This window comes from Vicia villosa, unplaced genomic scaffold (assembly GCF_029867415.1).
Source record: "Vicia villosa cultivar HV-30 ecotype Madison, WI unplaced genomic scaffold, Vvil1.0 ctg.000858F_1_1, whole genome shotgun sequence".
In the NCBI taxonomy this organism is placed as follows: domain Eukaryota; kingdom Viridiplantae; phylum Streptophyta; class Magnoliopsida; order Fabales; family Fabaceae; genus Vicia; species Vicia villosa.
Window position 1 is genome coordinate 5,873 of NW_026705387.1, and position 72,089 is coordinate 77,961.

The 72,089-nt window shown below is 32.5% G+C and overlaps 2 protein-coding genes across 2 annotated transcripts; both read left to right on the plus strand.

Annotated features, from left to right (window-relative positions):
* Positions 1-35,017: 35,017 nt before the first annotated feature.
* LOC131631743 (putative F-box protein At3g10790) lies at positions 35,018-36,163 on the plus strand. The gene has a single exon (XM_058902507.1). The coding sequence runs from the start codon at positions 35,018-35,020 to the stop codon at positions 36,161-36,163; it is 1,146 nt and encodes a 381-aa protein (XP_058758490.1).
* Positions 36,164-69,217: 33,054 nt separating this feature from the next.
* Positions 69,218-70,158, plus strand: LOC131631734 (F-box protein At3g07870-like). The gene has a single exon (XM_058902501.1). The coding sequence runs from the start codon at positions 69,243-69,245 to the stop codon at positions 69,879-69,881; it is 639 nt and encodes a 212-aa protein (XP_058758484.1). The 5' UTR covers positions 69,218-69,242; the 3' UTR covers positions 69,882-70,158.
* The last annotated feature ends 1,931 nt before the right edge of the window (positions 70,159-72,089 follow it).

Here is a 72,089-nt window from a genome sequence, read left to right on the forward strand (position 1 = left end):
GCCATTCTGCCTCACAAAGAGCCTTTAGAAAAGATCAACTTGGGTTCTGAAGAAGACAAAAAAGAAGTGACCATTGGATCGCTGCTTGATGCTGATATCAAGAGTAAGTTGACAGACCTTCTCAAAGAATATGTTGACGTGTTTGCCTGGTCCTACCAAGACATGCCTGGGTTGGATACCAATATTGTTCAGCATTACTTGCCATTGAAGCCAGAATGTCCGCCAGTTAAGCAGAAATTGCGAAGGACTCACCCTGATATGGCTAACAAGATCAAAGTGGAAGTTCAGAAACAGCTCGACGCAGGTTTTCTTGTCACCTCTGAGTATCCTCAATGGTTGGCTAACATAGTGCCAGTTCCGAAAAAAGATGGCAAAGTCAGAATGTGTGTTGACTACCGTGACTTGAACAAGGCCAGTCCAAAAGATGACTTTCCATTACCACATATTGACATGTTGGTTGATAACACTGCTAAGTTCAACGTCTTTTCCTTCATGGACGGGTTCTCCGGTTATAATCAGATCAAGATGGCTCCCGAAGACATGGAGAAGACATCTTTCATCACCCCATGGGGTACCTTTTGCTACAAAGTGATGCCGTTTGGATTGAAGAATGCCGGCGCAACTTACCAAAGGGCAATGACTACTCTCTTTCATGACATGATGCATAAAGAAATTGAAGTTTATGTGGACGACATGATAGCCAAGTCCAGCACAGAAGAAGAACATATTGAATACCTTTTGAAGTTGTTTCAACGACTAAGGAAATATCAGCTTCGCTTGAATCCTAACAAATGTACTTTTGGGGTTAGATCTGGAAAACTCTTGGGTTTCATTGTCAGCCAAAGAGGTATTGAAGTAGATCCCGACAAAGTCAGAGCTATTCAAGAGATGCCTGCACCAAAAACTGAAAAGCAAGTAAGAGGATTTCTCGGACGATTGAACTATATCTCCAGATTTATCTCTCAAATGACTGCTACTTGTGGGCCAATTTTCAAGCTTCTCCGCAAAGATCAAGAGGTTGTATGGACTGAAGATTGCCAGAAAGCGTTCGACAGTATCAAAGAGTACCTGTTAGAACCACCAATATTGATTCCTCCAGTTGAAGGAAGACCACTAATCATGTACCTTACCGTGTTGGAAGAATCCATGGGTTGTATGCTTGGACAGCAAGATGAAACCGGTAAGAAGGAGCATGCCATCTATTACTTGAGTAAGAAATTCACAGACTGTGAGTCTCGTTACTCCATGCTCGAAAAAACGTGTTGTGCTTTGGCTTGGGCTTCAAAACGTCTCCGCCAATACATGATCAACAATACTACTTGGTTAATCTCCAAAATGGATCCGATCAAGTACGTCTTTGAAAAGCCTGCCTTAACAGGAAGGATTGCCCGATGGCAAATGCTGTTATCCGAATATGACATTGAATACCGTGCTCAAAAAGCGGTCAAAGGAAGCATTCTCGCCGATCACTTGGCTCATCAACCAATTAATGAATATCAATCTCTCAAGTTTGACTTTCCTGATGAAGATGTCTTGTACTTGAAGATGAAAGATTGTGAAGAACCGTTACCTGAAGAAGGTCCTGAGCCTGGATCAAGATGGGGCCTAATTTTTGATGGAGCAGTAAACGCTTTTGGCAATGGAATTGGGGCAATCATCATCACTCCCAAGGGTACTCATATCCCGTTTTCCGCCAGACTGCTATTTGATTGTACCAACAACATCGCAGAATATGAAGCTTGTATCATGGGTCTCGAAGAAGCTATTGACTTAAGGATCAAGATCCTAGACATATATGGAGATTCAGCCCTTGTGATCAACCAAATCAAAGACAAATGGGAAACTTACCACCCTGGCTTGATTCCTTACAGAGATTATGCAAGACGTCTGTTGACTTTCTTCAACAAGGTTGAGTTGCATCACATACCTCGAGATCAGAATCGAATGGCAGACGCCTTGGCTACTCTATCTTCTATGTTCAAAGTCAATCACTGGAATGATATGCCTACAGTCAGAATTACGCGCCTTGAAAGGCCCGCCTATGTGTTTGCAACCGAAGCAGTCATCAATGATAAACCATGGTTCCACGACATCAAACGCTTCCTTCAAACTCAAGAGTACCCGCTTGGGGCATCAAACAAAGATAAGAAAACTCTAAGGAGACTTTCTGGCAGTTTCTTCCTGAATGGAGATGTGCTATACAAAAGAAACTTCGACATGGTTTTGCTCAGATGCGTGGATAGACACGAAGCAGACATGTTAATGCATGAAGTGCATGAAGGGTCCTTTGGAACTCATTCAAATGGGCATGCAATGTCCAAAAAGATCTTAAGAGCAGGATACTATTGGTTGACAATGGAATCTGACTGTTACAAACACGTGAAGAGATGTCACAAGTGCCAGATCTACGCAGATAAGATCCATGTGCCACCGACTCTACTCAACGTTCTTTCATCTCCATGGCCTTTCTCCATGTGGGGTATCGACATGATTGGAATGATCGAACCGAAAGCTTCAAACGGTCATCGTTTCATCTTGGTAGCAATTGATTACTTCACCAAATGGGTCGAAGCAGCATCTTACGCCAATGTTACAAGACAAGTGGTTGTGAGGTTTATCAAGAATAACATCATTTGCCGATATGGTATTCCCAGCAAGATCATTACTGATAATGGTTCGAACTTGAATAACAAGATGATGAAAGAGTTATGTGAGGAATTCAAGATTGAGCATCATAACTCTTCTCCTTACAGACCAAAAATGAACGGCGCCGTTGAAGCCGCTAACAAGAACATTAAGAGGATCGTCCAGAAAATGGTCGTCACTTACAAAGACTGGCATGAAATGCTTCCATTTGCTTTACATGGGTATCGTACTTCAGTGCGTACTTCAACAGGGGCAACTCCCTTTTCTCTAGTATACGGCATGGAAGCTGTGCTCCCCGTAGAAGTTGAAATACCATCAATGAGAGTCCTCATGGAAACTAAGTTATCAGAGGCTGAATGGTGTCAAAACAGATACGATCAGTTGAACTTAATCGAAGAAAAACGTATGACTGCTCTATGCCATGGACAGTTATACCAAGCAAGGATGAAACAAGCCTTCAACAAAAAGGTTCGACCTCGTGAATTTCAAGAAGGAGACCTCGTGCTTAAAAAGATCTTGTCTTTTCAACCAGATTCTAGGGGCAAATGGTCTCCTAATTACGAAGGCCCGTATGTTGTCAAAAGAACATTTTCTGGCGGCGCCATGACTCTTGCAACCATGGATGGTGATGAACTCCCACATCCTGTGAATGCTGATGCAGTCAAGAAATACTTTGTCTAAAAAATACAAAAGAACAGCTCGGTAAGTTGAAAACCCGCAAAGGGCGACTTAGGCAAAAATGAGCGTCTCGGTGGACTGAAAACCCGAAAGGGCGGTCCAGGCAAAAATTAGAGACAATAAACAGAAAAAATTCATCCTGGTAGATTGAAAACCTGAAAAGGCAATCTAGGCAAAAATTAGGGATTTATGACAAAGTAACTGCATCAGTCCATACTTCGTCACCTGAAGAGTCTGTACTTCATCAAAGGATCTTCGAACAAATCATCACCAATCTGAAGCGACAAGCACAGTTGGAACTCAAAGTTGTTAAGGGAATAGTGGTTATTGCTTTCAATGTAGCCTTTTCCGCATAAATTACCATTTCCAACTTTTGTAAATACTCCATGGAATCACGCCTTTAGCTGATTACCATCCTATTAAATAAATTTGAGCCTTGTGCCCATTTGTTTGCAATCTTTAATTTCTTTCAGCTTGCAAAATGACGCTTTAATTGTGTTATTCACTTTTGAAACAAAAAAGAAAAAAATAAGTTTTAAATGAATTTACTTCACTTTTCTTTTTCAAAATAAAAGCGAAATTTTCCTTTGAGTTGTGAACAACGGAAGGAACATCAGCAGTCGTCTCCATAGGATGAACAAAAGGATTCTCCTGGAAAAGTTGTTGAGACAACGGTATTCTTGTCCCAGAAAAGAATTCTTGAAGCAATTACCCCTCGAGGTAAAGAAGCTCTTCTATCCCCAGTGAAGAAGCTCTTCTATCCCCAGTGAAGAAGGTCTTTTATCCCCAGTAACGAAGATTTTCTATCTCCAGTGAAAAGGTTCTTCCATCTCAATAAGGAAAAATGCTTATCTTCCCCAGAGAAGTTTAAAACATGCAGCACCATTCATCACCCGTGCTATCTACAACGTGTTGAAGAACATTTGCCAAGTATCTGGTTGTATTGCGACGTCGGTCCTTCTCCAGTATATACTTCATTGTCTGTCAGTATTGTTAGCATGCATGCGACATTCATGACATTCATCATTCATACATATTTACATCATTTATGCATTCTTGCATTTTTCAATGTTTGCCTCAAAATCACTTGTTTAGGATATATCTATCCCAAAAAAAAAAAGAAAAAGGAAGAGAAAGAAAAAAGAAGAAAGAAAAGAAAAAAGAGACAAGTATGGGCGTGTCATCTCTCCAGTAGGTTGTCACCCATAAGCAGAAATAACATCCTTTCTTTCTCCAGTTCCCCACTGAGATCATTCCTCGTGGAAGAAGGTTGCTTTAGTTTTCTCCTCTCAAAACAAAGGAGAAAATTCCCATTCGAGTTCATTCCTCATGGGTACAAAGTCTTGTTTGACTGTTTTCTTTCCAAGTTCATTCATGGATAGAGCCTTGTCTTTACCAAAAATTCAAATTCCGATTCCTCAAAAAGAGTCGTGAAAAATAGACAATAAGCAATAGCCTCATCATCTGAGCAGCTTATGTCCCTTTCAAAAGCTTTTTCCTCTCAAGGAAATCAATCATGAAGACCATTTGACAATCAGGGCCTTATTACTGTTCACAAGGCTGAATAACAAGTAATTTCCCTAGCAAAGTCTCCAGGATCATTTTATCACTCGGCTGATAATTAATCACGTCTTCAAAACCGCTATCACGAGGCTGGTAGTCGGTAACCTTTTGTTCTGGTTATATTATTTAACATGTCTATCACAAGGCTGATAGTCGGTAATATTAACCGAACCTTTGAAACTCTTTTTACCTTGTCAAGTCTATCACCATGCTGATAGTCGGTAATATAGTTTCATACCTTTCACCTTCGCGTTATTAAACAAGTCTATCCCCAAGCTGATAGTCGATAATGCCGATAGGTAAGCTTTTCTTACAAAGCTATCATTCCCCAATGAAGCATACACTTGCTTTCCCGAAAAAACGGATTCTCTTCCTAAAACGGATTGAGATATCCTTCCCAACCTCTTTTCCCCAGTGGAGTCAGTTTTGATATTCCCTCGGTAAAGATATCCTTGCATCATTCGCAATTTTGGTATCTTAGGTCCAAAATTTGCGTCTTCTGATATTTAAGTCTCTTCTACCCTATCAAAACGAAGATTTTCAATCTTCATGTCTCAGGTTGAAGAAACTTAAATAGGGGCATCTGTCATACCCCAATTTTTGACCTAAGATACCACCTCATATCATTGCATATGCATCATTTGCATCTCTAACAAATTGCATAGCTTGTGTTTGTTACTTGTGCTCAGCAGGGTTTAATCAAGAGATCACTCCTCAGTGCAAGAAACAATCAATTAGGGTTTTGTTCTCCCTTCATCTCAAATGAATCATCTTCATCAATAATCAACATTTGGTCCTCAGAGATTCATTTCAACAAGCTCAACAGCTTTGAATCGACTGAATTAGGGTTTTGACTGAAGACAGCACACTCCTGACTTTTGCTCAGAATTTGACCTAATGGCTTGGGACATGATATCAAGACCTCAAGTGCATCATTTTGACCTAATCCATTGGCTCATAACATCTCCTACACAAAGATTGATCAGACAAATCCTCAGATCAGGGTTTTGGAACTATCAGGGACTAAAATCAGGGATCACATTTGGGAAACCCTAAAAACCCCCAGGAAGTCAATCAAAGGTTTCAATCATCCTCAAATAATCCCTATAACAACATACAATGGAAATTGTATCTCAATTCAAGATCCACAGTCATCAATTTCATCAGGTCGACAATTAGGGTTTTGACCTAATTCACTGAACAACTGACTTTTTAATCAGGACATGGTGCCACAACTCAAACCATGGCTCAATATCCTCTAATGCTTCAATGTGATCCATTCATACCATTCATTTGATGAGGATAGCCTGTTTCATTTGAAATCTCCAGAAATGCGATTCGTCTGAAAAAGTCAACTGTACAAGATCACCATTGACTTTTGGGGAATTTTGGTCAACCATAACTTTTGAAGTTTCAAATCATCAATATATGATATGAGAAGTCATTTGATCAAGAAAAATCAAGAAAATCAATCAAGAATCAAAAAGTCAAAAGTTTGACTTTCATACTTAGAAAAATTTCTAAGTGTTTTTCAATGGTTTTTTCCAAACTTTGGAAGGGAATTTCTCAAAATTTCACCTACAAACTGAAAAAAACTTCCAACATGAAAGTTGTAGATTTTGATCCAATGAACAACTTTGTCACATATAATTTTTTTTCATAAGATCAACCATTTAAGAGATATGGAGCTTCAAAGTTGGTACTTTTTGAAAACTTCACTTAAAACTTCATTTTTCTCAAAGTTCATGGATCTTTTTCACCCATTTCCTTAAAGAGCTTGAAGAAACTTTCAACTAGGGTTTTGAAGTATGCAACATGAGCTTTCCAAAATGTCCAAGAGCATGAAAAAATATGGAGTATAACCATGGCTTTGAATTTTGACATTAGTGAACTTTTCACTTAGAATTTCATGCCATTTTCACTAAGTTATGAACCAATTTGCCAAATGATCCAAATAATGATGCATAGAGGCAATAATTGAAGATATTTTTCTGATTTGAGATCAGAATGGAAGAGGATAAGAAGCTTGAGATTTAACCATGGTTTAGTTACTTTTAACCTAATGCATTTAATGGTAAGATTCCATTTTATCTCCAAATGCCAAATCACCAATTCTTGATCAACTTGCAAAGCTCTTCATTCAGAAACCTTGGCCTATAAATAGAGATCATTTCCTCATTCAAAAACACACCAAAGTCTCACAAATTATAGGCTTTCTCTTTCTTTCTTGAATTGCAAGTTTCTTAAGTTTCAAAGAGGTAAAATGCTCAACCTCTAAACCTTTGAAGTTCTGAGCAAAATGATGCTTCCCACAACTCATAAACATCATTTGAAACTTGTTTGAACCACTCATACACCCCAAAAACACCTCAAGCTCAAAATCACTACCTCACTTCTCAAATATGCATAACCATGGCCTTATCATGCCAAAATCCATTCAAGATCATTTCTGTCCAAACTAACACTTCCAACACCTCATATATATCACACATGAACTATCCAAACACTCACATATGATCTGAAACATCTCCATCTTCAAATTCGATTCATACTTGAAGCAACTGCAGATCGGGTGCCATGGCCATGCTCAGATGAATTCAACTTGTTCCAGACACCTTCCATAATCATCATAGAAGCTATTCAGATTGATACAAAGCATCTGTAACACCTCCAGATCAAAATCCAATTCTCAGTTTGGCCGTTTTTGAGGTAAGTACACTTGAACTTCAAACTCTACTCTCCACGCATCATAAATGAAATATGAACATACCATCTCATTTCTGCACACATGAGGATCATTAACCCTCAATCAATTGCATCATAACTTGCACATACACGATTTCAGATTGAATCATAGAATTAGGGTTCTTCGTGTTCATCAGAAAATTGATAGCCTTAGAGTGAAAATAAATGCAATTAAATACCACCATCATGATCCTTATGAAAAAACGAGTGAGTTAGACCCTTCACTTGATCAATTTGGTTCAGTTTTCAGAAAATTCAAATTCAAATTGGGATTGTGTTCTTGGCGCGTTTTTTGGTTCATAAGTTTTGAAATTCAGTTGAGTAATATATTCTACCAAGCGCGTATTACTAACAAGCCACAAGCGTGGCTCAGCTGGTTATTGTTTTGGCTGGTGACCTTAGGGTCACGAGTTCAAGTCCTCTAGGGACCAAACCATTTTTTTTAACACTTGTTTTTCTTCATTTTTTTTACAACTTTAATTAATTAATTAACACATCAAATTAATTCATTTTTCATTCATTTTTTGTACACTCTTTATTTAACACATATATTTTATGAATATCAAAAAAAATCACAAAAAAAGATTTATTTAATACATTTTTAAATAGGTTTAAAATGACATGTTTTAAGTGTTTTTTAATACTTTAAAATATTGTTTTTCATTTGATTCTTAACCTAATCACTTGTAAATATTTTTTGTGATCAAACCCTAATCACTTAGGTCTTAATTAAGCATTAAAATTTGATTTTTTTTTTACTTAATTAAGTTGACTTTTGTCAAATTCAAATTGTTTTAAAACAAACGATCATTCTTTTCAAAACAATAAACCATTTCTTTTTGAAACTATTTATTAAATCTTTTTTTTTAATTGATCAATTGATTTTCAAAACGATGTGGGGCCTCTCGAATATTAGAGAGTATAAGACCCACTCTTTTTTCTTTTATACAGTTTTTCTTTGTACAGAAAACTCTTTCAAAACAATACTTTCCAAACTGTTTTCAAAACAACAAACGATGCGTTTGTAAATAAACAATCAACCATGTTTTGTAAAAATACCATGGGCCTCCATGTAGGTATAAGTCCCAAGCCCCTTTTGTACATACCCATTCCAGTACATGAAATTAGGTATTTCATTGTACGCCTTTTGTACATATCTCAATCTGTTTTTAACTTTGAATAACAAACCAAAAATGAAGGTTTCTTTAAATCTTCCCAAAAATATACCATGGGCCTCCATGTAGGTATAAGTCCCAAGCCCCTTTGTAAATACCTGTTTACATAGCTGTTGAATAAACTCAATGGGCCTCTCCCCGAGTATGAGTCCCGAGCCCTGTGTATACAAATGGATCATGCTTACAGGTATATTTCCTTCATAAACTCCATTATATACACACACTTTGTCATATATGTATAACTGTTCATATTTGTTCATGTACTTGTTCATGTTTGTTCGTACTTGTTCATATTTGTGATTGTGTTATATATGCTTGTTCAACTTAGTACAACACTAGGTTCCCCATAGCCTCCTATTGGGCTTCGTGCAAAGAATCTCCACTAGTTTAGGTTAGGACATAGAGTATGGTTTCCCGGTGAAATCGCTCTAAGAGCTCAAACCAACTATACCATGCCTCCCCTTGGGCTTTGTACAAACGAGTGTCCCTCCCATAGCCTCCTCTTGGGCTTACAATGCAAGGACCCTGGATTGTCCCTCCCATAGCCTCCTCTTGGGCTTACAATGCAAGGACCCTCGGATAGCCTCCTCTTGGGCTTCGTACAAGGACCCACGGGCTTCTTATAAGCATCCCCAATATCCAAATCAAAACACCCTAGGAGATTAGACATTTATCATCTCTATGATAGGAGTATCTCTTATATATCATCACAAACAATCAATCAATCAAACTTTTTTGCCACAAGTCTGGCTAATCAATTAAACTTCTTTTGCCACAAGGCTGGCTAATCAATCAAACCGTTTTGCCACCGTACTGGCTGATTAATCAAAGTTTTTGTCACAAGGCTGACTTCATTGAAACTTTTGCCACAAGGCTGGCTGATTAATCAAAGTTTTTGTCACAAGGCTGACTTCATTGAAACTTTTGCCACAAGGCTGGTTAAACACAAAAACATCTTTATCATTCTAAGCACCCAAAGTGGCATGGCCCCGGGCTTATAATGAAAAGATTTTCAAACAAATCAAACAGATGTATGTGATGATATAGATTAGATACATCTAGCATTTAGACGACATTTGTCTATTTTCCTTTGCTTCCACGCATAAGTGGGAACTACGATTGCTCTGACTTTCTCAACATCCCTTTGAGAATACGTAGGCACAAGGTCGATCCTTGGCGAGCAAAACAAAACAAAAAAACCATTCAAACCTTAGCACCCGTAGACCCCGAGCTACAGATGCTCTGATTCCCTCTAAGGGATATGTATGCAGAGGATCGCGATGATCTTTGCGAGCATAATCAAACAAACACCTTAGGTCCCACCTATTTCACAAGAACCTCTCAATAACATGGAATGAAAAACAAAGCAAAGAAACCTATAGAGTACTATAGATACGTTGGGTGCTAATACCTTCCCTTCGTATAACCAACCCTCTTACCCAAAGATCTCTCCCCCCACTTTTTAGGTTATTGCAGCTTTTTCCTTTTCCTCCTTTGGAAATAATAAAAAGTTTGGTCGGTACAAAAGAAAAATCATTTTTTTGAGCACTCGAGCCCAAAGAAGGCATCAGGTGTCTCATCCCACAAAAAAGAGGAACAAAACGGTTTTTCGCCCGCGACAGCAACACATTCTTTTGTTTCCTATCATTGTGCGAGGAGGCTTGGTTTTGAAGCAAGTCCTCTCCTGAATCCTATGATTATCTCGTCAGCTACTGATGACGTAGTAGAAGCTCGAGAAGTTTGCAAGGAGTGTTCTATTACTTTCAATGGTCGCAGATTCTTGATTGACCTTATCTGTCTACCGCTTAAGAAGATCGATGTAGTACTGGGAATGGACTGGTTGTCAGCTAACTCGGTGTACATCGGTTGTAAAGAGAAAGCTATTTTCATTCCTGCTGAGGAGACTACATCGGCCGATGCCATTGAACATCTTCTTGAAGGTACGGTTAACATGGTCAATTACCTTTTTGCTCAAGAGAAGTCTTTCCTTTTGGTTCTCACGTCGGACTCCCAGGACAAGAAGAGTGTATTGGAGATTCCGGTTGTGTGTGATTTTTCCGATGTATTTCCTAAGGATGTTACTTCTCTTCCGCCGGAAAGGGAAGTTGAATTCTCTATTGATCTGGTTCCGGGTACCGCTCCAGTTTCAATTGCCCCTTATCGAATATCTCCTATAAAGTTAAGGGAGTTGAAGAGTCATCTAGAAGAGTTGTTGGCGAAACACTTCATTCGTCCTAGTGTTTCTCCATGGGGAGCCCCAGTTTTGTTGGTGAAAAAGAAGGACGGTAGTATGCGATTGTGTATCGACTATCGTCAACTGAACAAGGTAACCATAAAGAACAAGTACCCTCTACCGCGGATTGATGACCTCCTGGATCAATTGAAAGGAGCCTGTGTGTTCTCGAAGATTGACCTCAGGTCGGGATATCATCAGATTCGGGTTAAGAGTTCAGACGTGTCGAATACTGCTTTTAGGATGAGATATGGTCATTACGAATTCTTAGTTATGCCATTCGGGGTAACCAATGCTCCTGCTGTCTTTATGGATTACATGAACCGAGTGTTTCAACCGTATTTAGATCATTTTGTGGTAATCTTCATAGACGACATCTTGATCTACTCTTAGACAATCAAAGAGCACATGGAGCATTTGAGGATCGTGTTGTCGGTTCTTCGAGAGAAGCAGTTGTTTGTGAAGTTTAGAAAATGTGAGTTCTGGATGTCTGAAGTCAAGTTTCTTGGACTTGTAGACCCTTCAAAGGTAGAAGCAGTGATAAATTGGGAACGACCCAAGAATGCAACTGAGGTCCGTAGTTTCCTAGGATTGGCAGGTTACTATCGGAGGTTCATTATGGGCTTTTCCAAGCTAGCATTACCGCTGACCAGGCTTACAAGGAAGGAGGTTTCGTTTAGTTGGAATTCAGAATGTGAGAAGAGTTTTTAGAAACTCAAGGAAAAGTTAACTACAGCTCCAGTGTTGGTGATCCCAGATTCAAACCGATCTTATGAAGTTTTTTGCGATGCTTCTACGAAAGGTTTAGGTGGAGTGTTGATGCAAGATGGACAGGTTGTAGCTTATTCATCTAGACAGTTGAGATCTCATGAAGAGAAATATCCTACTCATGACTTGAACTCGCTGCAATTGTGTTCGCGCTCAAGGTGTGGCGACATTATTTGCATGGAGTTCACTTTGAGATGTTTAGTGATCACAAGAGTTTAAAGTATCTCTTTGATCAGAAGGAACTTAACATACTTCAGAGGAGATTGATGGAGTACTTGAAGGACTTTGACTTTGATTTGAAGTACCATCCCGGTAAAGCTAATAAGGTAGCGGATGCCTTGAGTAGAAAAGAGATAGAAGTTGCAGAACTGATGATGTTGGAGTTTGGCCTTATGGAGAAGTTCAAAAATTTGGATTTACAATTTGAGTGGGCACCAACGGGTGTGTTGATTAGTAACTTGTGTATTGAGAATGAGTTGCGGGAAAGGATCCGTCAAGCACAGTGGAATGATGTAGAATTGCAGGCTAAAGCAAACCTTCCAGATTTCGTTCGTACATCTGACGGACTCGTTCTTTTTGGACGAAGGATGTGTGTGCCAAATGACGCAGAGTTAAGGAGGTTAATTCTGGACGAGGCCCACAAGAGCAAATTCACCATCCATTCTGGATCGACCAAGATGTATCAAGACTTGAAAGGGAAATTTTGGTGGCCTGGTATGAAGAGAGATGTGGCTGATTATGTAGAGCAGTGTGTGATATGTCAACAAGTGAAAATAGAACACCAAAGGCCCGGTGGTATGCTACAACCATTGGATGTTCCTGTCAGGAAGTGGGACAGTATATCAATGGACTTCATTGTGGGACTACCTTGAGCCTTAGGTGGCCATGACTCGGTATGGGTGATAGTGGACCGTTTAACTAAGTCCACGCATCTCTTACCGGTTAAGACAACTCACAAGGTTTCTCACCTTGCGAGGCTTTTTGTAGTGAAGATTGTGAGATTGCACGGTGTACCTTCTAGCATTGTGTCGGATAGAGATCCGAAGTTCACTTCCCGATTTTGGAAAGCTTTTCATCAAGAGATGGGTACAAATTTGAATTTGAGCACTTCTAACCACCCTCAGACAGATGGACAAATAGAAAGGACTATTCAGACCATTGAGGATATGCTGAGGGCATGTATCTTGGAAATTGGTGGAAGTTGGAAAGATAACTTAGCTTTGATAGAATTCGCGTATACCAACAGTTATCATGCGAGTATAGGTATGGCCCCATACGAAGCCTTGTATGGGAGGAAGTGTCGATTACCATTCTGTTGGTCTGAAGTTGGTGAGAAAGGAATTCTTGGACCGGAGATAATTCAAGAAACTACGGAGAAAGTTAAGATGATCCGAGATAAGATGAAACAAGCTCAAAATCGACAGAAGAGTTATGCGGATAAGCGGAGAAGACCCTTGGAATTTGACGTAGGAGATCATGTATTCTTGAAGGTGACTCCGAGGTTGAGGTTGAAAGGACCGTTCAAAACGCGCAAACTTAGCCCGAGATACGTAGGACCCTATCAGATCATGAGACGGATAGGTGAAGTCGCATACCAGTTAGCGTTGCCTCCTTCACTATCAGGACTGCATGACGTATTCCACGTATCTCAACTGCGGAAGCTTGTGCCAGACTTGTTTCATCCTATCCTACCAGATACGATTGAAGTAGAGCCAGATCTCTCATTCCAACCGAAACCGTGTCGTATTCTGGAGTATGCTAGTAAGTCTTTGAGAAGCAAGGAGATACCTCTTGTCAAGGTGTTGTGGGAAGAGTCGTGTCCTGACGAAGCTACTTAGGAGCTCGAATCAGAGATGCGGGAGTTGTATCCTCACCTATTCTGGTAAGTTTTTGAATTCGAGGACGAATTCTATTTTAGAGGGGGAGAATGTAATATCCTAATATTTTTACTTCAAGGGATTATTATATAAAGAAATTCTATATAGTTGGATTATCACTAAGTGGCACTTTGGTAATTGGAGTTTAGTTAAAGAGCACTTAAGTCAATGCACTAGATATGGAGTTCATAAGGGATTGTTTGGCTTGAAACATTTCTAACCACTTTGAACAAAACAGAATTTTGTGGAGGGAGAAGAAGAGAACGTGAAACAAGGAAGAAGGAAGAAGAGAACCCATATCACAACTTCATCATTCACCTTGCATGTTTAGAAGATCATCATCTCAGCTCTAATCCATCATCAAGCAACCTATTAGCAGCTTCCTTTTTCCCTATTTTTCAGGTGAGTCTCATAGATAGAAACTTTGGGGAAATTTTGGGGTTTATGTCAATGAGGAAATTAAGGGATTGAGAGTATATGTTTCATACTCATGCATGTTTTTAGACTCTATTCTAGTAGAAATTCGTGTATGTACTATTGCCATGTCTTATTACTCCATCAAGAATGAATGCATGTGAAATTTTGGGGTTTGGAGACCCCAAATGAGTTTATGCATTTTGCTGATTTTGCAGAGTTCACTGCAGCGAACTTTCATTCGCTGTAGCAAATGGTTCGCTGTAGCGAACTGTGTAGCGAATAAACCTGGGAGCTGAATTGATTTATTCACTGTAGCGAACTTTCATTCGCTGTAGCGAATCGCGGCTTCGCTGGGAGTTCGCTGTAGCGAACTAACCTGGATTTGAAGAAGTTTGCTTTTATTTGAGTTCGCTGTAGCGAACAGAAGTTCGCTGTAGCGAATTAGTCTGATGCAGAATTGGTATTTCTCCCATATGAGTGCAGTTTCGTTCCATATCAGAATCGAAGGCCTCTTATGACTTGTATGGCATTCTGATATGTGTTTTAATTGTATAAGACCATGATATGACCGTAATTCTTTGGATATGCTTGTATGCTGTGAAATACATATGTATGGCCTAGATTATGGCATGTTTGATGTTGACTTCCATTGTTTCGGTTGAACATATGGAATGGGTTAATTGTATGGCTCTTTGAGCATGGTTGTTATGTATGCTTGAATCGGAGTAGGCTTAACCTACTAGGTGGTGATGCACTGTTATTACGGATATGGTTCCAAGGATTACCGTTGCGATGTGCTAGTGAGGGTCTTGAATGGCGTTTCCCACTAGGGGTTAACACATCGGCGTGCTCGGTATGTTTTGTGCACCTGAGCTACCATTGTGATATGCTGGTGAGAGTCTTTAAAAGGCGTTTCCCACTTGGGGTAACATATCGGCGTGATTGGTAGGGTGGGGTCGTGATGCCATATAGGCTACATCACTTCGGACTCACCTCTAGTGGTGCCACATAGGCAATGCCATTAGACTTTCGGCCGGTGGGCTTGTACTGTCTTGTAGGCGTTTTCGCATCTATATAACCACCTGCGTATATACATGATTGATGGGGTAGTGACGCCACTTAGGAAGTCACTACGGTAACTCATCACAGATGAGATTGTGTAGCTAAGTAGGCCTAAATCACATGGGATTCATCTGACTCATTATGCGGTGGGCTTATGCGAGTCTCTTGACGCAATGTACAGGAGTGACTCACCGAGGGTGTAGTTAGTGCAGCCTAGATAGACAAGTAGATACTACTTCTGGATTCCTCGTACCGGTCTACGAGTCTGCATACTTGTGTGTGATGGCGATGAGCCGGTTGTTGTTTGTTGTTGTTGCCTCATTGGATAGTTATGGGACTTCCAATGATGGTGTCCCCTTGCATGTATTTGTACCTGGCCGTGAGGACAACTTGGATTCTCGGTGAATCTATCTTGTTGCATGTTCCCTGCAGAACTGAGCGAACCCGTAAGATAGGGTGACTCGCTGAGATTTAGCAATCTCACCCCTTTCCAATTATTCTTTTTACAGGTGGTTCGAGGCAGGATCGTGGGAAGGGTAAGATGGCTTAGCTTCGAGTTGATGTTTCTTGGCGATGCGTTCTATCGTAGTTTATGATCTTTTGTATCTCCATCTTTTGTACCATGGACATGTATTTGTACCAGTTGGAACTCATGTATTTTGGCCATGACAGTTTGGGCTTTTTGTACTTGTATTTGTACATTATCTATTTCGCTGCTTATGTTTTATGATTTTCGCGTACCATTATAATGCCATATACGTATATCCTAGGCAATGTATGTATGGGGTGTTACATTATTGTAAATTGATTTTCATTTGTTAATGAATTAAATGCGCAGACAGATCTCTGGAGTGTTGGAGCAATCTTATATCAGTTTGTTACAGGGAACACACTTTTACTAGAAATAATCAAATCTAGGTATTTGAAGCAATTGAGTTTTCTTCTTCTTTTTTAATGCAAAACAAATGTTATATCGTAGTTTTTCGATTGGGTACGACTCTTATGGCATTCTTAGATAGCTCACTATTGTAATCTTGAATAAACTTTGCAGTTTCTATATGTCATACCCCAACATTTGCCCATCTCATTTCCCTACTCAAGCTCATACTAAAGTTCAAGGCTCAAAGACACACTCTCCTAAACAATGGCTCAATGAATTAGGGTTTCAAATTCTCTAAGGAAAATCAATGGTTCAAGGTCTCTAATGGATTTCATATGGCTCATGATGTTTCAAACTATCTCCATGACAAAATTCAGATTTCAATTCTAAAGATTGACTAGTCAATTGTTCAGAAAGTCAACAGTCGACTAATTGGACCTAAAAGTCAATTGTGGTCAAAGTACAGTCAAAACTCCTGATTTTTTGTCAACAACCATTATTTTGAAGTGTCATTCATCATTTGATCAAATATTGATCATGATTCATCAAGAAAAGATCAGAAATCAAAAAATTCAAAAGTTTCTAAATTAGGGTTTCATAGGAGAAAGTCAACTGAACTTTGACCAGCCATAACTTTCACATGGAACATCAGAAATTTTCCATCCAAAGCTCAATTTGAAGGAAATTGAATTCTCTACAATTTTGTCTCTCACAAGCCAAGTCCAAAAATGCTTCATTTGAGAGATATGGATCAAAAGATTATAGGTCCTTTTTGAAAGTCAACCAAAAGCAGTTTTTTGTCAAAGCCAATATCATCAAGATAAAATCCTCAAATAGAAAAAAGTTTCCAAAGTGGATTGTAGATGACATCTTGGGGTTTCTAAAAAGTCCTAGAACTCCTCCATATCTTAAAAATTGAGGGAGATATGCCTTGTCAGAGTTGGGCAATTTTGAAGAAAAAATATGAAGCAAAAGACCTTAAATTGGACTTTCTTGCAAAGAGACCCAATCTTTCTTGGCCCAATCTTGTTCCCCAATTCATCTAAGATATCAAATCCCATTGCCACGAATTTATGAGATTTATTCAGTTTTATATGAATTTTTTACTCATTTAAAATTGAAATAATCAAGTAAAAATCAAATATTTGGTAAAGATGTGATTTGGATCCAATACCAATCATAATCAATCATATAAATAGTCAATATTCATTATCAAATTCGTGCTAAAGAGATTGGATTGAGAAAGATTGAAATTGATCAAAAATAGAAACATCCATGAACCATATTTCTTCAAATTGCCAATCGAAAATTCATCAAGATTTTCTTTGAAATTGTTGACCTAAACTCTTCTCCTATAAATACATATTCATTCCAGACCCTAAGGAAGTTTTTTTGGAAGCAGAAAGAGACCTAGCTCGTGTCTTCAAGAACCAAAGAAATCTGAAAATCAATTTGAGGTTTGAGGCCAATTCAAAGCGTTGTGACCATCCCAAACGATTCCCAGGAGATCACCAAAGTTTTCTGAGTTGTTGTTCGCAAGCCAAACGTCCAGGATCACCAACCATACACCACGGTTTGTCAATTTCAAATTTGGTTCGATTTGCATTATTCATACATCATTGGTTTTGTTTGGATGCATATTATTGTATGCCATGATGCATAGAGTCTTTCTGAACATTTAATTGTGTTTTCATGATCGTTTGCCCTGAGTTTCCATTTTAGGATTCGTATGTGTTGAATTAGGGTTTAGTGATTCAACACGAATTAGGGATTCATACAGGTACCAGGAGACTCGTATGGCCAAGAGGAACTCGAATATGGTTTTAATACTAATTTTCATGCGCATATGAACGAATTCTTGATTAACAGGTGTAATAGGTGTCGTCTTTTATAGCTAACCAGAAAGAAGCGCTGTAAAAGCTTTGTTACCAGGTTCTAGTGGAGAAGACGACGCGTTGTCATCATACCATTGGTCCATTTAATTAATGCGCGCCAATTTCCTTTATTCGTGTGGGTTCTGTTATATCTTATTGGGGGTAATAGCTAAACGAATGGACGGATCCGGTTGAGTTGGCAAGCGCGTTTGGTTGTTCACCCAAGGGTCCAAGGTTCGATCCTTGGACCTTGCATATTTTTTTTTTCAATTGATTTCTCTGCAGGTTCCCACGCGCTGAAGCCCTTATGGTCCACCATATGCCCTCATCATCGTGACCATCCAATCATCAAGCCAACAGATCCAACGCCATGGGAGATGTAGACACACTATGGACCTCCACTAATGCGCAGCACAGGATCCAGCTGAGTTTCTTTCCCTTTTTATCTTTTTTATTTAATTTAGTTTATTTATTTTTACCCCAATTATTTTTCTTTTTCTTAAAGAAAAAAAAAAGCTTTTACATAATAATAAAATTTGTTCCTACTTAATTAAAATTACGTTTTTTTTATATATATAAATTTAATAATCAACTTAGATTAGATTAATTTAGTTGTTAACAAAAATGTTTAATTATTTAATTTTAATTGATCCTCTAGCATTATACCTTCAAATTCAGAAGTATCCCGAATCAGAGGTTATGACCCACTGGATATGGTGAGCTTGATTCCCAAAGAAGAACATCCCATAATCAGATTCCTTCGAACGAAGATGCGACCAAATCATTCTCTAAACGTGCTAAATATATTCCTTAAAGATCCTTGAAAACATTGCATCTGCATTCATAACATCGCATCACAGGTTTCTACCACAGGTTTCTCACATCCTTGCTGTTTATTTCAGCATCATGAATCTCGAACAATCAGTTAAGGATCTCCAAGCTCAAAATGCCGAGTTCCAAGCCTTGATTCTGAATTTGTCCAAGGGGTAAGAAGAGCTGAAGACCATCCTTACCAAGAAGAAGAAGAAGAAGAAGAAGAAGAAGGGCAAGAAGACTCTTGGGAAAAAGCTTAGACCGATCTTGCAACTCAGGGAAGCCGAAGTCTCTAAAGACAGTGACGACGAAGAACAAGATGATGATGCTAATATCAAAACTGATGCAAAAAGTAACCATGATTCTGCCAAGCCCTCCAAAGAAGAAGAAGACTATTACCATGAGGATGAACATCCTGACGACAAATACAAGTTGCTGGAAGAACGTATGAAAGCCATGGAAATTCAAAAGGTACCCGGGCTAGACTTTGAAGAAATAGGACTTATCCCAGGGGTTATTATTCCCCCGAAATTCAAGACTCCGACCTTTGCTAAGTATGATGGAGTCTCTTATCTTAAACTGCACTTGAAATCCTATGTGAGGAAGATTCAGCCTCATACTGCTGATAAGAAGCTGTGGATCCACTTCTTCCAAGAGAGCTTATTCGGAACTCAACTCGAATGGTACTATCAACTGGACGGTGCCAACATTCATACATGGGAATATTTGGCAACTGATTTCTACAAGCAATACCAATACAACACTGATCTCACGCTAATTCATACACAATTACAAAGCATGTCCATGGGTCCTAACGAAAGCTTCAAGGAGTATGCTCAAAAGTGGAGAGACCTGGCTGGAAGAGTTCAACCTCCTTTGGCTGACAGAGAGTTGGTAGATATGTTTATGAGTACACTGACTCGTCCTTTCTATAGTCATTTGCTGGGAAGTTCATCATCTGGATTCACTGAACTTATACTGACTAGGGAACGTGTCGAGAGTGGCATCTGAAGTGGTAAGATTCAAGTGGCTCCATCCTCAGGTGCTACAAAGAAGCATTTCAATGGGAAGTCAGAGTCCAATGTTGTGTATGGGAAGAAAAGGAGAAACCATGACCAATCTATTGGGGCAGTTCTGATCTCCACACCGGCGCCTCAACAAGGTCGTCAAAACAAACAAGACACACCCAGGCGTCAATTCACAAAGATCAATATGTCGCTAGCTCAAGCCTTACAACATCTGCTAAAGGCAAATTTGGTTACCCTGAGGGATCCTCCTAAGAATCCTAACACCTCGGCTTCTGGATACAAACCCAATGCGAGGTGCGCATATCATTCTAATAGTCCTGGACATGACACAGAGAATTGTTGGCCGTTGAGGAATAAGATCCAAGATATGGTTGACGCAGGCGAAATTGAGTTAGACCCTCCTGCAACCCCTAACGTGATCACTGCTCCCATGCCTAATCACAACAAGACTGCTGATGCTGTGGATGGCTAGAAGGATGTCTTTCGAATCATTAGATTTACTTTTATTTACAAATTTTCTTTTCTGTTTGTTTAAACATTCGACTTATGATAGACGTTATCTGTTTCAATAATCATCATTAGTGCATTGCATATGTTTGTATTGAATAAATTACTTCGCTTTCACTCATTTAAATCGTGTCTCTACTTTTTATTTATGTTGCGATGTTCAACTCCTGCTAAGCTGTAAGTCTTTTGTGGGCGGATGACGAAAACGATACCGCAACTTCATACAGTGTGCTTTTGAACAGACTATGCTGACGATGTACAGGCATTGTTTGAAGTCCTAAACAGTGGAGATATAAGGATGTTAATCCCTCATCAACCCCTTTGAGCCTAAGGTGTAGGAGTTTTCTTTCACGTGCAAATTGAAACTCTTTAATCATAACCTGGGGCAGGGTAGTTACTCAGTTAACTCAATTATACTAGCTGTATTTTACACAAATAATGATGGGTCCCCGCAACCATTAAGTCAGGCAGTCAAGATCCACCAGAAAGAAAAAAAATGTTAAGTCAAAACCTATGAAGGAGACTTATCGAAAATCGAAATATCCCGCTGACTGTAATCTCAAAATAAACAGTTCAGGCAAAAGATAGGGACAACAAATTCAAAAAGAGGTCACTACAAATCCTCGACAAAAGAAAACATTTCAAAAGAGGTCACTACAAATCCTCGACAAAAAGAAAGTATTACAACAAAGGATGACTGCCTGTCCAAATTAAACCTCTGATACTTTAACCATCATCAAACATCAATGTTACAACTTCAAGCTTTGCTAAAGGCTTAAACACAGAATTAATTGAGAATAGGATCGAAGAACATCACGAAGATTGGGATGGGTACAAATAAATTTTGAGTCGTTATCCTTTGTTTCTTAAACCGTGAACCAAGCCACGTTACAACCCTTGAAAGTCCTAACTGAAGCATGGTTAGTTCGAAAGCATACTGTCACCAAAAGGGTATCCTGACTCCTTAAGATTTGCCATAAATGCTGAGTTGATATCCTGTTTTTATAAACATCACGTTTTAATAAACATCACGCTTTTACATATCCTGTTTTAATGTTTTTCAAAAACTCAAGACAGACATATGCATTGCATCTCATGAATTCATTATTAAACATATTCTGCTACATAATTTCAAGTGTTAGCATCAGAAAGAATCTGCACAGGGTACAACTAATGATTAAAAGTCATCCCGACAGACGAAACTATCTCGGTAGCAACACCTCTTATAACTGACTCAGTTGATTAGAAGTCAATGAATACAAGGGGCATGACATGCTTCGACCAGTCAATCTGAGGCAATCAGGTCAAGATTCAGAGAATCACTCAGAAATGTCAAACAATCAGGGGCATGCACCCAAGTGGGTCTAAAGCTACTTCCCGATCAGTCAGGGGCATCATACTAATTACTAGGGGCATGTCACCCATAGTACGCATCTCATAAGGTCCTCGCGAGGAAAATTTCTTCAAACTCCCTAATAGCTGGGGCAAAGCTATGCAAGGCATGTTCAACACCTCGATCAATATTCACTGGTGTTTTCCAATCAATACGAGTCCAGGAATGGCAAATGCTATAATCACTGGGAGATACGTTCAAGACATCCTTATCTTCCCACAAAGCCGGTTTCACAGGATCATATCCCCATAGAGCAATCATTAAGAAGATACCTTCAAATGTTCTCGTCCCAACAAAGACTTAGTTCCTCAACAGAGTTTTACATCTTCGACACTGCCGATTCCCCGTCTCTTTTCTCTTCTCCAAACAAGGTTATTCATCTCTCTTATCCTCAGTCAGGGTATATCAAGATCAATCATTCAAATGGCTCTCATCCCCAAGCAGAAGCCAAAAATCCCCAGCTAAGTATCCTCAGGTTCTGCATTCTCCACAACAGTCAAGGATTTATTTTCCCCGCCAGACGCTGCTACAATATTCTATCATTATTAACAAACATTTTGCATTCATACATCATATGCCTCATGGCATATGCATACAATCTCATTCATTTCAAAAATAAACATTACAATACATGCATCACGACATTGCATAAAATTAATACTGCTTTCTCAGTCTATTCCTACAAACCAAATGAATATAGTGCAGAGATAATCAAGTCAACGATTTAATTCTGATGCTCATTCAAGACATATATTTAGTTCTGAAACTTAATTTTGGATATCTTCCAAAGATAGTTCATAGATAACCAAGACCAAGATTTAATTCTGATACTTAGTTCCGGGTATTCTCCAGAGATAGTTCAGAAATGATCAAGACCAAGATTTAATTCTGATACTTAGTTCCTGGTATTCTCCAGAGATAGTTCAGAAATGATCAAGACCAAGATTTTGTTCTAATACTTAGTTCCGGGTATTCTCCAGAGATAGTTCAGAGATAATCAAGACAGAGATTTAATTCTGATACTTAGTTCCGGGTATTCTCCAAAGATAGTTCAGGGATAATTAAGACCAAGATTCAATTCTGACACTTAGTTTCGGGTATTCTCCATGAATAGTTCAGAGATAATCAAGAGACTTAGATCTAATTCTATCACTACGAAGAGTGCTGGTATGATCAACCTCCAACAAACACTTCTCAATACATCGAGCCCATATGTAGCCTAACGTACGTCTCATTCTGGTACTTCTCAATACAAAGGATTCAGTCTAACGTACGACTCATCCTAGGATGCAACCTGACGTACGGTGCATTCACAAAGGATCCGGTCTAGCGTACGACCCATCCTTCAGCCTAATGCACGGCTTTCTAGACATCTATCGATGCAAACTAGACCCAGTCTAACGTATGACTCGTTCTAAAAAGCATAGCCTAAACGTACGACTTACTTTAACACTTATCAATACGGTGGATTCAGTCTAACGTACGACTCATTCTAAGCATATCCTTCAGATACAGTCTAACGTACGACGTATTCTGATTCTCAAGTCTATCAAGCTGGATGGCATCTTTAAGCCCATCTCAATCAAATCTCAATATACTGGATGGCATCTTCAAGCCCATCTCCGATAACTTTCTGTCAACGTCCAGATGGCATCTTCAAGCCCATCTCTGATAACTTTATGTCAACTTCTAGATGGCATCTTTAAGCCCATCTCCGACAAAGGTCCCTGTTTCAGCAAGGGTAAATTCCTGGGTATTCCAGTGTTCAATCCTCTTCCACCTTCAGATTCCAACAGGCACACAGGCCAATCTACATCTTCAGGTTTAAGAAGATTGAACAGAGGCAGCTGCCATAGCCCAAAATTTGCCCATCTCATTTCCCTACTCAAGCTCATACTAAAGTTCAAGGCTCAAAGACACACTCTCCTAAACAATGGCTCAATGAATTAGGGTTTCAAATTCTCTAAGGAAAATCAATGGTTCAAGGTCTCCAATGGATTTCATATGGCTCATGATGTTTCAAACTATCTCCATGACAAAATTCAGGTTTCAATTCTAAGGATTGACCAGTCAATTGTTCAGAAAGTCATCAGTCGACTAATTGGACCTAAAAGTCAACTGTGGTCAAAGTACAGTCAAAACTCCTGATTTTTTGTCAACAACCATTATTTTGAAGTGTCATTCATCATTTGATCAAAGATTGATCATGATTCATCAAGAAAAGATCAGAAATCAACAAATTCAAAAGTTTCTAAATTAGGGTTTCATAGGAGAAAGTCAACTGAACTTTGACCAGCCATAACTTTCACATGGAACATCAGAAATTTTCCATCCAAAGCTCAATTTGAAGGAAATTGAATTCTCTACAATTTTGTCTCTCACAAGCCAAGTCCAAAAATGCTTCATTTGAGAGATATGGATCAAAAGATTATAGGTCCTTTTTGAAAGTCAACCAAAAGCAGTTTTTTGTCAAAGCCAATATCATCAAGATAAAATCCTCAAATAGAAAAAAGTTTCCAAAGTGGATTGTAGATGACATCTTGGGGTTTCCAAAAAGTCCAGAACTCCTCCATATCTTAAAAATTGAGGGAGATATGCCTTGTCAAAGTTGGGCAATTTTGAAGAAAAAATATGAAGCAAAAGACCTTAAATTGGACTTTCTTGCAAAGAGACCCAATCTTTCTTGGCCCAATCTTGTTCCCCAAGTCATCTAAGATATCAAATCCCATTTCCACGAATTTATGAGATTTATTCAGTTTTATATGAATTTTTTACTCATTTAAAATTGAAATAATCAAGTAAAAATCAAATATTTGGTAAAGATGTGATTTGGATCCAATACCAATCATAATCAATCATATAAATAGTCAATATTCATTATCAAATTCGTGCTAAAGAGATTGGATTGAGAAAGATTGAAATTGATCAAAAATAGAAACATCCATGAACCATATTTCTTCAAATTGCCAATCGAAAATTCATCAAGATTTTCTTTGAAATTGTTGACCTAAACTCTTCTCCTATAAATACATATTCATTCCAGACCCGAAGGAAGTTTTTTTGGAAGCAGAAAGAGACCTAGCTCGTGTCTTCAAGAACCAAAGAAATCTCAAAATCAATTTGAGGTTTGAGGCCAATTCAAAGCGTTGTGACCATCCCAAACGATTCCCAGGAGATCACCAAAGTTTTCTGAGTCGTTGTTCGCAAGCCAAATGTCCAGGATCACCAACCATACACCACGGTTTGTCAATTTCAAATTTGGTTCGATTTGCATTATTCATACATCATTGGTTTTGTTTGGATGCATATTATTGTATGCCATGATGCATAGAATCTTTCTGAACATTTAATTGTGTTTTCATGATCGTTTGCCCTGAGTTGCCATTTTAGGATTCGTATGTGTTGAATTAGGGTTTGGTGATTCAACACGAATTAGGGATTCATACAGGTACCAGGAGACTCGTATGGCCAAGAGGAACTCGAATATGGTTTTAATACTAATTTTCATGCGCATATGAACGAATTCTTGATTAACAGGTGTAATAGGTGTCGTCTTTTATAGCTAACCAGAAAGAAGCGCTGTAAAAGCTTCGTTTCCAGGTTCTAGTGGAGAAGACGACGCGCTGTCATCATACCATTGGTCCATTTAAATAATGTGCGCCAATTTCCTTTATTCGTGTGGGTTCTGTTATATCTTATTGGGGGTAATAGCTAAACGAATGGACGGATCCGGTTGAGTTGGCAAGCGCGTTTGGTTGTTCACCCAAGGGTCCAAGGTTCGATCCTTGGACCTTGCATTTTTTTTTTCAATTGATTTCTCTGCAGGTTCCCACGCGCTGAAGCCCTTATGGTCCACCATATACCCTCATCATCGTGACCATCCAATCATCAAGCCAACAGATCCAACGCCATGGGAGATGTAGACACACTATGGACCTCCACTAATGCGCAGCACAGGATCCAGCTGAGTTTCTTTCCCTTTTTATCTTTTTTATTTAATTTAGTTTATTTATTTTTACCCCAATTCTTTTTCTTTTTCTTAAAAAAAAAAAAAGCTTTTACATAATAATAAAATTTGTTCCTACTTAATTAAAATTACGTTTTTTTATATATATAAATTTAATAATCAACTTAGATTAGATTAATTTAGTTGTTAACAAAAATGTTTAATTATTTAATTTTAATTGATTAAATTACTTATTAGGGTTAGACAATTTAATCGAAAATTTATTTTGCTGATTTAATTAATTAGGTTGAAAACCAATAATTAATTAATGTAGTTTTTTATTTTATTAACCATGGTTAACTTGTGCCTAATCAGGGTTGCGAGGTTTGTCATTAGATCACTCATGCACAAAAAATTTCTTTTCTTTGTGCAAATTTTCAGGGTTACCCCAGGATCCTTCAGACACGCGCCATACCAGATCGAAAAGCTATGTTTCTGAATTCTTATTTAATTTAATATCATTTTATGTTTATTTTGCCTGAAATAGGGTTTGCTTCGAATGGTCAATGAATTACTCCTACACTCACCCTTTTATTTTTTCCTTCATTAATTTTCAGGATCAACCTACCAATTAAAAGCTCAAACTTTCGGTAACCCTAAAACTCGTTCTCCTTTAATTTCTCCAATATTATTACTTGTGTTTAACCTATTATCTTATTGGGTTATCTTAATGCTTTTTCCCCTTCCCCATGGCTGATATTTTGTCACTGTTCATGGTTTGTATTGTTTGGCCTTGAAGGCACTTAAACTGTTATTATAACTGCGTGGTTAGTAATTCCAGGGAGTCCAACTCTGAACAGAATTAGAATAACTAATTTACAAGATAATATATCTGAATCAACCACGTGATTGTGCACCCATACACCTTTTATGGTAACCCCTCTTGTTGCCTGTTGCCTGTTGCCTGTTGCCTTGTTGCCTTTTAAGTGCAGAATAGTCAAGTCCCACGGATACGAGGACGCCTCGGCAAATTTTGCCCTCAGTTCATTATCATCACCAAAGATCATAAGTCCCTACGATGCTGCCTTCAATTATATGATCTCGTCCCTCGAGGTTGCCTACAAGATGATGTGATAGTCCATTTCGATTGCTGAGGTGTCCTCTTTGGTTGCCTAATAATGACTATTCTTATCCTTCCCTTAGACTACCTGCCCTCTCTATGGCAAGGACAGTCTTGTGGCAAACGATAATTTTGACGACCCTTCAACCTCCAAATAAAAGGAATTCCTACCCTCCTATGGTATGGATAGCCCTGAAAGTCTAAAAGAACTCTTTTACAATGTTAAGGTAATTACCTCCTAATTGCTAGCTCTGGTTTAAATCCTTTTCTACTCTTTTCTCAAAAACCTTCAAAAAGGCTACGCTTACTTACAAGCTAAAGTCTTATTTCATTTCTAAGCATTTTGAAACATTTCAAAGTGAGCTAAGCAATTAAGAGCCCATGGAAAACCATGGATGCAAAGGGTGCCTTACACCTTCCCTTTGTATAAATTACCCCCCGAACTTAAAATTTCTTTTAAAATGTTTTTTCTGTTCTTTTAGCCTTTCCTTAAATTGGATAAAATAAAAGTCGGTGACGACTCTTGCTTACTGCGACATTTTCTTTAAAGTCAGTTCACCGTATTACACTATAGAATATCCTTTTTGAGTTCAAGAGAATTGTAATTTGCATCTGATAGTCAAGGTTTTTGTTGCTGGTGAAGATGCTGGAATTAGTATGGGCTTACTCATGGTTGGAACAGACAATGATAAAGCAAATGAAATGTTCACTTATGCCCAGTAGACACACCATGAAAAGATTATAAGGTTAGTGTGTTTCACTTGGAAAGCTGTTAAACCGCCACTTCTCTTGATCTGTATGGTTTCATTTTTTATTTTAAATTGATGATTATATGGTTTGTTTAGATGATAGGGGAATCTGGTTTGTTTAATTATGAAGATATTGCCCATGAACAAGAAGCAAGAGTTATAGTTGTAAGTATTGAGAATTTTATTTTTATGATTATTGAAGTCAACTTTTTATACCAGCTATTATCTGTTCTTAAAATCCATTATAAAGGGCTTATGAAAATAAGCTGAAAAGGTAGTTATTTTAAATTTTCTGCGGGTTTTGATGGGAGAGTCTATTATGAAACAAAGGGATCCAGGAAAGAGAATTAGCAATCTCTTTCAACGTGATTTTCGTAGTTTACATAGATTTAGTTAATATTCTTCATCTTGTGCTTTTTGTAATTGGTTGTACCAAGTTATCATTAAAATTTTGGCATTTGAAACATGTATACCAAACAATCTTTTCATGTTGACAGTTTATCCTAACGAGTCTTCATTTGATTTCTTTTACATTTGCTATACAAACACTAAGATTTATTTAAGGGATGTACATTATGATATTTTCATTATATTATTTAACTTCATTGTTCTTATATCTTACTCATAGAAAAATGTATAAATACTGAAAGGAAGTTTTCTAAAAGATGAATCCATAACGTGCACCTGGCCGTGTTAGGCAACAATATTGTCCACTATCACATGCATAATACTATACATCAAAATAAAGTCTCACCACTCCAATATGGTTGGTTTAATATTTATTATAAAAACAAATATACCAACACATTACACTTGATAAATATTTATATTTAATTTAAATTAATTTTTTGATAATTTTAAATTATAAAATCAAATATATTTTTAATAATATAACTTATGATTTGTTTAAATAAAGAAAAAAGTATCTCACTCTTATTCTATTTTCTAAATATGTTTAATTTTTTATTTGATATCTAATATTTATCTATCTATTAAATGGTATATGTTATTTCTAATTGAACAGGTGGCCAGCACTAGTAGGCTTGATCTTCGGTGATGATTGAGAGGGAAAAAATGGGGTTGTACCTGCAAGGCACTTCGATGACAAAGTAAGTGAAGGAACAAGGAGGTACAACCTAAAGTGTGAGATTTAAAGGAGAGAAAATGAATTACCCCGCCCTCTAGAGATAGAGGATTATTTATAATAGTCTCTTAGGAATGAATCCCCTATTTTCAGGGGCTTGAGTGCTATTTGCGGCCCAGAATATAGGAGACCGTTAGATTAGGTCTTGATGGGTCTGTCCGGAGGAGCGAGTCGTTGCCGAGCACGGGATACCCGCGTGCTCGTTTGGCATCCAGTTTCGCTCGGCAGAAGGGGGTGCCGTCGCCTGAGGGTAGTACGCGTTGGCCCAATATTTATTGGGCCAAAGTAGTGGATTGGGCCAATTAGAATAATTGGTCCGGTCCATAACAGTATACCTCTTGAAGTCCCCACTAAACCCTTATTAATCTATGCTTAATTTTTTGAATTACAAGGACAAATCCCTATAAACGTACTTAATTAAATGAATGTTTTACTCATCCTTAACAGCCTCGACAAAAGAAGTTAGCTCATGCCCTGCAGTAATTGCTGCCAAGAAAGCACGATGTTGTACTGAAAAGTTGTCACAATTAACAAAGTGTGCAATAGGATAACATGTACCTGAGGATTTCAAATGAAGCAGTGACCTGGACGAGAGGCTTACAGTAGTAGTGTGTGTGACATGATTGTTCAGACGTGTAGATCGCTTCTTGATTATGTGTCCCCGACCAAGAAGTTCTTCTGTTTCAATACTTTGCTAACCTTCTTCTACGTCTTCTGTTGTCTCAGTTTGCGGCTCTAGAGTATGTACTTCCTCATGACTCTCAATGAGCTCAACATCATTTCTCAAAGTCGCACCAGCAGCCCCCAAATCATCCGTAGTCATGACATTTCTTGTCTCATTCCTTTCCTCGCATTCATCAATTGGATCAACCGGCCAGCCCCATTCATCTATGTGTGTTTCACTTACATTTTCTTTGCTTAAAAAAGGGAATACATCTTCCATAAATTTCACATTCTGAGATACAAAATACTCTTCGGTTTCAATATCATACACTTTCCACCCCCTTTTTCCCATAGGGGTAGTCTACAAAAATACACTTCCGACTCCTACTATCAAATTTATCTCGTCCCCTGTTCTCATTGAGAGCATAACACAAACATCCAAATATCCTAATCTGTGTATATGTAGGCATAGAATCAAACATCACCTCATAAGGAGTTTTCCCATCAAGTAGCATAGAAGGAGTTCGGTTAATCAAATACGCAGCAGTAAGTATACACTCTCCCAAGAACTTCAAAGGAAAATTGGCTTGAAACCTTAATGCCCTTGCCACATTCAAAATATGTCGATATTTTCTTTCTACCCTTCTGTTTTTTTATGGTGTATAGCGAATTGAAGTTTGATGGAGGACACCACTTTCTTGAAAATAACTTTTGAGTCCTCGAAACTCAGTTCCATTATCACTTCTTAAAACTTTAATTTGTTTGTTATGTTGCATATGTACCATAGCAAAAAATTGTTTAATAATATGAGGAACTTCATCTTTTGTTTTCAACAAGTACACCCATACCACACACGAACAATCATCAACTATAGTAAAAAAGTAAACAGCACCACAAGAGGCATATGTTCTATAAGGTCCCCATAAATCACAATGAATCAAATCAAAGCAATTATTTGCATTATTGTCACTCAACAAAAAGGAATCTTTTATTTGTTTGGCTTTAAAACAAACATCACAAGTCTTTATTCTACTATCAATATCTTTTTCAATTACATCAGGCAACATACTAGTTATCTTAGATGATGGGTGTCCCATTCTTCTATAACTCACAGAATCAAAATCCATTTGCTTGGTTTGCACGAACTGGTGTCACCATAATAAGCACATAAATCCCCTCAGATTGTTCACCCGCTCCAATCGTCATCCTCGAAGTGCGGTCCCATATAACACACATCATTTTTGTAAAGTGAACAATATAATCATCATCATGTAAAAGTTGAGATATTTATATGAGATTGCAATTCAATTTAGGCATAAAAAGAACACGCTTCAACATCAACTTGTCACCAACAGTGACTGTTCCTACTTTCGTTGCATATGTTTGTGTCCTATTGGGTAATCCAACAGGACAAGGCTCTATGTCTCAAACATCATTCATGTAAGAAAGAGCGCTAGTCATATGATGGGAGGCACCCGTGTCAATGATCCATGGATTCTTACCTTCCAGTCTTGTACTCGTCCCACCTTTTTGAGCGTTAATCGCATTGAGAAGAGCATTCCACTGCTTTGATCTCAATCCCGGCAAAACCTGACCATCTTCATCCTTTCTATTATTCATCACTGCTTTAGTGTCATCAACAACTTGTGCCATATTCACCTTTGCATTATTGCCTCTTCCTTTTCCTGCACCATTAATTGGTTGACGTGTTTGCTTTCCGCGTCCAAGCTGACGACCTTCAGATCGTGGTCTTTCTCGCCACCAATCTGGATAACCTACCAACAGAAAACTTAATTCGACATCTTGCCCAAGATGTTTGCAATGTGAGCATGGTTTTCTGTGACCCTTTATGAAATTTCTTTTCCCACCCCGGCGTTCTACTAGACTTGACAGCAAAGGCGATTGGATCTTCACGTTCTTCCTTACCTCGCACCATCACGCCAACTCTCTCCTCTTGCACCACCATATTGTATGCTCTGTTCAGATTCGACAGCGGGTCTAGACTCAAGACATTAGATCGTACGGTCCTGAACTGAGAATCATCAAGGGCCATCAAAAACAGGTGAAGATTCTCGTCTCCTCTCTTATTGTTCAGCGTTGCAGACATGCCACACTTACACCCATTGTATGTGCAAACGGTTATTTTGTCGAAATCGTTCAATTCATCCCACAACTTCTTAAGCCATCCAAAATAGGTCACAATCGGGTCTCCATTCTGCTTCCAATTTGCCAATTCAGACTTTAATTGTTGGACGCGAGGGCCATTTGAAATAGAAAACCTCTGTTCAATATCATCCCACAATTCTTTCGCATTCTCCCTGTATGTGATTGTCGATCGAAGTTTCGGTTCAATCGTATTGAAAATCCATGAAACAATCATGGAGTTAATTGTCCACCAATCATCAATTTCAGGAGCATCATCATCTGGTTTTTCAATTGATCCGTCAACGAATCAAATTTTTTGTCTTGCCCTCAAAGAGCCTCGGACTGCACGAGCCCATTCATCATAATTTTCACCCTTCAATTGTACCTGGGTTATGATATTCCCTGGGTTATCACTTGAATACAGATCGTAGGGAGAGTTGTTTCTTCAATTAATACCCTCTTTCATCTTTGTTGCCATCATCCTTTTTCTCAAAATCAAGCTCTGATGCCATGAAGAAATAGGATGAGGCAGAAAATTATGTATTCTATTGATGATTAAAGGCTAATATATGTATACACAATGTACATCTTGTCCTACATCAGGGTAATTACACCAAATCCTTGGAAATCGTCTAAAAAGGGGAATATAATTGAAAGCAATTGAAAGCAATTGAAAGCAAATAATTATACCATAAAGACAATAAATGAGTATCAGCTAAATTAGTTTCCAATATTATTCTAATTCTAATACATTTTAATTTTTTTCCGGTTGGACACTTCATAAACGTGTCTGATACGTGTCGTACGCGTGTCGGTGTCCGATACGTGTTCGGTATGAGAATACAGTTTCTAATTGGTGTTTCGGAGTTTCATAGTTTATAGTGGGTTTAAATGGGAGTTTCAGCAAGCCCAATTCACTGACGATGTTATTGTCTTAACATTAACACTGGTGTGTTGTAATTTGATATTAGAATCCAATGAAGTGTGTTTAAGAATCTAAGTGACTTGCCTCAACGCCAGCTCAAATTGATCAATGTAAGATATGTAACAACAACGACAAATGGTCTTAATTGGCATCACAAAATCAAGCAGTAAAGTCGGTGACATATTGTCGCCAAGAAGGATAAATATCAAATTTATGGCACATAGGAGGTAGGGAATGTGCGGAGGATGCTTCCTCACTCCCCGTTCCGCCCTCCAATTGTTCCCCATCCCAGTCCCCAATCCCCGCCACAGGGAAATATTTGTCTCCATCCCCATAGTTCTCATGGAGATCCACGAACATCGAGTTTTAAGAAAAAAATTATACTTTTCAATCAAAACTATGACCCTAATATTTCTCTTTTTTGCTTTTTATTTTATTGAAAAAGCGCATATATTTTGCATCTTTAAAAAAAAAAACAAAAACACATCTAACATCAATAACAAACAAAAACGCAAAAGCACATGCAGTTGCTAATATTTCTTTTTATGTCAAAAAAAAATAATTATCCAATAGAACCTGTTGCGACAATGCATAATCATACAAAAACTCATTGCCAAAATATATCTTAATGCATATAAAAAATAGCAAATTAGAATAGTCAAATATCTAAAAATATCTGCTTATAAATATTCCATAATGTATGGCACAAAATATGCTTATATAATTATATGCTATTATATATATAAATATATGCTAATATATATATATATATATATATATATATATATATATATATATATATATATATATATATATATATATATATATATATATATATATATATATATATATATATATATATATATATATATATATATATGGGGACGACTCAAGTGAGAACATTTGGTTATTATAATAAATGAGAACAGTGAATCACGACCATTAGATTTTGATTTGTCGATTTTAATGAACAGGATTGGTTTCTCTTTCTAGGTTGATTTAAAATAAATATTAAGAATCGTAGAAAGAGAAACTAATCTAGTCCATTAAAATCAACAAATCAAAATCTAATGGTCGTGATTCACTGTTCTCATTTCTTATAATAACCAAGTGTTCTCACTTGAGTCGTCCCCTATATATATATATATATATATATATATATATATATATATATATATATATATATATATATATATATATATATATATATATATATATATATATATATATATATATATATATATATATATATATATATATATATATATATATATATATATATGTTCGAGTTTGGGGAATCTGCGGGACGGAGGACACTTTTCTAATCTCCACCCCAAAGTGTCATCGGGAAATTTTTTCCCTCCATCCCCATCCCCGCGGGTGAGAAAATCTTCGACTTCAAAATTCCAAACAGATCATCTTCACGGAAATCCCAGTTAATAGATACAAATTGATATCCATTGAAATGTCTAAATAACATTTCTCTCATATCAATATTATTAAATAATCATTTATTTTAAAATATATTCAGTCAGACTTCTCATCTTGCAAAACAATTTTACATTAAAAATATACAATTTAATTTATATGCACTAATAAGTTTTTATACTCTCATTCATTTAAATCAATTGGTACAATTATTTCATTAAAATAATTATTTTTAAAGTCAAACTCATAATTATTTTATTAACTTATTAATAAATTATAACATTTAAATTTTAAAATATTGCCTATAAACATAATGTATGTATTTTTTTTGTATGTAAGAATATGTTAATGGGAGAATTAAGGGTTCTCCAACTTGATTACACAATAAACAGAAAAATTCTAAAAAATAAATAAAATTGATTATCAATCAAATGAAATTACAATAGAAATAACAAAGAATCTTTGCTATGTATGGTTTTGTTTGGATTACACATAATTGACTATATATTAACTAATTTTATATATTTGATTGAATTTGAGTATAAGTTTTTATGTTGTTTAGAATTTATTTTATTTGAAAAAATAATTCATAACCTTTTAATATAAAGGTAATATTAATATTATAATTTTTTGTTCAATTTATATTTTAAAATATTAATAAAAAATAAGAATAAAGGCTCTTAAAAATGTGAAATAGTTGTATATAGTTATTTAATAGAAATTCATCAATCAAGTATGTCACACCAATTATTTAATAGAAATTCATCAATCAGTCCTACCATTAACATAAAAATATCATGATGACTTTACCAGAGTATTTGGTTGATAGTACAAAATACTTTACACTACATATCATTTTTTCTCTATTAAAATTTGTAATTTCTATTACTTTTGGTTATTAAAATTCGTAAAAATTATTTAAAACATTATATAACTTAAAATGACAGTTATTACGAATTTAGAGTAATCTTTATGAATTTTAAATTATTATTTTTTAAAACATGAAACCAAAAATTCGTAAGGACTATTCCTAAACCCGTAATATCCTCCATTTTAATATAAAAATTGAATAATATTTTAATTTCTTTTATTACTATTAACTGCGTATAACCGCCATTTCCATATCGGTCTAGACATTTATTTTTGGTTTAATTTCTTTTATTAATATTTGAATTTGATTTATTTGACAATTCCTTGGATCAATTTTGCAACTGCACGCAGCATCACGTTACTTCCATATGGCTTCAACAAATGCAAAGGTTAGTAACCATGTTCCTGAAGATATCATCTTCTCTATTGTCTCTAAACTGCCATTAAAATCTGTTCATCGTTTTACCTGTGTGCGTAAATCCTGGACTCTTTTATTTCAAAACCCTATTTTCATGAACATGTTTGGTAAAAACCCTAATGATGAAGCTACTCTCCTTCTAAACCATTTCGATAATATCGACCGGAAATGGAAACTGTATCTTGTCTCTGCTGATGAGGAATTTGAAAGCAAAGTGCAACTGAACTGGCCATTTCCTTTCCGCCAAAACTATGGTCCTTCTTATCCTCATATTGTAGGTTCTGCTATCAATGGCATTCTTTGTATATATGATAAACAAAACTCTTCCATGATTGTTTTATGGAATCCCGTTACGGACGAGTTAACTAGGGTTCCTCCGAGTAGGGCTAGATTATTGTATAATGAGTATGAAACTCTTTTTGTTATTCATGGATTTGGTTATGATCATGTTAATGATGATTATAAAATCATTCAGCGTATTGTTTATTTCGGACGCTATTGGCAATCAGTGCCGTCGGGTCCTTTTTGGGAGTTATATAGTTTGAGAAGCAACTCATGGAAGAAAATTAATGTTGACATGCAAGAGCGTTACCTACTGAGTCATGGATTGGGTGTTGAAGTGTATTTGAATGGAGTGTGCTATTGGTGGGGGGAGTCAGATGATGAAACATATGTTGTGTCGTTTAATTTGAGCAATGAGATGCATATTACCACTCTCTTTCCCATTAATTTGCATGATTTTATAGTGTTTGATAGACATTTGGCTGTGTTAAATGGGCATGTTGCTATGATTTTGAGTTATGTAAAGAAAACTTCGCCTTCTTTTAACATATCAATATCAGTTTTAGGTGAGCCTGGTGTTTCGGAATCATGGACTAAACTCTTTGATGTTAGACCATTGTCTTGTTTCGAGCATCCTATAGGATCGGGCAAGAAGAAGGGTAATGTGTTTTTCAGAAAAGACGATGATGAACTAGCTTGTCTTGATTTATCTACTGGAGTAGTGGAGAACATTGGTGTTAAAGCAAAAAGAAATTGTTCTCAAGTGGTTGTTTATAAGGAAAGCTTTCTTTCTGTTGGAGGAATGATTAATTAGTTTTTTTTTTTGTTGTCAAAGCTTCAAGTTTGTGCCCTCAAGGTTTACTAGCATGGTTATCAGAATTTAGCATTTTATATGCAAATTGGTTTGCTATTTTCATGTTGTTTTAATTTTGATTGTATGAGTGATCTCTTTTATATATTTGATGCTCTCTGTGTCATGTTGAAGGAACTCATACTTTGTAAACTTTTCATGGTTTTCTAATGATCAACTTCAATACATCCTGACTATATTCTGTGTGTATTAGATTTAATATATATCACATTCTCGAGCAAATAGTCAAATTAGTCTATATGTATTTTTAAGGGAGAATTCTAAGGTGAAGTCACAAAAATATTTTTTTTTGGTGAAGTTATAAATTTTACCAATCAAAAAGTAATATTGACTTAAAATTTTTCATTTTTAACTTAGTCAATACCAAGTAGGATTATATGATGCATATTATTACCGTGTACCTTATTAATCAAAATTTTTTATTTTCATAAATCCAGATTTTCATCTTGTACATCCATAAATCTTCATTTTCATTTTAATTTTCATTCCGATTCAAAAAATATGTTCAAGAACTCTCATGAACTCAATAACACAAAAATGGCAAAATCTTGATTCTTAACTGTTTCGAGCAAATGAATACACCAGTAGAAGCGAATTTCACCACGAACATGATTCTATAATTAGTTTTCATAAAACCTCATAACCAAACCGAGTGTGTTTGTGTTCGAGTTTCACGCCACCTTTTTGCTTCGATTTCAAGGCTTGTTTTGCAATTTTGAGTACATATTTGAAATCGTGGTGAAATTCCGATTCCAACGGTATATAATTTGTGAATTAATTTGTTGATTTGATGATTTTCAAATTTTTGTTCAAGAACTCTCATGAACTCAAGAACACAAAAATGGAAAAATCATGATTCTTAACTGTTTCAAGCGAATGAATACACCATTAAAAGCAGAATTTCACCACGAACTCGATTCTATAATTAGTTTTTCATAAAACCTCATAACCAAGTCGGATAAGTGTGTTTGTGTTCGAGTTTCACACAACTTTTTTCCTTCGATTTGTCAAATTCACGGCTTGTTTTGAAATTTTGAATACATATTTGAAATCCTGGTGAAATTTTAGTTTCAACGGTATATAAATTGTGAATTAATTAATTGATTTGGTGATTTTCAAATTTTTTGTTGAGATATAAGTGAAGATGATGAACACAAGATGGTGATTCCGGATTTTAAATCGGGTTGAGGTGACCCAACTAAAAGGTAAAAGATGATGATTAAATTTTTTTTTATAAATAAATTAAAAAAAATAAACTCACTGTTAGATTAATCCAAAGAATAAAAATTATATATTTTTCTTGTAACACTAAATCCATTTTCAAATAACTTTTTAAAGTTATTATTTTTGCAACTTCATCGTAGAAGCTCCCATCTTTAAGCTGCTCTTTAACACGTCTTTGACTCTATCACCATTTTAAATTAATTTATATTAATGTAAAATGTTTCTCAATTATGTTCCTTTGTTACTTTATATTATTTGACAATATTGATAGTTATGAAGTGACTAATTAAGTTGCCATCTGAATGACATGACCTATTTGATAACCAATGTTCAAATACAAGGGACTAATTTGAAATTATTTGTATGAACTTATTTTTATATAATTTAAAAAAAGATTGAGACTAATTTGATATAAGTACTACAATAATAAATATATTTCTTGTGTACATGAATTATGAATACATACATTTTTAACACATAAAAACTTCTCAACTAAAATGATCTTTTAATGTTGTTTTTGGTTTTGAAAAATTGCCAGAAAAAAATTATCGGGACGATTCGCGTAATAGGTCATTTTCTTTTAGACGTTTCATCGTTCTGCCAATAATTATGCAATACAGTCGAGTTTCGATGACGTCTCCAGCATAAAGGAACATGTTCAAAGTTACGATTATCATTTGCACTGTAATGAATCGTTCAAAGAAATATGCCTTCAGATGTGATGAAACCACTTGTTGTGTCTGGAAATAACCCAGTCGTTGATGACGCGATAAGCCACTCAAACAAACATAAAAGAAAAAAAATCAGATGAATGAAGCAAACCTGCGAGAGGAGAGATCTTACTTTTTGACTTGGGAACTCTATTCAAGACATAGAAAACACGCAATAAAATCCCCCCCACCAGTAAGGTGCAACACCAAAATTCATCATAACTGCAAGTTTAATAAGAGTCTTATTCTAACTTTTTGCTTTACCATTCAAGAGAATATAGAGCAGTCGTTTCATGTACAATTCCATTTGTTTATAAAAGTCATTAAATAACCCAAAATCGTATTCAAGTCCCCTATCAATACGAAATCTCTTAATCTTCTTACTAAGTTGATTCTTAATTTCACTTACATACATCTTAAACATGTTAAGCGCTTCACTTTTACTCTTCATTAAGTATACATACGTATAATCAGAACAATCGTCAATAAAAGTGATAAAATAATGTTTACTATTTCTAGTTAAAGTTCCATCTAATTCACATATATCAGAATGTATTAGATCTAGGGGACCAGCTTCTTTAATAATTGATTTATGCGAAGTCTTAGTTATTTTAGCTTGCTTACAGTATTCACATTTATTTGAATCATTGAAATTTAATTTAGGGATTAGGCCTAAGTTGCTTGCATTAGAGATAACTCATTATTAACGTGACAAAGATACTTCTCACAAAATATATTGATACTTCACATGATTTGAATCATGCTATCATGTGTTTTTTGATCCAAAAGTCCGACTAATCGACAAGAAATATATTGTGTTAACTTTAACCAAATAGTTCGACTTATGCATACGTATAAATGATTTAACACTTAACCTAAGAATGTGTAACTATACGAGGAGACTCAATTATGAAAAATAAATCAAATTACCAAATTGACAAGTAACATAACATAAACGAGTACATCCTAGGAGGCAGAGTAATTTTAATTTCATCTTCATATGGAGTGTAGAGGCTACTGCATCCAGCGTTGCTAAGAATGATCTATCGAGAACTAGTACTTAGACCCGTGCGAGGCACGTGTTAAATGTTTTCTAAAAGATATCTCATTTTAAAAACACTTATACTTTACAAATTTTAGTTATAGTTAGATTACTATTATATAGATAAATTGTCATTGCTATTAATAATATACATAAAAAAGTTTACTGAACTACATTTTTTTTGCAAATTATAAAATAAATTGGTCATATCAAATTTATTAATAATTTGTGTAAGTTTTTAAAAAAATTAATTCATTAAATAATTGTATCAACAGTTGACCTTTCCCATTTATAAAAATGTTTGCAACTTATTTCCGTTTATAAAAATAATTGTATCATGAGTTGATTTTTTCCCGTTTATAAAAATATTTATAACTTATTACAATTTATAATAATAATAATTGTACCAACAGTAAACTTTTTCATGTTTATAAAAATATTTGAAACTTATTCCTGTTTATATAATTGAATTAATTAATTAATATTTTAAATGTCTCACATAAAATTAAATATGAGTATTATAAATTAAATAATAATTAAAACTATAGTATAAATCTTTAAATTACATAAAAGAGTTTAATAAATATGCATTGATGCTGGGGAAAGCTTATAGAAGAAGGAAATCAACAAATCTATTTGGAGGACAGCAGATCGCGCAACGTTATTATAATTAGTAAATAATTATGTTAAAGTAATGATTAAAAAATATAGATAAAAAATATACTATTAAAAATAATAAATAAAAATATGTCAATTCATGCCAAATATGAATTAATTGTATAATGTAGAATTATGTTATTAATTTTTAAAGGGAAATTGTGTTAATTCAATAAAATTAGATATACAAATTAAATAGTCTCGGTCCCTAGGGCATGTCTATTTTAAGTAGTCTCGACCCGTAGAAAATATATAATATAGATGCTTTATTTAATATATAAAAAAATAAATTGAATAAAAAGAATGACAAATTTGTGTTTTTCATACATCATAATTGTCTCATGTCTAAAATAAATATTTATAGCAATTTTTAATATAAATATAATTTGCATAGAGGTATATAATTATGTGTAATTTCAATGTACATATTTCTAATACTAAATTTGTATTTTAGTTATTAACTAAAACTCGTTTTAATGTGAATCCATTCAATAATAATATATAATAATATATGTTTTATGTAATAAAACTATATCATCTCATTCACTAAAACAAAAATAAAAATGTCAAACTACAGTAGCCTCTAAAATTATTTACTAACACAAATGAAAAATGACACTTATGATATTTAAAGATAAATATTTGAATATAATGTAATATATCAAATTAATTTATTGATCTTTATTAAATATAGTTAGAGAATATAAATTGTCCAAATTTTACTGCATCAAATTTTATAGTAATAAATTTGCGTAATAATCAACTATTTAAAAAAAAATTAGAATAAACACTAGTATTTTATTTTAAAAAATACAAACTTTTTTATAAACTAATATTTCAATATAATTTGTTAATAGTATTTGTAATTATAGTTAATATATTACATATATTTTTTATAAAAAAATATCACAAATAAATAAAGTTTATAGATACAAATTATTATATATTATTTTATATATTTTTTAATAAGATAAAATTTACTTTTGATGCAAAGTAAACTTTTTGTTAAACAAATTTTAATTTCTCAAAATGATATTAAATTTAATTAATTATTTAATTATTGCTTTAAATTTATATCTTAGTTATAGGTTTACAAGAATAGATATGTCAGTCAAACTAAGTTTCTATGTAATGGTCAATAAAAAAATAAATAACTTATTGGAACATAATTAACATTGTTATGACACACAAAAAAAGATAAAAAGTTATTGTTTAAATAGATTTATTGGAACATAATAAAAATAAAAATAAATATTAATAATAATAAACATTAATAATAATTACAATTATTAATAATTATTATTATTATTGATAATAATAATAATAATAATAATAATAATCAAAATTTTAATACAAAAATTAATATAAAAATTGAAATGATAAATGTAATGAGAAGGACGTATATCTGCAAGGTAACGACAATAAACCTAAGGAGGTAAAAAATTCCTATTATTCCTATCATTAATGATATGGAATCCAATGTTATTTCAACTGTTCTACTCTCAATTTCTTCACCGTTCACACACAATCAAACATTTTCAAATCTGAAAATTTTAACAGATCAAAAAGTAATCCTCCCGAAAAAATCAAACATTTTTAAATCTCAAAAAGCAACCAATGATATGGAAATATCATATACTTATAACAACAACCTTTAATGTCATTACCCCTTACCTAAGTCAAATTTTTTAGACATGATTCAGAAAATCAATATCTACTAACAATTGCCCAACCAAAACCTTTTCAATTTCTTCCAATTGCAAAACCACCTAACCACCGCAGCACCGACACCACAAATTTCGGTCAATAACGAAGACACCACCGCAAACTCTGGTCTACAAAGAAGACACAATTAATCTCAAAAGAAAATAAACCGACAAAGAGTGTTGCAACGGCGGCGACGAATTCCATAACATAAACAGATCTGAAACAGAGAATAAAAAGAGACAACCAACTCAGAATTTTCAAAAAAAAAACTCAGCATAATAAGATCTCTAAAACACAGAAATAATCAAGAACCAAGATTTATCTTTGTTGTTCAAAAACTTTAAAAGTTTACAATATAGAAATAACTCTGAAATGGGATTAGGGATTTATATAGGCATATGGTAGAATCCAAGAAGTTTGTATTTTAATGTATGTGGAAAATCCAAAAGCCATCAAATATTGTTTGAATCAATGAATATTTTGATTAATGTGAGAAGAAAATATCAAAAGGCATGGAAATGGTTGGAAATGGAAAACTGAATTGATTTAGCCGTAAAAATCTATCATATTGGAAGCTTTGGAACAAATGAATTGTGAAAATGCGTTGGTTCACGGTTGAAACAATTTTTTGGAAAAATAAATGGTCCATAATTATTATAAACATTTGTATATTAAATAGAGGTGATAATTAATTATAAATAATAATGATAATACCAAAAAGAATATATAATAATTTTTAAAAAAATTGAATTATTAAATTAACAATTATAGTAAGATTTCCAAATGTAGAAATAATAAAAATAGTAAGCTCTCTATAATGGTGACACTTGTCAAAATTGCCAAAAATCTCATTTTGCTTTATTATATTGTATGATGTTGTTCTCGATGTAACACCCATTTTCTAAACCCCAAATAAATATCTATATTCACATAGTAATAATATGCATATACTTAAAAGGACGTCACATGTTGTTTCCATAGCAATAAAAACCAAAAAACAAAACATACAAACATGCACTGATCATATTATAACACAATTTGAAAGCTCCGTGTTTAATCAATATGCATATTGCAACAGAATAACAATTTCTCCCGCATTTCAATGATTACATCCCATATTATAATCATCTACCAAAATCATAATAACATTAATCATCATATAAAAGTGTAATATGTAGGAAACATAGCCATCAACATAATATAACCAAAATATCATGTTAAATACAATAAAGATAACATTATCCAAACATCCAAAAACATGAGTTCAAATATCCCCAGTATTACATGATCATAGCATTGACTCACTACCTAAAACAAAATGGAATAACCGATAAGCTCCTCGGTTAATCCCTCGTGCAAGCACGCTACTCTTTGGAACCTGCACGATGTCGCAATGAACATCATTCAAACAGAAAGGGGAGAATTCACATCATAATGAATACATATAATATGTACATGAATATAGAATACTACAGTCTAACAAATTCATCCATCCCACTTCATAATGTGAACAAGTTCCACAAGTATTGCACCTAACACAAATACAATTACCACACAAGCAAACACATCAATTCAAACAATTCTCATAACAACAATGTGACTTGAAATGCAATTAATGTGACTCATGCATGTGGTATCATGTGAGTATCAAGCTCACCGCTCCCGATTCAAAAACCAGAGCCACGATTCTGATCCGGACAAGATCAAAGCCCTCAAATATGAACGTATAGTTCACTGCTTCCGAATCCATAAAAGGAACAAAGCCGCATCTATTTCCACACAAGGATCAAAGCCAACCGGAGTACAATCTCCCCATGAATTCATGTGCAACAATATTCACAACATATGCAATTAAGATTATCACACAACCTTAATTATACAAGCATATCACAATAATTTGCACAATTCGAATTATCCACCAAAATGTTGCACAACACTCATTTATAATTAAACAATCATACACTTAGCATTTAATGATCACATATAATATATATCACACAAGCCAATTCATGTTATCCACCCAATTCACAAAATCACATTATACATAACCAAAAACACAAGTTTCATGTATAAGTTTATTTTTGATTCGAAACCTATCCAAACATCGTTGAATAAATTATTAAAATTCATGGAAATCCATCTTAAATCATAAGCATGTAGAATCCCAAGTCAAAGAATCAAAATTACAAAATTTTATAACAGGTCACGCGGCGCCCTCTGTTCACCCGCGACGCGAGCCAAAACAGAAGGTTTCGCACGACGCGCCCCCACACCCTACGCGGCGCGAGCTCTGCAATTTTGGGAAAAACCCATTTTTGACAGCACTTCAAAAATTTGTTTCATCTAAAAAAATCCACCAAAAGGCCAACAAACACATATATAAGGGTTCGTAAACATGTTTCTACCCTGGATTATCAATAATCACAACAAAAACATGGTTTAATCATACAATTTCATGTTATCAACATAAACCCTAACAATTCAAGTCTAAGAGATAGAGAGATGAAAGATCATAGCATACTACTACCCATTGCATGTATATAAACCCACAATAATGAGGATTCCCCCTTACCTTAGATTAAAATTCTTTATTCTTCTAGTTCCCTTCAATTTCCTCTTCTCTTGAGCTCTATCTTTCTCTTCTTATCAAATGATAGTGTATTATGAAAACTAACCTAGTTTTCCTTACTACCTCTCTTCTAATATAATTGGCTTAGTAACACTTTACCACTTATTATTTCTATTTCCAATATTAGGCCCAATTACTAGTATTATCTCATTATTCTACTAATAGCTAAATTAACCCAATTGGCACAATAACACACAATTAAATAGTTATCACACCAAATAATAATTAAATAATTATACTACTAATAAAATAGCTATTAAATATATAAAATAGAAAAATCGGGATGTTACAGTCGATGCATTACCTTCTTCGAAGGAAACTAGTAGATCCAATGCTCCACATGGCCGAGTCAAAATTCTACCCGAAATTATAATGCGGAAAATATCAGAGTATTTAAAATTTCAAACAACAAATTAGAGTATCACATATCAACTAAAAACTTCAACTTGTATGTCATTTAACAACGATACATAGCATTCGAATTAACAGTCAACTATCAGCTTATCTCAACTCAAACAACTTGGAAGTATAATAAGTACTTCATATTATTCAACTTAAATTCAGCGGCTATAATAACAACAACTAAAACATCAACAACATATAATTAACGATATAAGAAACTCCCCGAGTGCTACGTATCAGAGTGACACTCAAACTGGACTCGATGAAGCAATAAACTTCCACAGTTATACTTGAGTACCTGCCCATTTCCCATGGTAGGGAAAACATTAGCAGAAAGGGTGAGATATCAAACTATATAAATAGGATCATGATAAATCATATATTAGGTGAAGAATATAAATGAATCACCGCCTTATACAACATCAACATAAACATCACAAAGAACATCATCAACGAATAGTCATGATATCAACATATAAACATATTTAACAAGTCATCATATAAGCATCATCAACAAGTCAACACATAGGCATCTTCAACAAGTCAACATATAAGCATCATCAACAAGTCAACACATAGGCATCATCAACAAGTCAACACATAGGCATCTTAAACAAGTCAACATATAAGCATCTTCAACAAGTCAACATATAAGCATTTTCAACAAGTCAACATATAAGCATCTTCAACAAGTCAACATATAAGCATCTTCAACAAGTCAACATATCAGCATCACAATGCATAAACGACAACTTCAACCAACAACAATTGACAACGACTCAAATACGACTCAACTGTGCATATGCATGTGGTACCAATCAGAGTTTCATCCCCCATCACCAATTGCCCAATTTAGAGGCACAAGGCATAAGCCTTCATCTCTAGTTTGCCAATTCAGGCCGTCACAGAGTATGCATATGAAATATGACTTGACAAACAAGACAATACAACATACCCATCACAATCACATATCGTCACGAGGCATAAGCCTATATCACAATCAATTACCATCTATACGAGGTAATTCACGTCACCATAATATTTCATCTTCACTTAGTCACAAAATCATCATCATAAATATATACATCACGTATTACAAATCATCGCAAAACATCGTCATGTTTCGGTACATCATCGCAATTCTACAACTTCGTATATAAACAAGTCATTACATATATATCCTCATGCTTCGGCATATCACAACAAACATACAACTTCGTGTATTAACAAAATCATCACAAATATACAATTTACATACCATCAAGATTATTACAATTATCATCACGTTTCGGCACATCGGCACAATTACTCAATTTCACATATTAACAAAGTCATCCAAATCAAAATTTTCGATCAATACGTAAGATAATCTCGACATGCTAATTTATCAACTTCCAATTATCAACTAATTCAATTAGACATAATATTATATATCAAGACAACATCATTGGTATAGAAATATATTATTCTCAACATAAATATTCAACCAAATCACAATTACGGTCAAATTCTCAAGATATCGTAATTTACAGATAAACCGAATAGTTAATCTAAGTTCAAGTATTTTCCAATCAAATAGATTTATAAAAATTAATTCTCAAATGCTACCAAATTGTGTCCCTATAATTAAATACCATGTTCTTTATCACCAAACAATTATATTAACCAATTACTATTTCTACTAATTGATAATTGTTTCTAAATACCAATATATTTACTGCTACACTGAAAAGGGAGTATTATGCTACTACTACATGTATTATGCCATTTTTGTTGTTCTAAGTTTCTAACCATTACTTCGTTTATTAATTTTCAATCAATTCATTAGAGATAGATAAGCCATAATCTATTTAATTGTAATATATTAAATTTAGAACACTAAATGCTATTGCTATTATCACCAAAATATTACCAAACCAGTCAACATAATTTTTAATAACCATTTCATCATTTTTCCTAAAAATCATAGATTAATTATTGTATCAGCCTTGCAACACTCTCTACTATCATTTATTAATAGAAAACATAGCATACTTGTAAATAAGTGGCGACTAAGTAGCAACAAAGTACACAGGATTGCACAAAAATGATTCATTCAGGAACGATACAATTCAAACGCGAACGGTAGAGGCACATAGTATAGCATATGGGGTGTATAGCAATGGTACAAGAATAATATCACAAACAAACCACATGATGAACATTAAATAATAATAGGTGCAATAATGCTGATATCAGGAAAAGCATAATCTATTAACAATATATAAAAGTTAAAGTACTTGGAAATTCCAAGTATAACCTAATTGAGTTTAAGCTAAACTAATCTAATAATTAAGGGAAAATTAGTCTAATTGTTAAATACTCAAATTTTGGTTGATTGAAATCTTATTTTTGCTGACATGGCATCACTACAAAATCTGCAATATTTAATTACGCCACTCTTCAATTTCATTTTTCTTAATTATTCCACATTGCATGCATTGATCATTACGAAAGATAATAATGTGATTTGTTTTATAGACAAAACTGAAAAACCATGTAACATTACTTGTTTTTTCTTGGCTCAATGAACCTTTCACTCTCCTCAATGCATTGAGTAGTGAAAAGTCACATTGGGAACCATCTATGCTACACTTTATTTCTCACCTTTACTTATTTTGATTATATTCTGCTTCTTTTTAATAAAAATCTAATCTTCTTTCAACCTCACTCTCTCACTATGTCTCAACCTCTAAACAAGCTCACCTTCATCTCAGTAAAAAACTTTCTCTCTGAAATCTTGACCTTCTATGCTAACTATCTTCATTTGCCGTTGTCGATGGTCCTAAAAGCTCTGCCACGAACCATCTCTCCGGTGAGACTTCCTCAACCACAATGTTGAACTGCTCTATGACGCCGTGAAGCACCCTTTAATTCGTCGGAAACACACGTTGTGTGCGCCTAAAATGCTTCACCAAACCTTGCCGAAAAATAGTCTAGATCTTACAAGAAAGCAACAAAGGAAGACATAAATTGAAGGTACCAATATTTCTCAAATATGTGATTGTGAAGCCTTAGATCTAACTGAGTTTCTATAATCAAAATCATATTCTAATAAAACCCCTAATAGAAGAACATGGAAAACTCTGCTTATGAATGGAGATTCAAAGTTGGTCGAGAAGATTTTATGTGTCAGTGATGTGGTAAGAAAGTTGTTTTAATATTAAGGATTTGATTTTGTGTTTGAAATTATATATACCAGTAATAAATAAAATTGTACAACTAATGGATGTATGGATTCGTGCAGGTTGAGGAAGATTGTGATTATTGTTCTCCGATGACTAATGTTATTAGGGATGATGAAACATATCAAAGGTTGTCATATGAGTTGAATGAGTCCCAAAACAAGGCAATTTGTGCTTGTGTTCCTTCTTTTTCATTGCAATCATCAGTCTACTATGGATCTTCTTTTTCATTGCCTATCAATTCTGATGTTTTATTGTGTATTGTAGTCAAGATGATTTATGCAAGCTCCAAAGATAGATTCAAGATAGAGCTAGATGGTATTCAGATTGAGTTCAGGAAACTGATTCTACTGAGATCGATCTTGATATGTTACAGGAAAAATCTCAGTTATATATTTCCGATTTTGCGGTTTGATTTGTAGAAAGAAAGATTAAGATGAATACAACTTTTTGAAGATCTTGCAGGTGACTTTACTCTTGCAAAGCTACTTAATACACACAATTTTGCTTCTTAGGTAGAGTTTACGATCTTGCTACTTAATACATATTGATTGAAATAATGTTTAAAATTGAAAAATGTTTAGAATGATAAAAACAAACAACTTATTTCTTTCCCTCATTCACTCATCACTGAACATGTAAGCTGCTATATAAAATTATATCAACGTAGCAGCATTGACATATTGTAGAAAATGACTTGCATTGGTTTACTGTTTGGTCTAATTTTAATTATAATAATATACATTTCTAATTGGTGTTAACTGATTGTAATGAATCGTTTATTATTAGGACATGCTTTGGTTATGATGTTATATGTGATTGTGATTTTATTTTCCTTTAAATCAGGGACAGACACGAGCTGGAATTGGTATTGAAGAGATTCTAGAAAGAGTTTATGGCAGATCTTCTATTAATTGACAAATCAAATAAATCAGAGTGGATAACTTTCTCATCAATTTGTTTAATTAGAATTGATATGTTATGTAAAAGCTAATCATGACTCCTTCATTTGGTAAAGGAGTATGTATGGTCATTACACCATTGCTGGTATATCTTCTCAATAATTAATTTACATTTGTGTATCTTTTAAAGAATGTCTATATAATTGTGTGATGCACATTAATAGAAAGAAATTTGTGCTTTCTAACTATGTATTATTGTTTTTTGGAGAGTAATTACTTTAATGGTAAATATTTTATTCGTATTTATGATCTATTTCCTAATACTATTTAATTCTTTAATGGCAAATATTTTATTCGTATTTATGATATGTTTACTAATACTACCTCTGTTCCTTTATATAAGAGACAATTCACTTTTTAGATTCATTGAATAATTAATGTATCTAGTCAATATACATACCAGATACATTGATTATTCAATGAACCCAAAAAGTGAAATGTCTCTTATATAAAGGAACGGAGGTAGTACTATTTAATGAAAAAATATATAGTCTATTTGCTCAAGAAAGAATAGACGGATTATCTTCCAATATAAAGTCTATTGGATGTTTATAACCTTTTTTGAACTAATTCTTTACAATTTTGAAGGTATTATAATATTTATGTTATTTAACAACAACAATAATAAATATCTCTATTAGCTTTTAATTAATTATATTAGATATTTACATTTAATTTAAACTAATTTTTTGATGATTTTTAATTATAAAATTAAATTTATTTTTAATAATATAACTTATGATTTGTATAAATAAAGACGAAAAATTATAGTTTAATTATTTTTTAAACAATTTTAATTATCAAAATATTTTGATTTATATATCACGTTCATTTATTTTGTTTGACTGATAATAACAAGTTTACTCCTACAAAATTTAATAAATTATTTTATAAGCGGTTTGTTAATAAAAGAAGAATCATATAAATTAATGTAATGAATAAAAAAATTTAAAGGAAACAAATATTTGATGTTGAACAGTTTTGTTTTGTTTTTCAATTTTTCAAATGCAGCCTTAAAATACATTCTTAAACTTTCTTCTTTTTGTTTTCTTCAAATTTTCATATGAAGTATTAATGACAATAATTATTTTAATTTTATTTTCAATTTTCTATAAAAATAATTATCATACCCTCTTTTCTTTCTTTTCTTTTTCAATTTTTCATAACAAACATTAATTCAAACCATTCATTAGAACAATAAAAGTCGTAATAAAAAAAATAGTAGTAACTACCGATAAAAGAATTTAATCATTTTTATGAAATGAAGTTTAAATATGATTTTAAATTTTTATGTATGTATTTAATCATGTAAAAAAATAATCTTACAAAAACAGTCTTTGATTAATTTATTTTGAACTTTTGTAGATATTTATGAAACATCTCTACTAAAAATAGTTTAAAATTTGATAACTTTAAATATAAATTTTTACTTCTATTTTTAAATACGTATAAAAATATTAAAAATTAATATATAATTTATAATATTACATACTCTATTTTAAAATACGTATGAAAATATGAAAAATATTTATTTTAAAATGGAAGAAATGTATATCATTAAAACTTTATTAATGTTATTAATATTATAGCATTTTTTAAAAAAATAATAATAAATGTAAATTACCATATTTATGAATAATCCACTTACTTTTCAATGCAAATTCAAATAATTAATAATATAATAATGGTCAAATTATCATTTAATAAATGCAAATTTTCAATTTCAATTTTTAATAGTTTAGATCTTAAATGCAATTAAATTGTAAAAACTATAATAAAGGTTAAAATATTATTTAATATTGTAATTAAAATTTATTACTTATTTATTTTAATGTGATATGTTTATAACATATATTGGTCATTAGGTTTTTAATACTACAAATTAGTTTTGTTTTAATCCTATATACAAATTTCAAACTAGAGATTCTTTTATCGAAATAAAAGATATTTTTTTAATGTTTTAGATTTTTATGAGAAAATTAATAAAAATATGAAACACGTTTAAATTAAAAACATTACCATTTATTTTAAAAAGTTTGTCCTCAATTAATGAACCAATTTATAAATTATAGTTGGTGCCCACATTAAAATATTAAATTATAAAATTTAACATTTTTTAATCTTCTAAGTTATAAAAATACTAAAACAAAATAAAAATTTTAAACTAAATTTTTTATAATTTAGAAGTTAAAAAATTATTTTATCATAAATTAAAATTAAGTGTTACTTTATTTTTTAATGTATATTGTTGATCCAATTTTTTTAAAACGACATTCTTTTTAAATACGGGAAAAGATGTATCTTGGATATAAACATTTTTATAAACGAAAAAAATTTATTTTTTATGCAAATATTTTTATAAAGGGAAAAAATTATTCTTGATACAAATATTTTTAAATTAATGATTAGGTTACAAATATTTTCAAATAAGTTACAAATATTTTATATTTTATAAACAGAGAAAAGTTTACTGTTAACTTATTTTATAAACGGAAATAAATTACAAATATTTTATAAAAGGGAAAATACTATTGTTAATTGATACACTTATATTAATAAAGAGAAATAAGTTACAAATATTCTAATAAATAAGAAAAAAAAATATTGTTGATACAATTATATTTATAAGCTGGAATAAGTTATAAGTATTTTTATAACCAAAAAAAAGCTATTGTTGATACAATAGATTTTAGGGTTAAATAAGTTTTTGGTCCTTGTAAATATCTCAATTTTGGTTTTTAGTCCCTATAAAAAAATTGTTTACTTTTAGTTAAGGGTGGGAATAGGCTGGGCCGAGCTAGGCTTTACCAAGCCTGAGTCTGGCCTGCTATAATATTCAAAGCCTAAGCTTGGCCTGTAGCCTATCATAGGCTTATTTTTTTGGCCTGGGTCTGGCCTTTTTGAAGGCCTGATTGGCCTATTAGCCTACTTAAAAGCCTATTTCATTTGAACATTTGTAAATAAGTCATTCAACTCGTCTTTATATAGACTAACAAATTAAAAGATCATTGAGATTAAATGTTTGTTTGCATTAGTTTATTTGAGTTTACCTAGTAGCATAAATTTTGTGATATTATTTGTTTGAGAGAACTCATCGAAACAACTTATGACATTGTTCATAAGATTCTTTTCATCTTATTTTCATAATTTCTTCAAGATAACTAAAATTTATTTTTATATTTTTAATTCAAAGTAAAAAATATAATATAATAATAATAAAATTATTCATATGTATTTAAATAGGCCGGCCTCTTAGGCTTAAAAGGCTTTTTATGTGGCCTGTGGCCTAGCCTTTTTAGCTAAATAGGCTTATAAAAAAGCCTAGGCCTTTTCTATTTATCTAAAAAGCCTGGTCTGACCTAGGCCTATGTAGGCTGGGCCGTAGGCCCCTGTTAGTCGGCCTGGCCTATTCCCACCCCTACTTTTAGTCCCTATAAAATCACTTTTGCACTCACTTTTAGTCCCTCTACAGGGACTAAAAGTGAGTGCAAAAGTAGTTTTATAGGGACTAAAAGTCGACTTTTTTTTAATAGGGACTAAAAGTAGTTTTTGGTAATTTTATAGGGACTAAAAACATACTTAACCCTAGATTTTATAAAAGGGAATAAATTACAAATATTTTTATAAACGGGAAAAACTAAAAGTCTAATGTTGATACAGTTGATTTTATAAACCGGAATAAATTACAAATATTTGTATAAACGGGAATAGTCAACTATTGATACAATTGATTTAATAAACGGGAATAAGTTACATATATTTTTATAAACGAAAATAAGTCTATTGTTGATACAAATATTTTTATAAACGGGAATAAGCTACAAATATTTTTATAAACAAAAAAAGTCTATTGATGACACAATTTTTTTTATAAACGAAAAAAGACTATTGTTGATACAATTATTTTTATAAACGAAAATAAATTGCAAATAACTTTATAAATGGAAAAAGTTTACTATTAATACAATTATGTTTATAAAAGTGAATAAGTTAAAAATATTTTTATAAATGTGAAAAAGTATATTGGTGATACAATTATTTTTATAAACGGAAACAAGTTACAAATATTTTAATAAACAAGAAAAATCTACTAATTATTTTTATAAAATTATTTTACCCAGCGTTGGATCAAATAAGTGTTTTTATAAACGGGTTCTAAGTATTTTTATATTGGATCAAATAAGTATAGTGTTGTTATATTACTTTAATCAATGCATAAAGGTTGCTACATATTATTTGTTTATATTTGTGATTATGTGAATGTTTATGATCCGTAAAATAAATTTAAAAACTGACAAATGACATATTGCGACGTGTAATTATTGTTTTAGTTAAAGAGCTAAAAATTTGGATGTATTATTAGCTCTAACATCGTTAACTATTATGTTTTTGTCCAACATAGACTAAAATTTGGTTGCATTTTGATTAAATATATATTTGATATATATAAAGGAACTTTACAAGTCATAATTAGTTACATGTAATGTGAAATCCCGACCAGACTCATGTGATAGCACGGGTTTCCTACTAGTGTGAAAGCAAAGATACAAATTCCATTTGCTACAATAAGTGGTGTGAGGTAACTAGCACAATGACGCAAAAAAATAAATTCCTTCGGGAACCTCATAAGCCAAACACGAACAGTGAGTAGCACTTGTTGCTCAAAGTAACACTGTGCATATATTTAATTTCCAGAAATCATTGTTAATGAACAACAACATCAACATTAGAGAACCAATTGTAATTTCAAAACAGTGACAGAAAACATTTTAACACAACACAATGACTAATTTATACCATAACCCACATACAATCCATCATATTCCCATTTAGGTAAAAAGAATCTCCCCTTACCTTAGATTAAGTGTAGCTCTAAGGAGAATCAATGGAGATTTTGGAAAAAAAAAAAGCACTTGAGAGCAACACTTTTGGGTCTCCTTTTCTCCTCTTCACAAACCCTACTTTTCTTCCCTCTTTTCCTTTTTTTTTTCTTGATACCTCTACTCTTCTACTTCTATTTAAAAAAAAACTATCTTAATCATTTAATATACAAAGAGATGTCAATATTTAAGCCCAATACTTAGAGATGTCTTAACACATCTACTCTTCTACTTCTACTTTTCTTCCCCCTTAATACTTAGAGATGTCATTATTTAAGCCCAAAATCTTTTCTACACTTAATATAAAAATAATATTTCCTCTTAAATACCATTAGAATAAAATCCGATTATTTTAATATACCGACTGAATACTCAGTGTCTCATATTTCCAGTATAATCTTAATTACTCGGACAATTTCCAAACGCTAAACATTAACTCATTAATATTTTTAATACTAAAAATATTAAAATTTTCAATTAAGTATTGACCCGCTATCCCGAACCAATACCGACTAAATCGTCCCAAAACGCAAGAATCTCTATAAACGTCAGAAATGACTAAATTAAGCAAATAATTATTTTTCCGGGCGTCACATGTTACTTCTTCCACGTGGCTTTAGATCTTGCATATGCAACCTAACTTCATAAATATTATGAGATGTGGTCGCACAAACTTCCATCATTAATGAGGATCCTTAAGACGTCGCAAGCGTACGACAATGCAAAATAGTATTAAAAAGATTTGTTTCCACAGAGACCAAATACTTGATTACTAATTTCTTCTTTATCGATATAAAGCTAAAGTGATCAAAATTGGTATTTGGTTTAGGCATACTTAATTTTAACGAAATAAAAGTTTATAATAATAAGAATGACTCAAGATTTATGATTCTTATTCAGACATATCCAATATATCCTCCAATCCTATTACAATAAACTTGACACAATTATAGAAAATAGATAAAGACTTACGCTAACGTGTTGTTCTATCTAAGATGAAAACTTTGTCTTCTTTTCTAGTCTGAATTATTCATCATATAGAAATTATCGCGTAGCTATAAAAAATGGGACTTTTCTCAATTGAGTTTGACACTTTCGTCGTCTTGTACTCAGTTGTTTAGAAGTATGCCCTCGAGTACTGAAACATACCCTTTTAGTGTATGATCATTACCTGTATTATATTTACTTTTGTAAATGATGTGTTTTAGAAAACTCGTACTCTCATAATCGATTCATTTCGATTTAAAGAGGATATGTCACGACAGAAGTTTCATGACCCTTAGTCCCTAATGGACTACTCACTATGGTGAGATACATCACAAATAAAACAAACATTACACAAGCATGCATAATTAACAATCAAGATAATAGCAATTGCAATAAGACAAATGAAATCTGGTTGAAGATAACATTACTTGAATTAGAACAAGAGAAAAAGCTCCAAAATAACTTGAGTTCTTTAATAGAAGATAGAGTTACATGAAAATAAACTTCGCAGGAACTTAGGGGATAACTAAAGTTGAATAATGTAAAGTATGGTAAGGTGCCTCATCCAAGAAAGTACAAAGCTTAGTTATACATAACTTTTTAATGTTAATAACCCTAAATTCGTATAAGTGCACTTCAAGACCATTAAGCACTAAATCGGAACAACCGGGGACCTCCAAAGGTCATAACATGTTACAAAACATCATGAATTCATAATTGGGTCTAGGCTCAACACGAGGGTGTTACCCCCTGTGTCATGTAACACGGCATTCCCATGTTGTTCTCTGATGTTTTGTATGGGAACAACTCTTTGGGCCAACACGGTCCGTGTCAAGTGACACGACCCAACAGTGTTGGCCACAAAAAATTAATACTAGTGGACTTCCTTTTCGCATGATTGATGATCTTTCCCACTTCAGTTTGGTTCGATACTCCCTTATTACCTAAAAACAATGAAAAATACACCAAAGCGCATAAAATGGAAATAAACTGGGAAAACACATGACAAAATGGAAAGAAAATAAGATAAAAACATAGTGTATGCATCTCATATCAATCCTCGATATCGAATGAATTTTTATGGTTGCGGTTACAACTAGTGGAGGTCTCACTTTAGTAGTTCCATCCATCTTCTCATGGTCCTGAAATCGTAACATTGGGCTATCATTTCCGCTTCTCAATTTGCATGTTGATATGTGGCAAAGGCCTCTATCTTACTAGGAAACTTGTGGCCAATCAAATTGACGAAGGAGATCAGAGATGACCAGAAGTTTGATGGATCTAAGGTGCTCTCAGAATTATGATTGAGAGTTGATTTTATCATTTTAGTGTGGCTGCTACAGCAATCATGACTTGAACCAAACAAAACTGATTATGGAAATTTGTAGGAATTATAAGCCAATTCAATAAACGATCCCTCTGTTCAATTCATAACTAGAAATTATCAACGAAATTATGAGGTAATATCTTGATGTGGCAGAGTTGTTCTTCCAATGTGACAAAGAGTGGATAGACCTGTATGGTTAGCAATTCAACGCCCAATTCAGTGAGAGAATAAGGAGCAATGTGAGAGTGAAAGTGAATTCGAATCATATTTTTTTCTTCACATGTGATACCTTATATATGAGAGTTGGTTGAGGTGTCAGAGACTTAGATCAGACGTATGGCTTTCTTTTATTGAGCATTTTCCTAAATCTGAACTTAGTTTATGTTTGGTTTTTAATGTTTGGAATATTCAAAATTGATTATAGACGTGTAAAATTAATTTTGACATGTTTGGCCGCTTTCGAGTGTAATTGATTATGCTTTATAGAATTGATTATACTTGAAGTTAAGATTGATAGATTTTGAGTTTAAACTTGATTTACACACTAAAATTTATTATTCAACTCACTATTATAGAAATTTATTCGACCATAAATCACTTTACTTTCAACTCACATATAGCGTATGTTAGATTCATCTGAAAGAAAATTGATTTTGATTGAATTGATTTTAGTTAAAAGTGAGTTGAACATAAAATGATTTATATTTGGACAAATTTATGCAAAATTGTGATAAACAATAAATTTCAATGTAAAAATCACGTTTAAACTCAAAAACTACAACTTCTAGAATCAATTTTAGAGGGAAAACCAATTATATTCACCGCATATTTAATCATGGTGAAAAAAATTAATTTTGAGGGAATTATTATATAAAATTTATTATAAATAAAAGTAAATTAAAAACAAACTGATTTGTATCTTTAAATTTAGGTAAAAGTGAGTATAACATTAAATTTAGGGTTAACTAGATTACCGACCCGTGCTTCGCACGGGTTAGAAATAATTTTTTATAATAGTTTATATTTATTTGTTATTTGCATATAAAATTATTTTATAAGTCATAAAGACTATATTTGCAATTATACTTTTAATTATTTAATGTGAAAGTTAATAAATTAAAAAAATAAAATTTTATGATAATTTAAAATGTATAAATTTGAAGAAATAAAAATTAAGTAACTAAAAAATATTATTAAATATTTCTTTGTAAACTACTATTGATGTTGTATGTATATCTTCACATTCATCATTAGTCCCCGATATCTTCAACTTTTTTTGAAGTAACTCTTGATATGGCAACATATAGTTGTCCATGAGAGAGAATTGGGTGTGGTAGATATACTCCAACATGTTTGAGTGACTGCCCTTGAATTTTATTGATAGTTTGCAAATAAAACAGTTAAAGGAAATTGGTGTCGTTAGAATTTGAAAGGAATTCTTTTATCTCAATGATAAACTTGCGATATAAATTTTTTGACCAATATTTTCTCATTTTTTTGTAATTATTAACCCTGTTCCATTACACAATACTATAACTAAAAAAATTTTAAGGACAAACCAATTAAAAAAAATTAAATAAGCATGCTTTATCATTTTTAATATTATCAACAATAAAATATTAATTTAAATTTTCTTTGTCACAATTGTAATTCTTAACATTATTGCAATCATAATTTTTAAAGTTCGGGATAACAATATGCTTAAAGATATTTTTGACATAATTGTAATAAATAAATTATTATTTAAAATCTAAAAAAATAATTATTAAATAATAAATATATTTAATATATTAAATAATTATGAAAAATTAATTAGTTATTATCATAGAGATTTGATGTATAAAATTTCATTTTTCACAAAATATTATCAATAAAATAGCTTGGAATCTCATATATAAGAATTCTCTCTATAAATATTTTTAATGTCATTTGATCACAAATTTGAACCTAAGATATATTTAATGTCATTTCATCTTTTTTTCATATAATATATATTTAGGTTAAATACAACAATAATTATTTCTTGAATACAATATATTATTATTTATTAAATACAATAATAATAATAATTATTATTATTATTTAAATTATTATTTATTAAATATAATAATAATATATTATTATTATTATTTATTAAATACAATAATAATAATAAATTTAATTTATATTAACTTAGTTATGAATAATAATAATAATTATTATTATTATTTAAATTATTTACATTTTAAAACCTAAAAGATTTTATCTAAGTTTCTATTTTATTAATTTATAAAGAAAATTCATTGGTGATAAATTGAAATAAAGAAAACTTTATAAGTGTATGATTGAAAATAAATTAAAATAAAGAAAAATTCATGCTAATTTTACTTATTAATTAATAAAGGTTATGTGATGGACAAATATGTCATATTTGGGCGTTATTACATATATTAAAAAAAACGTAAAACACATTAAATTAAAAAGATATTGATTCATTCAGATTTTTTAATTTTCAAGCATGGAAATTTTGGATCTTTAATGATTGATGCATTGTCACCCTCAAGATTAATTGTTCAAATGTGAATTATATAAAAACCCGTGCGTTAGAGGTGTTAACCCCGAATACTTTAGAGAGCAAAAGTAAAAGATCAGCTGGACACTTCTCGATACAAATTAGTAATTTAGACTTGTGATCTTCCTAATACCCCAACCAACACCTAATCTTGGACGGCGGGATTTAATCATTGGTGAACACAATGTTATCCATTTGTAATATGTTCTTTTTAAACATTAAACCATTATAATTTATTAATAAAAAAAATCCTAAATAATTTATTACAATATAATATAATAGACATAATAAGGTAATTTGAGTCATTATTCTGTAAAATAAGTTAAGTATTATTTCAATCATATGTTATAAAATATTACAATACAAAATCAAAAAATATGTAGCATATAAGAAGAGTAATATAAAATTAAAAAGTATATTCGTATCATATAAGAGATAGATGTTAGGAGAAAAATTACAATCCAAAATCAAAAAATATGTAGCATATAAGAAGAGTAATATAAAATTAAAAAGTATATTCGTACCATATAAGAGATGTTAGGAGAAAAATTACATCCAAAATCAAAAAATATGTAGCATATAAAAAAGTAAATTTGTATCATAAAAAAGTAAATTTGTATCATATAAGAGATGTTAGGAGCCAAGCCAAATATGAAGACCTACAATCAAATCAAATTGTGTACAATAACTCTACAAAATCCATACAACAAATTATGTATTTATATATGTTATTTTAGCTATTAATAGGATAATAAATCTGATTAGAAAGTGTAACCTTAATTTTAGTAATTAAAAATAGTTATTAAAAACTATAACGTTTTGTAACTACAATAAGAGTAATTATTATAAATTTATAATAGTAACCGAAATATACTAATAATTATTTTTAATATAATAAATTATAACCATTATGAAATATAATAATAATTGTTAATTATTTAATGTTTAATAACTGCAATAAAAATAATAGCTATTATGAAATAAATTTTCTATAATATAATTATTTATTAAACTGTAATTATTTTTTATGACTTTTTAAATTTGTAATAAATAATTATGTATAGAGAAATAGTTATTAATAAAATATAATCATTGAATCTATTTTAAATTTTAAAAATAAAAAATTTAACCATAAAATATATAACATTGTAAAATTCATTTTAAAAACGTAACAAAAAAAATCATAAATCTAAACATAAAATATTTAGAAAACAAATAATATTAGTCATAATATACATTTTTTAATAGTTATAATTAATATACTTTACTTTAAAGAAATAATTATCTTTATATTTTTGAATAGTTATAATTTTTAACTACTTTATTATAATAATTTAATATATTTATATTTTATAATTAAATTAAAATTATATGTGGAAATTAATATCCTTTATTTTGAGGAATTAATTATTATTATTATTATTATTATTATTATTACTGAATAAATATTTTCTATTAAATAACAATTTATTAAAGTATAATTATTTCATTAAAAATGTAACAAAAAAAAATCATAAATCTAAACATAAAATATTTAGGAATCAAATAATATTAATTATAATATATATTTTTGAATACTTATAATTAATATCCTTTACTTTGAAGATATAATTATATTTATATTTTTGAATAGTTAAAATTTTTAACTATTTTATTATAATAATTTAATATATTTATATTTTATAATTAAATTAAAATAATATGTGGAAATTAATAAGATTTATTTTGAAGAATTAACTATTATTATTATTTTTATTTTTTAATAAATATTTTCTATAAAATAACATTTTATTAAATTGTAATTATTTTTCAAGATTTTTTTTATTTGTATCTATTTTGAATTTTAAAAATAAAAATTTAAACCATAAAATATATAACATTATAAAATGCCATTTCAAAAAACGTATCAAACAAATCATAAATTAGTTATAATACGTTTATATTTTATAATTAAATTAAATGATATGTGGAAATTAATATCCTTTACTTTGAAGAATTAATTATATTGATATTTTTAAATAGTTTTAACTTTTAAATATTTTATTATAATAATTTAATATATTTATATTTTATAATTAAATTAAAATGATATGTGGAAATTAATATCCTATATTTTGGAGAAATTATTATTATTAATATTATTGATTAGTTATTAATTTTTAAATAATTTATTATAATAATTTAATAAATTTATATTTTATAATTAAATTAAATGTTTTATTATAATAATTTAATATATTTATATTTTATATAATTAAATTAAAAATATATGTGGAAATAACATATTTTGAATTTTTTTGGAAAAGAAAAACTTTTATTAATTTCCAAAACCGATAAAACAAGCCGATCCTAAGATCCAGGCCCAAAATAATCAACAACACAAAGCAAAACTAGCTTATACTATCTCTACTAGCATTAATATGATTCTGCAAATTTCTTGCTAGTAGACATCTACTTATGACACTATCAATGATTCTTCTAATAACATCAAGGTTTGGGCTCCTATCCTTAAAAAGGATCTCATTTCTGTCCTTCCAAATATGGTAGACCGTTTCCGTCAACGTGACTCGTAAGAATTCACGCCGCCAACCCTTCTTTCCTAACTCAGCAAACAACCATTTTTTCTCCTTGTCCCAGACCGCAACCTGGCGCAAATATCCATTCCAACTCAACAATTTACGCCACACAAAACCTGTAAATGCACAATCAAAGAAAAGATGATTTATGGTCTCATGCTGAAGGCAAAAACAGCAATATTTATCATGATTGATCCCTATTTTTTCCAGCCTGTCTTTGGTTCCTAATCTCCCCCATAAAGCCAGCCATAGAATGAACTTTGCTCGTGGCCTCGCATGGTTTTGATAAAATAAATGTTTCCAAGGAACCTTGTTGCTCTCTCCACAAATACTTCTATATACTGTTGCAGTATCGAATCTTTTCATGGTATTGGCCGACTCCCATGCCTCATTGTTATGAGTATATATACGACACTTTAGTACACAATTCAGCATCCAGGAGCTAGTATGCTTAACCGGCCAAGTGAGGATTGGGTTACCTTTCATAAAATATATTTTGAATTTTAAAAATAAAAAATTTAACAATAAAATATATAACATTATAAAAAGCATTTTAAAAAAACATAATAAACAAATTAATTATTTTTATTAAGTTGTAGTATATAATCAAATTAAAATGATATATGACACATAAGCATGAGGTTATGTAAAGAAGACACATAAGCAAATGCTATGTGAAGATGACACATAAGCAAAATGTTAGGGTTGTCTTCATGACAACCTTACATTTATATTAAGTAGATAGTCATTTACCCCCTGCCATATAGGCGAGTTTTGATTTACCCCCCTTAAAAAAAAGTTTTGGATTACCCCCTATAAATTTTGGGCACCCCCTAAACGTGTAAAAACCAGGGGGTAAATCAAAAAAATATATTTTACAGGGGGTAATTTTTCCTCTTAGGAGGCAAAAGACTTAGAATTTTAAAATTATAGGAGGGTAATCCAAGACTTTTTTTTTAAATGGGGTAAATCAAAACTCGCCTATATGATAGGGGGTAAATGACTATTAACCCTTAAATTTAATTATAAATGTTTAAACTCAAAAGTTATCCATCAAGAGTTATCCATAAAATTCTTATGTGCCCATTACAAAAAAATTGTATAGAATTATCCTAAAAATGAATTAACTATCAGTCTACTGTCTACCTAATAAAAGAACATCCAAACTATCAATAATACTCTTCACTTTTTTTAAACTTTTTTCCACTTGCAAAAGGTTAAAATCGTAAAAACCTAATCTCTAAATTAATCCACCTTACTTCAACTAAATGCTACCAAATGTCAAATTCTTATTTAATATTTTTTTCAACATTCACTTTTTCCTTTACTTCTTACTCTTTCACTCACCATCTCATTCTTATTTCTCTTTTCAATTTATTATTTTATCTTTTCTACCTAATTATTTTATCTTATTTTCATATGTCAATTTTATTTCTCATAGATCACTATCAACAAAATATCTCTTTTATTTTGATTAACAATTGTCCTTATTTGAGACACAATATTCTTATTTTTAAATGTCAATTTTTTTCTCGCAGGCCACTATTAGTAAAATACCTAATTTATTTTAATTAACAATTATTATTATTTTAGACACAAAATTTTTATTCTCAAATGTTACCGTTTTTATTTTTTTCCTTTCTCCATTTCATGAATCTTTTTTTCTTCTAATTGTATAATTATTTAACACAACTGAGTTTATATTATCATTATTCACTTTATCACTGAAAAATTCATTTCAAATTTACATTTATATCTAAATAAAATGTATATCGTATTAAATAAATTTATCTGTGCAGACGCTCGTGTATTTTGCTAGTTATTCTAAAAACTTTTGAAATTTAAATTTTTAATAAATAATTAAATATAATAAAATTAAGGGTTAAATATGTTTTTGGTCCTTATAAATATCTCAAATTTTATTTTTAGCTCCTATAACAAAAAAATGATATATTTTAGTCCCTACAAAATTTTTATGCATACAATTTTATTCCCTACTATTTTCTAAAGATTTAAAAACGGCTTAATTACCCTTTAATTTTTAATTTTTTAAATGATTTTTTTCATATATGTTTAGAATACTGTAAAGTATTATTTATCAAACTTTAAAAAAAATTAAATGCAAAAAAATAAATATGAATTTTTTAAATTTAAAAATATAATAATAAAAATTTTGACTTAAAAATTAAATTTTGAGTTTCTTTTTTTTTTCAAGGATTTTTTTAAATTATTCTAAACATATCTGTAAAATAATTATTAAAAAATATACATTAATTTAACAATAGAGACTAAAACTGCGCGTATAATAATTTTGTAGGGAATAAAATATATCATTTTTTACTGGGATCAAAAACAAAATTTAATATTTCATAAAAATAAAAAAAAACATATTTGATCTTAAAATTAAATAACATTTAAAGTGTTATAAATATTTATGATAGCGGACGTCCATCCTTCTTCTTGTTATTCATCTTCCTATTCCACCTTAATGGATATGATTTCTCATCTCTCTTGGGTCCTATAAATAAAACTCACATTGCAATGTAAAGTTCACTCTTTTGAAGAATATAATATAATATTGTTTTCTCTCTTCTCTTCCTCTTTTGATCTCTATATAGTTTTATTCGGTTCATAACACGTTATCAGCACGAAGCTCTCAAGTATTGATTTTGAAGAGATCATTTTATTATATTTATGATATTCGGTAAATATAATCATATTAGAACATTTAAAATTCTGCAATTTTATTGTTCAATGATTTTATTATAATTTTATGTTTAAGATTATGTAATTTTATTGTAACCTTATTTGTCATAGAATTGATGTATGTTTAAGAACAATATAAAAAATATATTCTCAAGTAGTAACTCAAAGTAAGATGGGTTGATGTTGTTAAAGTTATGGATAACATGTGTTGCTTTACAATGATTCCAATTGTGATGGATAGTGCAAAAATAAATTTGATTATGTCAAAAGATGAAATGACTTTTTACATCCAAGAAGGATGGTTATAATTTTTAGATCATTGTTTGTAACAAAAGCAAAGTGTCCCTGAATGATGGCGAAATAACATTGTATAATTCCTGAAGAAATTGTAATGTTGTATTTACTATTTTCGTTTAAGATGGACTAGATTTTTTTTGTTACTCATAGAAAAAGTTGAGAATTTTTTTTTTGTTAAAGTCAGCATTACTTGAAAAGTATATACATGTCCAAATTTCTAATGCCATGAAAATAAATGATAGTTGTTTGGAAATTATGAACAATAATTGTCATGGTTGTTGTTCCAATATGACAAAGTTAAAGAGGATAAAAGTACTCATAGACAAAAGTGGAAATTGACTTCAAATCTGTCTGAAGGAAATTTTGGTCAATTTTTTTCACTATACATCCACCAAAGGAACTTGCCTTTTAAAACTGTCTGAACGAATTTTGATCAGTTTTTGCACTAACATTCACCCGAGGTTACTGAAAGTTTGAATTTGATCTCCTTATTGGAGATGGAAGCGTCAAGAAATAAAATTTATGAAAATTTTATTTTTAAGTTGTATGGATGTTTTGAATTTTATTTTTTAATAATAATATAGTGTGTTTTCTACTTGTTTGTTTACATAATTTACTATTTAAATAACTTGTTTTTTTTATGTGCGCTTATAACTTATTGTTAAAATAAAAAATTTATTGTTCTTAGAATGAATATGGACACTAGCTCTAGTAATGAAGATATGTGTCTTGCTGACAGTGCTACAACCCACACAATTCTCAAACATAAAAGATATTTCTCTAATTTAGTGAATCGAAAGACTGATGTCAGTACTATATCTGGCACCTCAAAAATAATCGAAGGCTCCGGAAGAGCCCATATGTTCTTACGTGGTGGAATAATATTACACATTGATAATGCATTATATTCCCCCAAGTCCCATAGAAATTTATTAAGTTTCAAAGATATCCGCCTAAATGGATATCATATTGAAACAGGAGATGATGGAGGGACCGAACATCTTTGTATTACAAAACACAATTCAGACACAAAATGTGTAATGAAAAAGCTACCGGCTTTATCCTCTGGCTTGTACTACACTTATATTAGTACAACTGAAGCACATACAACTATAAACCAGAAGTTTACAATTAATGATAAATTTCTAATTTGGCATGACCGGTTAGGCTATCCCAGTTAGGTAATGATGCGAAAAATCATTGAAAATTCATGCGGTCATCAATTAATGAGTAGGGAAATTATTCAATCAAATAAGTTCTCATGCAGCTCTTGCTCGCAGGAGAAGTTGATAATTCGGCCATCACCAACAAAATTGGAAATGAATCTATCAGTTTTTTAGAGTGTATACATGGTGATATTTATGGGCCAATACACCCATCATGTCGACCATTTAGATATTTTATGGTTTTAATGGATGCATCAACTAGATGGTCATATGTTTGTTTGTTGTCAACTCGCAACCAGGCGCTTGCGAGATTGCTAGCTCAACTGATTCGAATAAGAGCTCATTTCCCCGACTATCTTGTCAAGAAAATTCGTCTTGATAATGTTGTAAAATTTTATCTCAAGCATTTAATGAGTATTATATGTCTATTGGGATTGACATTGAACACCCAGTAGCACATGTTCATACACAAAATGGACCTGCAAAATCATTTATTAAACGAATAAAATTAATTGCAATACCACTGATTATGAGATGCAAACTCCCACTCCTTGGGGACATGCAATTTTGCATGCTGCAACATTAATTCGCATCAGGCCAACGAGTTACCACACCTCTTCCCTTTTACAATTGGTTTTTGGTAAAGAACCTAATAGTTCCCATCTAAGAATTTTTGGATGTGCGGTGTATGTTCCAATTTCTCTACCACAGCGCAATAAGATGGGCCCTCAAAGGAGGATGGAAATATATGTTGGATATGAATCTCCGTCTATTATAAAGTACCTTGAACCAACAACAGGAGATTTATTCACTACTCATTTTGCTAATTGTCATTTTGATGAATCAAATTTTTCAGCATTAGGGGGAGAGAATAAGAAGATGGAAAAAGAGATCAGTTGGAATGAATTATCATTATTTCATCTTGATCCTCGAACAAAACAATGTAAACTAGAAGTTCAAAAGATAATTCAACTGCAAAACTTAGCAAATCAATTGCCAAATGCATTCACTGATTCAAAATGTGTGACTAAATCATATATACCAGCTGCAAATGCTCCAATAAAAATTCATATCCCTGGTGGACAATCCAATAAGTCTCAACCACGCCTAAAGCGTGACAGACCAATCGGTTCCAAAGATAAAAATCCTCGAACAAGAAAGGGAGCAAAGAATAAAGATGGCCCAAGTGAGGATATAGGAAATCTAAAAGAATCGTCATGCATAATAAACATTTCATCTCTAGAAGAGATTGATCAGGTACCTGAACTTCATGAAAATAAAGAGATCTCGATAAATTATGTCCACAATGGAATACAATGGAATTGAAACAAAGTCGACATTGATGATGTTTTTGCATACAATATAGCGCTAAATGAGATAAATGGCAAAGAGGATGAGGAACCAACGTCTATCAAAATTTGTAGACAAAGTGAGGACTGGCCAAAATGGAAAGATGCAATTGGAGCAGAATTAAACTCACTCTACAAAAGACAAGTTTTTGGACCTGTAGTCCGAACACCTGAGGTGTGAACCCAATTTGATACATATGGGTTTTCGTACGAAAACGAGATGAAAAAGGTGAAATTGTGAGAAACAAAGCTCGACTTGTGGCTCAAGGATTTTCCCAAAGACCTGGAATTGATTTTGATGAGACATATTCACCTATAATGGATGCAAGCACTTTTTCGATATCTAATAAGCCTAGTAGCACATGAAGGGCTTAATTTGAACATGATGGATGTTGTAACAGCTTATCTGTATGATTCACTTAATAGTAAAATTTACATGAAACTCCCTGAAGGGTTCAATATACCAGATACACACAACTCCGAATCTTGAGAACGCTACTCAATAAAATTAAACAAGTCTCTCTATGGGCTGAAACAATATGGACGAATGTGGTATAATCGTCTCAGTGAATATTTGCTTAGAGAAGGATATACAAATAACTTCATTTGTCCTTGTATTTTTATAAAGAGATCAGGAAAGGAATTTGCAATAATAGTTGTCTATGTGGATGACATAAATATTATTGGAACTCCTGAAGAGCTCCCAAAAGCTATGAATTGTTTAAAGAAAGAGTTTGAGATGAAGGACCTAGGAAAGACAAAATTATGTCTAGGTTTGCAAATTGAACATTTTGACAAAGGAATATTTGTACATCAAGAAGGCTATATAGAAAAAGTGTTAAAACGTTTCTATATGGACAAATGTAACTCGTTGTGTTCTCCAATGGTTGTTAGATCATTAGATATAGAGAAAAATCCTTTCAGACCTCAAGAAAAGGATGAAGAATTGCTTGGTCCTGAAGTACCATATCTTAGTGCAATTGGAGCACTAATGTACCTTGCTAATTGTACACGCCTTGATATATAATTTACCGTAAATCTATTAGCAAGATACAATTCTTCACCTACACGAAGACATTGGAACAAAGTCAAACATATATTTCGTTACCTTAGAGGTACAGTAGACATGGGTTTATTTTATACAAAAGTATCCAGATTCGAATTAACAGGTTATGCAGATGCAGGTCACTTGTCAGATCCTCATAATGGTAGATCACAAACAGGTTATTTGTTTACATGTGGGGATACAGCTATTTCATGGAGATCGGTGAAACAAACCATAGCAGCAACATCATCTAATCATGCAGAACTTTTAGCACTACATGAGGCAAGTCGAGAATGCGTTTGGTTGAGATCCTTAATTCAGCACATCCAAAATACTTGTGGTTTATCTTTTAAAAATTAAATACAACGATCATATATGAAGTTAGATAATACTGCATGCATCGCTCAATTGAAAGATGAATACATTAAAGGAGACCGGACAAAACACATTTCTCCAAAGTTATTTTTACTCATGATCTCCAAAAGAATGGTGATATAAACATCCAACAAATATGTTCATGTGATAACCTTGCAGACCTTTTCACAAAGTCACTCCCAAGTAGAATTTTTAATCAACTAGTACACAAGATTGATGTTTATTGAAGAAGTGACCATTCAACTGAGGGGGAGAAATGAAAGGATATTATACTCTTTTTCCTTCACTAGGTTTTTTTCCTCTAGGTTTGATTTTAACTAGGCATATCCTCAATGGACATCCAAGGAAGAGTGTTATGAATATTTATGATAGTGGATGTCTATCATTCTTCTTGTTGTTCATCTTCCTATTCTACTTTAATGAATATGATTTTTCATCTCCCTTAAATCCTATAAATAAGACTCACATTGCAATGTAAAATTCATTCTTTTGAAAAATATAACATAAGATTGTTTTCTCTCTTTCTCTTTTGATCTCTATATAATTTTATTCAGTTCATAACAAAAAGATTAATTTAAAATACACTATTCAGCTTTCAAAGATCCATAGAAAAGTTGTCACCATTAAAATTATTCAATTTACTCAAAATCAAGTTTCTTATCTCAAAACCAAAAATCATCATAGTTGATTCCTTACCACTAAACTCGTCTTTTAAGCAAAGAGTATACCTATTACCTACACTCTAGGTTCAATAAAAAGCAGAGTAGATATAAGTGAATTGCATTGATTACTCCTGTTGTCAATTCGTGATAATTTCTTTTAGTACAACCGCCACCCGGGTTTGGCTTGAGTGACTTTGGACAATGGTGACTTGGTAACTTTAGTGCAATTTTAGAGTAATTAAGAGATGGGAAAATAATTAAAATGAATTATTTATTGAGAGAGAGTGATTGATTTAGAGGGATATAGAGACAAAGTCACAAAGTTACCATTCCTTCAAAGTCACTCAAACCCAACCCCCGCCGCAAACGTTACATTCCATCACATTTATTACAACAATTAATAATAACTTGTAGTGTACTACTCAATAGTCAATACCTACAATTTGGATAGAAATTATTATTAAATGTTGATTGATTAAGAACTTGAAGATTCACGCTTTGATTTTCCACACAGATTCACGTTACTACTTCCATTTTCTTTTCCATGGCTCCAACAAATGAAAAGGTTAGTAACCATGTTCCCGAAGATATCATCTTCTCTATTTTCTCTAAACTACCTTTAAAATCTGTTCATCGTTTTACCTGTGTGCGTAAATCTTTGACTCTTTTATTTCAAAACCCTATTTTCATGAATATGTTTGGCAAAAACATGGTTTCCAAATATCATTCACTACACGATGATGAAGCTATTCTCCTTCTAAACCATTTTGATAACATCGACCGTCAATGGAAGTTGTATCTGGTCTCTGATGAGAAATTTGAAAGTAAAGTGCAACTGAACTGGCCATGTCCTTTCAGCCCAAACTATGGTCCTTCTAATCCTCATATTGTAGGTTCTGCTATTAATGGTATTCTTTGTATATGTGATACAGAATACTCTTCCAGGATTGTGTTATGGAATCCCGCTACTGATGAGTTAACTAGGGTTCCTCAGAGTAGGGCTGGATTGTATCATGAGTATGAAACTCATTTTGTTATTCATGGATTTGGCTATGATCATGTTAATGATGATTATAAAATCATTCAACGTATCTGTAGAAACAACTCATGGAAGAAAATTAATGTCGACATGCGACAATGCTACCTTATGAGTGATGAAGGTGTTGAAGTGTACTTGAATTGAGTGTGCTATTGGTGGGGGAATTCTTGCTTTGTAGACTTTTAATGGTTTTCTAATGAAACTGTATCTGTTTCAACTTCGATACATCCTGCCTATATTTTCTGTGTATTATCTTCCTAAATGTAATAGAGTCCCTTGTATTTGACTCTTACTATTTAAAACTAATTTATGTCAATGTGAAATGTTTCTCAATTATGTCCCTTTATTAGTTTATATTATTTGACAATGTTGATAGTCATAAGTGCCATGTGAATAATATGACCTATTTGGTAATCGATGATCAAATACAAGGGACTGATTTGAACTTGTTTGTATGAACTTGTTTTTATATAATTTGAATAAAAATTGGGACTAATATAAGTACTACATTCATAACTATATTTCTTGTGTATATGAATTATGAATACATACATTTTTAACACATGATCTATTAATATAGTAATCTTTCTCAAGGTAAAGACATGAAGATGTTATTTAAATCCAACATAATGTCTAAGTTAAAAAAGTTAAGGGAATTGTTAAACCATCCTATGGATTGAAACTACAAATGTTCTAGATTCAAATGTTTTAGATTAATTTCTAAATTTCAGAGATACATCTTCAACCGCACTCAAAACTTAAAAATTTTAGAATCGGACACTTAGACTATATAAAAAATTAATTACGCAAATGCATTTCGTAAATTTTTAATGTATAGATTGTTTTTCCTAATTAGAGATTCATCTCCATACGATAGTTAAACAAAAGGGCATCTGAACTATTTCTCCTTCCTCGCTTATCATTATACTCTCAAACTCTCCAACGCACATCTCCCAAAATCTCTCAACTCAAAGTCACTCAAAATCATTCAAGACACTTCAGAATCTTTTTCAATCAACATAAAAATGATCAAAGAGCTCATTCAACATCAAACTCCAGTCACATTTGGTAAGTTTTTTAATTTTAAAGTTTTTTCATTTTTCATCAACATAAGTAGAAATTGAGCATTAGGTTATGTAATAGGTAGTTTAGATATGTCATTTACATTAGCAATGTGTTTGATAGGTTGTTTTATTAAAAATACATTATGTTGGAGGTTGGATTGAATGGTATGTCTGTCATTGACGTGTAGTTCGGTCGAATTGCATCGCCAAAATATGGATTCCATGTTTCATGATTATCTTTTTCATATGGTAGCGTATGAGGCACGAAGTACCTCAGCTCATAGTGACTGGAGTGTTATACACGACTACATCTGGTGATTCTTCAAGGTGTCACATCCTTATATGGTACCCGAGGCCCCAGAAGATCCACCTAGGTCAGCTCATCAAGAGATATTAGAGGAAGAGCAAACTATGATTAATCATGTTGTTGATGTGTTGCCTAGATGTCCCAGTATCATGGAGATTGTAAAGGCGAGTATAGATAGCAGAATATTTCCAAATGGCTTTGCAGTGAGGGATCTTATAGATGCTATGATGGGAAGGCACGGGAGACACTACAGTACAGGAGACAGCGTAGGAACAGCGGGCCGCAGTCTGTCATACGCAGTAGTTTTTAGTTTTTGTATTATTTTGGCACTATTTTCTGTTATATTATATTTTGTACTTTTAATTTGACTTTATTATGTCCTATAGATTTATTAACTTATATATGTCATTTTGATATTATTTTGAAAGTTCGTGGTTTAAATTATACAAAATAGTCATGTATCGTCAGATTCATCCGAGCATCTCTAAGTAAAATGTAGAAAATTGTTGTATAGTATGGTTATAATGATGTATCTCCAAAGTTTGTCTGGTGTGATCATGGAGATGCATCTCCATAACAATCCTTGTCATCATAAGACATTTTCAAGAGGGAATGTAAGTGGTGTACGCTGAGTTGTTACGAAGATGCATCTCTAGATACAATTTTAAATAACATTGGGGTGCTACTCGATTTGACTCCGTTTAAGAGATGCATATGGTGCGTCTGGAGATGTATCTATGGAATCTGATAGAAATTTTCAGTTTTTCAGAGGGTACTTTTCCAACACATTGGGTGAGGTTAGAAATTCCCTATTTTAAAGGTATAATATGCCATTAACATCCAACATAATGTTCAAATCCCAACCATTTTGGTGTCGGTAATCCCAGTGTTGACATTAATTTCATTATGTATTGTGCTCTTGATGAAGTTCCAATTTGTGGTAGTGGTAAAAATGGTACTTCAAAATACGAAGTTAACCCT

What these genes read in the sequence shown, in the direction of transcription:
- LOC131631734 (XM_058902501.1), top strand. Translation starts at nt 69,243, where the DNA reads ATGGCTCCAACAAATGAAAAGGTTAGTAACCATGTTCCCGAAGATATC.
- LOC131631743 (XM_058902507.1), top strand. Translation starts at nt 35,018, where the DNA reads ATGGCTTCAACAAATGCAAAGGTTAGTAACCATGTTCCTGAAGATATC.